Source organism: Pinus tabuliformis, chromosome 2_1 (genome assembly GCF_031772625.1).
Source record: "Pinus tabuliformis cultivar Carrire ecotype Pingquan chromosome 2_1, CPIR1, whole genome shotgun sequence".
In the NCBI taxonomy this organism is placed as follows: Eukaryota; Viridiplantae; Streptophyta; class Pinopsida; order Pinales; family Pinaceae; genus Pinus; species Pinus tabuliformis.
Window position 1 is genome coordinate 131,567,337 of NC_142299.1, and position 56,815 is coordinate 131,624,151.

General features: G+C 38.1%; 1 protein-coding gene across 4 annotated transcripts; it reads left to right on the top strand.

Moving 5' to 3' along the window:
• Nucleotides 1–17,954: 17,954 nt before the first annotated feature.
• LOC149199119 (uncharacterized) lies at nucleotides 17,955–30,205 on the top strand. Of its 4 annotated transcripts, XR_016253753.1 has the most exons (16): nucleotides 17,955–18,259; nucleotides 18,433–18,588; nucleotides 21,233–21,385; nucleotides 21,559–22,022; nucleotides 22,158–22,307; nucleotides 22,414–22,706; nucleotides 22,861–23,150; nucleotides 23,260–24,281; nucleotides 24,370–24,636; nucleotides 24,753–25,892; nucleotides 26,002–26,586; nucleotides 27,382–28,005; nucleotides 28,145–28,846; nucleotides 28,945–29,046; nucleotides 29,170–29,885; nucleotides 29,955–30,205. XR_016253753.1 is itself a non-coding variant. In XM_089402302.1 (15 exons), exons 1-15 carry the CDS (start codon nucleotides 18,127–18,129, stop codon nucleotides 29,497–29,499), a joined length of 6,411 nt encoding a protein of 2,136 aa, XP_089258428.1. In that variant the 5' UTR covers nucleotides 17,955–18,126; the 3' UTR covers nucleotides 29,500–30,205. The 4 variants fall into 4 exon arrangements, 3 of the variants coding, with proteins under 3 accessions (XP_089258428.1, XP_089258429.1, XP_089258430.1); XM_089402302.1 differs by having other exon boundaries at nucleotides 29,170–30,205; XM_089402303.1 differs by having other exon boundaries at nucleotides 17,955–18,220; nucleotides 29,170–30,205.
• The last annotated feature ends 26,610 nt before the right edge of the window (nucleotides 30,206–56,815 follow it).

A 56,815-nucleotide genomic window follows, 5' to 3' on the forward strand; every position in this document is an offset into this window, starting at 1 on the left:
TGCAACGTTCATGTCAAAAAATGCATGATGAACACTTGGCCAATGCAAAGACGGACACGCTACTTGTTAAAATTATGTTAGAAAAGTTTCAGAAAACTTGGAGTTATATGAGAAGTTGTGAATTGAACACTTATTGTTGAACATTAAATGAAACATGTGTTTAATTTGTGATTTTCGTTGGAGAACAAGTATGTGCAACAACAAACACAATATTTCTACCACAAAGTTATGCACTTCCACATGCATTCTCCCTTCGCACAGTTCTCCTGCACACGTTCCTTTCGCACAATACTATTTTTTAAACGATCCAAGCCACTTAATATTAATCACTTTGCATAATCTATCAATGAAAATTTATTGTGTAGAGTGCGAAGAAGCAGAGGAAGCTATGTGGCGTACGAATGTGCAGAAAAAGATTCCAGTGTTCTTCTTCCATAACTGTGCACAATTGTACAAGTTCCTTGATCTGTATACCCACTCTCTCCAATGTAATAGTTTGTTCACTTTCATTGTGAGGATGTGGAAAAAAGAAAGTGCGGCGTGTGAAGGCACCTCTGCACTTCACACAATCAAAGCCAGAGAGACTTCCACACTAAGAAGAAACAATATGTTTAGATCAATGCTTGACTTATACTACCCAAAAACACTAATCATAGTTATTTACAACAAATGTATGCTAAAACCCATTAAAATAAAATACAATTATGTTGATTTTTGATAGCTTGGGAGATAATCCAATCCCTACAGTTCAAGGTTTGGAGGTTAGAGTGCTACAATAGGGCATTGTAGGTTTGGAACCCAAGGTGTGGGATTTGCACCCAAGTTAGTGGGTATGGAACCACAAGGAATTTCGATGATTTGACACATGGAGTTGTTAGACAACCCTTAGAGGAGAAATGGGTAGTGAAAATCATCGAAATCCAAGCTCTAGAACTTGAGATATTAATTTTTGAATATATTGTGTGGGCTTTTTTATGAAGAATTCAAGTTGGCCTAGTGTTAAGAGGCCTAATGAAAGGTTTTTAAGCTCATTGGGATGATTTGAAGAAGCCCTTGTATTAGAAATAAATACAAGGTTAATTGAGGACCATTTGAGCATCCCATGTGCAACATTTTCATAGAGATACAAGTTCAAAAACAACCGCAATGACAAGGAGCCCTAGAGAAGATGGAGGAGAGATGGTAGTGTCTTTTCCTTGACTATTTGGGCAGACTGAGGGGAGGAGCAGGCAGGCCGTAGTTTCTAGAGGATTTATGGACTGGTTTGGTGTGACTTAAGGGTTGTTTCTCTCTCTATTTGAACAACAAATGGTGTCTATAGAATTTCAAGAGGTTGCAAGTCTATTTTGAGCAACTTTAAGGAAGGCCAAGACCTTGTTTGATGGAGAAGCTTGGCTGAGATTGAAGGAGAGGAGAGATCACAACAATTAGGAGGAAGTTTGGGAGAATATGAGTGGGTTGATGTGGACTCTCATCTTTCCCTAACTAGTGAGCCTAAATTGCAGCAGTGTTACACCAGTCAAAGAGGTATGTGTAAGTTGTATTTATGTTGGAATTGTTGTTAGGAGGATCGGGTCCAGTTGGAAAGTTGTATTCGGCACCTTGTGGACTATTGTAGGGTAACATGAAAGTGTCCAAGAGTAGCCCTAGAATAGTGGAAAAGAAGGACATTAGAAAAATTTGAGTTTGGTGAAGTGTGGGTAGCCTCAATAGCTCCTTGATGCATAAAGGAGGCTACTAGAGGAGGTTTATTGGAGCTCAAGGTTTAGCGAGCCAGAGGAGTAGATTTGACAACCCCTATTCATCATTGGAGAAGAGACATTTCATGGTGATAGGTGGCAACCCTCCTGCCCTATGTTATTCTTCATTGAAGCAACCCAGGAAGACTATAAGTGAAAGAAGACCCCGTGGAGCTGAGGAGTAGTGGTGGGTAGTTGTGAGTTGTTCACAAATAGAGTTGTGAATAACTCAACAAGAGTATCAATGTGTTGTGAGTTGTTCACAAATAGAGTTGTGAATAACTCAACAAGAGTATCGATGTGTTGATGGAAAAAAATCAACACAAGAGAAAATTGGATAGTTGAGATTCAGTGGCCAGATGGACATGGAGCATTGATAGAGGCAAGTGATGTAGATTGGGGACAAAGGACCTGCAGGTATACAATATATGACAAAGAAGTTATGATCGTTGACTACATCAGCTAAACTGTGAGATTATCTTGTATTTATATTCTTGTACCATTAGATATTTGAGGGTCATTATCCCTAGTATGACAACCCTAGTGTTTTGTATTATTTAGTTGGATTAATATAACAAAGATTGGGTTATTGAACAATATTGTGTAAAAAGTTGTGTAAATTTTTTGCACTAGTAGATTTTTTATTGTTAATATTCCTCTGTGAAAAGTAGCTTCATTGTGATTCTTCGTTTGGTAGCATTCGTGATCTAAGATTCTATCCTAAACACTAGGATCATGGAAACTCAACATGGTATAAGAGCGTGTCTAAGCAAATTTGAGGGATAGTGAATCAGAGTGTGCATCATGAAGTGAAACTTAAGAGGGAGTTAGTCACATTGTAGGTGAAGGGCTCACTACAATGTCGAAGTTGCAAGTTGGTCTTCGGTATGAGGATCGGTTGGAAGGGTTGTCCAACTATAGTCCATGGAAGGAAAGGATCAAGTAGGTCTTACAGGTCAACATGATTTAGGAGTTTTTCGAGAAAGCCATCAAGAAGTTGATTGACCCTAAGGAGCTAGAAGTGTACAAGGAATTTGATACAAATGCGACATTGATCATCCTAGATGGTGTGAAGGACTCCCTAATACCTCATTTGTTTGGGAAGAACACTACACATGAGATGTTGATGGATCTTCAGTGTTTCCTTCAGAATGAGAACGAGAACTAGGTATTGGTATTAGAGGATAATTTTAAGTCCACCAAGATGATGCGGGGTGAAGGATTGAATTCGTATTTGATGAGGTTGTCTCAGGTCAAAGATGAGATTGCTATCGTCGATGTGAATTTCTCATATTTTGATACGGTGAGGATTGCTATGAAAGGGTTCACCGAGGAATTAGACCCCTTCATCAAAGGGATCATTTCCAAAGAGAAGTTACTAGACTTGAATAGGTTGTTGGATGAATTCATTTAGGAGGAGTTGCGAGATGAGGATCTTCATCCGAAGAAGAAGGCTTCAGATGATGACATGGCAATTGCAACATGAATGAAGGGCAAGTGAAGGAAGGACTTGAGTAAGATCAAGTGTTTCAATTGTTGCGAGATGGGTCATTTTTCTTCTAGATGTACAATGAAGAAGAAGATTGGCGATGAGGAGAAGAAGAAAGGAAAGCAGGTTGTTGGTGTTGCCACTATTGTTGAGATAGATGCACTTGCCAAAAGATTGGAGGAGGAGGAATTTGCCTTAATCTTTCATTTCTCACATGGTACAATAGATGAGGTTGCATGGGACATGGAAAGTGGCGCATTGAAACATATGATAGGGTCACAGGAGGTATTCGAGACTCTAACTGAGTGGGACTCGAAGTTTCACATAGTGTTGGGTGACAAGAGTCGGAAGGAGATTCAAGGATCGGGATTTGTGTCATTTAGGATGGATTCAGGACAGGTGATGTGATTCCAGGATGTACTATTTGTACTTGGAATCAAATATAGCGTGATATATGTCTGAACAATTGACTAGAAGGGGTTTTAGGTCTTTTTCTAAAGTGGGAAGGTAAGACTCAAGCCCAGAGGATCTAGCCCCATAGGCGTGGTGATCAGAGTTAGAGATCATGATTTATAGAGGCTACTGGGTAAGCCTATATATCATGGGAAGAAGAAGACAAAGGGCTAGGTGCATGTTCTAGAGAAGCAGGTGTAGGTGCAGGTACACGTTCCAGATAAGAAGATCTAGGTTTCAGAGGCTCACAGAGAGTCGAGTTCTAGAGGGAGTTTTCAGTTTCAGAGGGTGATCCTACATCTACTAAGAAGGAATCATGGAGAGAGTGGAAGACATTTCAGGATAAGAATAAGAAGCAGGATTCTTCCAGTGATAGTGACACTTCTGAGAGAGGTGTAGTCCATGCTACAAGGATTGTTGCAATGGTGGGCTCCAGGAGTTGGGCGAGTGTTGTGAGAAGTGATGATGATGATGAGCTACTTCCTAGTCTTGGAAGTACCTCCCTCACTAAGAGGGAGTGTTGATTTTTGATATCTTGTGAGGTACTCCAAGCCCTAAGGTTTAGGGTTTGAAGGTTGGAGAGCCATAATACGACATTTTGGGCTTGGAACCGAAGGTGTGGGCTTTGCACCTAAGCTAGTGGGTATCGAACCACGAGGTGTTTTGATGATTTGACACATGGAGGTGTTAGAGCAACCTTAAAGGAGAAAGGGGCAATGAAAATCATCGAAATGCGAGTCAAGAACTTGAGATATTAATTTTTGAAGATATTGTGCAGGCTTGTTTATGAAGAAGTCAAGTCGGCCTAGTGTTATGAGGCCTAATGACAAGTAGTCAAGCTCATTTAGATGATTTGAAGAAGCCCTTGCATTAGATATAAATACAAGGTGAATTAAGGGCCATTTGGGCATCCCATGTGCAAAATATTCATATAGATACAACTTCAGAAGGATCCCTAACGAAGGTGGAGGAGAGCTTGTAGTGTCTTTTCCTTAACTATTTAGGTAGGACAAATAAAGGAGCAGACATGCCGCAACTTCTTGAGGATTTTTGGGTGGGTTTGGTGTGACTTAAGGGTGGTTTATCTCTCTATTTGAAGGATGCAGAGTGGTTGTAGCATTTTAGGAGGCCGCAGGTCTGTTTTGAGCAGATTTAAGGATGTCTGAGAGCCTGTTTAGTGGAGCAGTTTGGCTCAAATTAAAGGAGAGCATAGGTTGCAACAATTAGGAGGTAGTTTGGGATAATTTGAGTGGGATGATGTGGACTGTCATCTTTCCTTAACCAGTGAATCTAAATTGCAGCAATGTTGCACAAGTCAAAGAGGTTTGTGTATGTTGTATTTATGTTGGAATTGTTGCTAGGAGGATAGAATCCAGTTGGACAGTTGTTTTGGGCAACTTGTGAACTATTGGAGGGTAGTGTGAAAGGGTCCAAGAGTATCCCTAGAGTAGTGGAAAAGAAATAAATTGGACAACTGTGAGTTGGATGAAGTGTGGGTAACCTAAGTAGCTCCTTGATGGACAAAGGAGGCTACTAGAGGAGGCAGATTAGAGCTGAAGGTTTGGCCAGGCAAAAGGAGAAGTTTTGACAGTTCGTGCTCATCACTGGGGAAGCAAAATTTGATGGTGATAGGTGGTAGCCCTCCTGGCCTATGTTAGTATTCATTGGAGTGGCATAGGAAGAATATAGTAGGAAGAAGACGTTGAGGAGCTGAGGAGCAGCAATGGGCAGTTGTGAGTTGTTCACAAATGGAGTTGTGAACAACTCAACATGAGTCTCTATGTGTTGATGCGTTGATGGAAAAATGATCAATGTGAGAGAATATTGGATAGTCGAGATTTAGTGGCCAGATGGACATGGAGCATTGATAGAAGAAGGTCCTACAGATTGGGAGAAAAGGACCCACAGGTGTACATGATATGACAAAGACGTTGTGATCGTTGACTACATCAGCTAGACCATCAGATTATCTTGTATTTGTATTCTTGTACCATTGTATATTTGAGGGCCATTATCTTGGTACGAGAGCCCTAGATTGTTGTATTATTCATTTGGATTAATATAACGAAGATTGGGTTATTATACAATTTTGTTTAAAAACTTGTGTATATTTTTTGTGCACTAGTAGATTTATTGTTGTTTATATTTCGTTGTGGAAAGTAGCTTCATTGTGATTCTTGGTTTGGTAGCATCAGTGATATAAGATTCTATCTTAGACACCAGGATCTTGGAAATTCAACAAATTATACCTGTCCTAGTATCCCAGTATCATTATACCTCTCCCAGTATCTACAATATATTGTGTCCAATAGTAGTTGTTATACAATATTTATGATTGCAGACAAAAGTATCTCCCCTAGGTCGGTGGCTAACCTAGAACAACAGAGAGACAAGGAAGACAATGCTTTTCCTTAAAGTAAATAGAAAACGGAGTGAGGCCTACATGGAATCCTTCGCGCACTTCTCTCCTTCTTCTCCGATTGCGAAAATTAGAACTTGCACAGTGAGATAACACAAGCTAAGAAACTACGAGATCTATACAATATCATCTAAGTATTTCATTCAATATATCAACATGGTATTGAAAAAAGTGAAATAACAACATCACATATATGAAAACAATGAATTATTTTCACTAATATAAATGGAAGGAGATAAAAACCATAAGTAGCAGTTGATCTTGTAGAAGAGCTCCTCCAAGTTGTTGACTTGTCATTTCCTTGTCATAATATGCACCTCCAATCACCCTAAATGCATGAGATGATGACCACTCACTACGTTAGCATAAGGGCAGAATCACTCTCCAAAATCTAACCCCCAACCACATAGAAGGCTAGGAATATATAGAGAAGTATGGTAAGTTCGGAGTTCTTATCCAATTACCAATCTAGGGTAAGAGATCGACACTTGATAGAGGGATAGGATCAAAGGATAAGTGGTGAAAACTCCAATGTAGGGAAGGATAGGATCTGAATGTTTTATCCAAGGTAAGTAGTTGAAACAACTTCTAGAAACTCCTAGAAGGGGAAGCTTCTGGAATCTCTATCATTCTCCTGGTATTCTAGAACCAACGCAGGTGAAAAGGGCAGAAACCCGCTGGTGACCAACGTAGGTCATAGTGGAGCAACCTGCTGGTGAACGCATCGCAATAGGCTTACATGGAGCGTTGGTCCTCAAACTAGCTCAGATGATGCAGTTTAGGGTTGAAATTTTGGGAAATTAAAGGTACATGCTTATGGATTTGTGAAAGAAGGTGAAAAAGGGGTAATAGGATGTTGATTGATCCCATTAGGAGGCTCACTGATTGGATGTGACAAAATGGCCTATAAACAAATTCCCCCTAAAGCACAAAGTCAGATATGATGACTAATGACTGAACTTATTTACCTTCTGACAAGTAGGGATCAAGGACAACTGGCGAGCTCCGTCTGTTAAAATACATTTAAAACATGACATATTTGTTTTCTGAGGGAGGCATACCCATACTCAGCTCATAAGCTAACATAACATGTACAATGATCAAAAGATGCATCCACAAATGAAATTGGTGGAGCCATGACTGGATGAATCTCTATATGATCACGACCATTATACATTGTTATCTTTGTATAATCCTGAAATCACAACCTAGATGGCGGAAACTAGATTTGGGGTCTTTTATCTCGTTCACACAACCAACCAATTTACGAGTCTAACCAAGTGGATCAATGAGATGGAGTCGAAAATGGTAGACACCATCTGATTACCAGCCAATGATGTAAGTCGTTAACAGACGCGAGAGAAACCATCGATGATGGTAATGGATCTCAAGGTACTATAGTACAATATGTATGGTGTGAGTGAATGTGTTGATGTCGAACACCACACATAATCTTTTGGTCGAAGGCCATTGATGTAAACCTATCGTCGAGAGCAAGGAAGCTTTCCATTGATGTATGTAAGCACCAATGTACCAAGGGGTGTTTCTAAGTCAAATTCCTGGATGATGTACTAATGTTGACAGGAAACGACCCATCGTAGGAGGGCCTTGATGTATCCCCCATCAACGACATGAAACGAGTGTGATGATTGAGACAAAATGATCAAAATGATGTTGACATGGAAGTGGATCAGGAAAGGAAGACATTAAATGAAGGCTTAAGAGTATTATAGCAGAGAGAAAATGAATAACTTCTCTTGAACACGCTGATGAGACTGAATGGAATTGGCAACATTCACCCAAAATCGAAATGGAGGTTTTGAAAATGGTATGATAACCAAAATACAAGAAAATTACCCAACCCAACGACCACGGAGATGAAGTGAAAGAGTGTCTTATTCAAGAGCGACTTGCTACCATTAGAAAAATGAAATCCCTTGTTTTCCCAATTTCCCCAACCATACTGGTGAGTACCTCTTTATTTTTTAACAAGCTCGAGGAGGATAACATATGCTTGATCTGTAAGTTCATCCTTCAGATGAATACCTCTAAGTATATTTATTGAACTCTAAGAAGGAGTGGTTCAACCTCGTCATGATTGATGAGTCCATCATTGTTTGATTCTTTTACGAGTCTATGAAAGCTAAAATTTGACATCTTTCTCATGTTTAGAGATTTTGAAGAAGAGGCGAAAAATAAAACTCTAGATGTCCCTTTTGGTAGGTAGTCCCTTAGGTCCAAAAAGGTAGAAAACAGTACCCAAGAGAACCTCTTAGCCATGTTCGACCAATGTATTCCTTTTTCGTAATTAGGCTATCTCAGTCTGGAAAAGGGTTAAACTTATACTGAGTAGACATCTTTTCATTTACTTTTACGAGTTTGAAAAGACAAGTGCTCAAAAATATTTTCATCTTTTAGGAGTCTAAAAAGAGTTGAAAGAGTACTCGAGGGGGTTAATTTTTCATAGGTTTAAAGAGCCCGAAAAAGAGATAAAAGTGTACTCTGTGGTCAAAGTAACATGTTCAAACATAATGAAATCCTACTAGCAGTTGTTGACCTGCTCAAAACAACACAAGAAGGATTAAATATACATGTTTCATAGCAAAAACGAAGCATATCAAGTTCAAACTACTTAAAATGAATAAAATGATGAGAAAATGACCATAAATATTCACAATAACTTCTCATTTTTTACCATTTCACATTTTACCTTAAACATTAAGTATTTGGAGCCCTTTTTTACCTAAATATTCTTCACTTGATTGCGGCCAATCCGAGGAACTATTTCAAGTGTCATCGCTTCTAGGTAGGAACTGAAACCTTTCTCTATCTTTCTACAGTCCATTTTTTTGTTTTCATTAAAAAAAATTAAGGTTTTGAGGCCCCTGGGGTTCATAAAAAATGTCTTGGGACCAGCACACCCCCCTGTGTCAAAAACTATGTTGCACCTAGGCAAAGGAACATTGTAGGTAGAGGTGCAACACCCTGGTAAACACTGTTGGGGTGCGTTGGGCACATTTTACCAAGTTTTCTTTTAGTTAGCCTCAAATGTTGTCAAGTTTTTTACATGGGAAAGAGCCTAATGGATTCCTTGTTGATGTTTTAGGTACCCAATAGTACAAAATGACATTCATCTGGTGAGAAAGAGAACATGAGGAACAAGATTTGAATGCGGCAAATGACCTTGCTACCATCTAGGTGTTAAGAAATTGTGGGTTATTGGAATTCTTATAGCTTCCTAATATGAGGAAAAAAATGGAGTTGTTGAAGTACCTTGTCCGTTCATGGGATATTCAGGCACAAGTGTTCAGGTTTGGGGAGAATCTACTCTAGATACAAGTATAGGATATTTACTTTCTGACATGATTGTCAAAGCGAGGTGCCCCCATCTCTCTTCTAGGTGGAAGAAGTAGTGGTGAGACGATGAAAGACTATATTGCTACCTATTGTAGACCTTGAGCCTTTCCTACTAGGGATGGAAAGATCAGCATAAAGGATGTAACCCAATTACCTATTAGAACGATCTTATTCATTATCACAAGATTGATAGGCAACTCAACGCTACATGTAGCGATAAAATCATACATGCAGTATGGGATAGAATGTCTAGAGTGAACAATATTCAACTAGAGTGAGGGTGCCTTGGTAAAAGAAAAGGAGAAACTTACTAAATAAAAGGAGGGGAAGGTTAAGAACTTCAGTTATGGTGCAATTTTAGTCTATTTTTCTCTAGAGCGGGTGCCATTACTGCTTCCTCATCAGATTGTACTTGATCCCATCGATCTGAGGACCCCACAGATGAGGAGGTGGATAGACCATATGAGCTAACACGCAGGCCCATCAGTGATCAACTTTCCACAAGCCTTCTTTGGATGGCTAAGTAGGCAGTGCATCATTATCGATGAATGTCCTTATGCAGGGATGGATTTTCTTGATGATCCTGAGCTTGAGTTTCCTGAGGGTGAGCAATGGGATGCTTCAAGTAAGATACTTCGACCATTAAGTTTTTGAAAGTTTTACAAATTTTTTGTGCTTTTTGATGTTCACGAGACTAAACTATTTGATGTTTTCATGCAAACATTGAACATGTTCAACCAGTAGGTGCTACATATCTCCATCGCACAGAGAAACAACCACATGAGGAGGTAGTGGGACCAATACAAGTCACTGCAGTAGGACGGGATGTGCTACGAGATTCAAATGTAGCAGAGATCCTATCAGAGGTGGGGCGCCACAAAGAGGGACTGACACACGGGATTGATGAGACTGTGGTTGATTAGCTTCCATTGCGACTTCAACGATACACAATCAGAGTTCCTAGTTGTATTGGTCGATTACTGCGCAAAAGAGATCGTGTAGTATTGTTTTATCATGAGCACCACTGTTTTTTTCTACTTGATTTTTTTGCATGTAGTTTTTATATGGACGATGTAGCCATATGTGTCACAGGGCACACATTTTGTAAAACCAAACTTCATATATATATATATATATATATATATATATCTATATATATATATAGATATATGGTTCTATTAATTTTGTCCTTTTTGTCTTAACTCAATTTTCTCATAAGGTTATATGTATTTATTTGTAGAATGTTCCTTAGATGTACTCAATAGCATTTTGGTGTAAGAGTTACCATATCTATATGGGCACATTCTTTACCTCAGGAGTTATAATTAAAGTTAACTACTTTTATACTACTTACATACTAATCTAGCCTCTTCAAAATCTTGCCTATAAACGATTCAGTTAACCACTCAGAGAAAACTTAAACAATTACATTTTCTACAACTTTTTGATACAATAATGTTTCTTCAACATTTATGGCTCAACCTTTTCTCACTTTCTAATTCTTCATGTTGTTTTGGACTTATATGCGCTTTTGTTCACTATTTATTCTATTATAACCTTTCCTTGAACGTGTTTCCATACTTAATATAACTCTCTTAGAAAATAACATTTTATGAGATTGATACCCTTGCATCAAAATTGTTGTTTATATTAATTTGTTATACTATTAGATGCTTTAATTCATATTTTAATTTTCTCCTTTCATTATGGTTATATATATATATATAAAAACGAACATCAAATTGTGTTTTACTTGCTTACACTTAAGTTCTATAAAACACTTGTTCATAATACAAGACAAACAAGAAATCTCTAGGAATCCAAAATACTTATTTTTCTCTAACATATATCTAATAATTTCACCATTCTTAAATATTTCAGATATCTAAAGTATATACTCTATTACAAAACACGAATTCAGTTCTATTTCTTTTTACTAGCATTCTACTCAGAATTCTTTTATTTGCATAGTACTTCGATATAAAACATTTTAAAAGCTCAACTCTTAATAGAATAAAATAATAGCGTATTCAAGATGATGAATTCAAAATGATATTATGGAAATTAAAAACGGAGCTACTAGGCTCCACACAACCATGAATTCTTTTCTCAAAGAGTCCCTTGAGCTCTAAGTTCTACAAGACCCTTATCTCTGCTCTTTCCCATATTTTGTTCCTAAGCCTCTCTCACATGTCTACACTACGTGAGTCATATCCAACCAAGGAAAACAAACACCCCCCTTTACCAAAACAGATGGTATTTAGTAACTACCTCCACCTCAATCACTAAGTGGTGGGTGGTTATTTGCTCATTAATGAGCTCCACTTCCACGACTCTCAAAGACAACATCCTATATTTTTGGAGGAGTTATTGATTAATAATTTTCCATCATCATTAATAATCCGATCCTCATATAAGATGCTTAGGTCTTATTCACTGGGTTAATTAATTTCTAGCATTAACTTGCAACTATAGTTTTCTTTAGCTAAATGTAGCTTTAACATTATTTTCCATATTTTTTTATTAACAACATAAACATACTTACATTCAGTATTTATCAGTGGCATAACAGTGATAAACTAGTTTCAAGTATATCTCTAAAGTTAGAACAATAAACACACTTAACATATGCAACTTTATAATATAAAATTTTGGTCACGAGATACCACAATGCAATGATATCTTATTAATAGTTCTTTTAATGGATATACACTTATACAAACACTAGTACATTCCTTAGGCCAACAAGATAATGAACCTTTTTGTATTCATTCCTGGTGTAGGTTGTGAAAAATACTTGATTGCAATTATTGGAAATTTATCTCCTAACTATTATGCGGTTTATTTGTTATCACTACAAATATCAATAAACTCACAATTGAAATATTCACCAAAAATAAAATATGATGTGGAAAATAATTTGGAATTGAGAAATAGATGTACACACACAATAAAAACTGACACAATTATTTTGGAATTAAAAGTCCCCAGAAAAACCCCGAAGGGAAACCAGTGTAGCAGATGAGGGTTCATTTTATTATTATGCAACAACAATGGAGAGTAAAATATATAGTTTCCCAACTGGAAATCCTCTAGTAGATAATCTGGTCAAAATAATTAGGAGAAAAATTCTCCTTCTGCAAAATAATTCGGCCTCCCTCTAGCTAGATCGTACTGCCTGCTGGCTACTTGTACTATTGGTCTGCGTAAGTTGTACAATCCTAGATCTTCCTTCAAATGGGTTTTCTAGCCTCCCGCCACCTCTAGAAAAATTCGCTCTACCTCATATGATCTTTCTAGCCTTCGACAATTGAAACAAACCCTTCCCGACAACTCACTCAACTGGACTGGCTAACTCACATTGCTTGGACGGATTTCTCTATAGAAGATTTTAGCCTCCCATTTCCTACCTCTTTGACACTATAAAATTGTTAGGAAACTCTCTATAATTCTCCTCCGCTACTCCCTCAATCACTGATGCTCTCCTTTTGGCTAAAACATACTTCCTTGTTGAATCATGGCAACTGGATAACTCAAACTGCCAAGGTAACTTTCTCCTCTCTTATTTCTCTCTCCATCCAATCGAATTGTTCTTATAATTAGTCATTAGAGCTTCAACAACCACGATTAAATATTCATTGATAGTTAACACCATCTTAGACTTAATCGAAGTCATTTTCTGAAAGTCTCTAACGTCTCCTTAATTAATTCCCTTTAATTAACCACTTTTCCTAAGTTAGACTTGGGAAATATTTAAATGATGGCTAATTAATTTAATTAAGGTGTTTCACAAGCTTATATCGTAAAACCTTTTTTGGGTTTGGAGATTTTGTGTTTTTTAGCCTTTTAGACGCAACTCAAGACTAGAACACCTGTAGGCTAAAAAACAAATTTCCAATGTCCACCAAGATACTTTGCATACTCTAATTCACCTACTAACCTTTATAGTTGAACCACTCTGCATATTCATTGTTGTAGACACTAAATTGTGCCCCCCCACACTACTGCCAACACTTCCTGCTTTGCATATGATCTCATATTGTTGCTACTAATGCAAATACTACAGCTGAGAAGTAATATATTGTCCCTACAACTGGATTTTTCACTTGTCCCTTGAGTTTTTGATTGCAACTAGTTTTGCTCTATCTACTAATTATCTGATTGCACCAAACTATCTCTGTGCCTCTCTAATATCTGACTACAACCAGCTATCCACTATCCCTCAAGATCTAATTGTGATTGTTGAAATCTCCTACTATTGAATATTGTGTGCCCCCATAACAAGGGTGATGGTCCTACTACAACAACTGGAACTGATCTACAAATCTCATTGTTTCTTCTCTACTAGACCTTTTCCGATCCTGCAACTCTGAAGCACTACACTCCTCCATCTAGAGGTGTAGCTGCAAACATTCTTCAACCTGGAGGTTAACTCATCTATCTTTGCTCGCACTATTGGCTTACGAAGTTGTACGACCCTAGATTTGTCACCAACTTGGTCATCTAGCCTCCCTCTACCTCTAGAAAAATTCTCTTTACCTCTCAAATGATCTTTCTAGCCTGCAGCTACTGAAACAAACCCTTCCTTGCAACTCACTCAATTGGACTAACTATTTCACATTTCTTGGATGGCTTTCTCTGCAGATGATTTCAACCTCCCCTTTCCTGCCTCTTCAACATTAGAAACTGCTAGGAAACTCTCCACAATTTTCCTTTTTTGCTCCCTTAATCACTGATGCTCTCCTTCTAGATCGAACTTACTTCCTTGCTGAATCACAACAATTGGATAGATCAATCTCCCAAGGTAACTCACTCCCCTATGTGTCTGTCTACATCCCATAACCTTGCTCTTATAATCTCTTATTGGAGCTTCAACAACCACGATTATATCTTCATCAATGACTATGATCATCATAGACTTGATCCAAGTCATTTTTTGGAAGTTTCTAGAGCATAAGTCGATCTCCTTAATTAATTCCCTTTAATTAACCACTTTTCCTAAGTTAGACATAGGAAATATTTAAATGATGGCTAATTAATTTAATTAAGGCATTTTGCAAGCTTATCTCGTGAAACCTTTATTGGGTTTTGGAGATCTCATGTTCCTTAGTCACCTAGACACAACTCAAGACTAGAACACCTGTCTGATGTTACCAAAACAATAAAAACTAACACAAGTTTCCTAAGTAACAATTAGAACATGGGAACCTATTAAGTATGCACTAACTCTTGAGCCCTAAAGCTAACTACCTCAAAGTTGTCAAAATGGAAAATGCTCTATCTACTACACATCCTTTTCGCATTAGTTGTCATCACTCATATTCCTAGGGGAATCATACACTACATCAATGAGGATCACTGTTAAACTCAAAATCCTACATCTACTTCATGCAAAGGTTTGGTGTTTCACATAAGGCACATACATATTATTATTATTATTATTATTCTTTTATGTCTTGATGAGTCGTGTGTAGCAAATAATACTTTTCATGAATATAAAAACAACAAAAAGCACCAACCACAAATAAAATGAGCATTAACAGAGTTCTATGCATATGTAGATTTCATAAACATAAGTTGTAGGTAATTATTTTTGCTCACCTTTGAAAAATCTGTGGCATTTCTTTGAATTTATTTTTGATGTTGGAAATATTCCAAAGGAGTTAGCCCAAAACATAGGATAAAATCATCATGGTGTCATGTACTTATCCTCAACCAAATAACTTATCATTTGTGACATTATTATAGTAGAAATGTAGTAATGTTTGTGATGAACTTAAGCCCATTACTTGTCACAATAATGCACGTGACATTATTTTGTTGAATGCCTACACTGAAGTCTTATTGACTAATGACCTGCCACATAACATTGTGGCATTGCCCATTATTGACAATAGCCTTCTTCTGGTTCCTTGAATTTCCTTCTCCTGTGCACTAGCTATTATTTTGGACAGAAGGGACATAAGAGTAATGAACATGATTAAGTAGGTTGTGAGTAGGAATGAATATGTTGTGACCTCCATAAATTTTAGTTTCAATAATAAATTCCTTATGTTCCTTTTATGTGGTGGACACAATGCTTCTATAGTTATATTATCTAGTAATCAGGCTTATGTCTTTCACTTGAGAGTGATGTCTCTAAGTGGCTCACCTAGATCCCTTTCATTAAGCATCGTTACTAAAAATATCGAACCAATAACAAGAAGATAATTGCATGTAGCATTGCTCACCTTAACTCTAAAACCATACCTTGTATTTTGAAACATCCTTCTACAATGTGAGCCTCATCACATAAAAGTAGCTAAGATGGAGAACATCACATTCATGGCCTTTGTAAAGCCTTTCGATAATAGCTTTGATCCCAATATTGTCTCTTGGACATAAGTTGAACTAAGGGTGCTTACTAACTATTTCATTTTACACAATGATCCAACAATGTAGATTGTAGGTTATGCCTTTCATTCCTTAAAACATATTTTAATGGAGGTATGAATTTCATGACAACCATTACCATTGATATTCAATAGATGCAAGATACCATTTTATAATTACATTTTACAAACAATCCCCTCGAATTATCCTCTGTATTACTATGCTTGCAAACCACTTATTTTAACTTTACCTCCACCTTTACAATTAATACATATTTAAAAGTTCCCTTTACTTGTTTAAAACTTTTTTTTAATTTATACAGTGGGAAAACCTATTATTACTTAGTTATCAAAATTGGTTGCTATTTATGATGTAGGCTAACTCATCATTATTATTCAAGGAAAACCATACCACTTAGAAAGACTCGGTAGTGGTCCATAAGAGAGAAAGATTTCACTTCTTCTAAATCCCTTTAGGTCTTGGGTTGTTAATCTCTTTCCTTATGTTTGAGAAAGGAAAGCTCTTAACCAAGCAAAAGCAATGTTATGTTATACTACAAAATATTATTTGTTTCAAACATATGCTAATGCTTTAATAGACAAATGCAAAAGTCAAATGATGTCTTGAATCTCTATAAAATAGGCCATTTAAATGAGCTTTCCAAATTCAATCACATGCTTAATAAAATTAGTAAACCCACAAAATATCTTAATGAAAATCTTGTAATGTATAAAGTTTCTTATTAAAATCTCACTTGAAGTTAAAGTATTTAAAAGGTTGTTATATGAAAATCTTGATAACTAATGGCTATATTGATTTCATAGCTATTATAATTTATTGAAGATGGATTATAAAATTTTTATAATTATGAAAAAATTAGGAGGGAAATCTTAATGTCACAAGTTATTATTTTGGTTGGTTGATTATTAACTAATATAAGTTTATTTTTATTTTGAATCTATCCAATGTTTAAAGAGATTAAATTTCTCAAAATACAAACATCGTTTTTAAGATAAAACTTGAGATAAGATTTGCACCTCAAGTAATTTGATTCCTCACTTAATACATTTGAAGTTAAAAAGAATCTATACTAAATCTTTATAATACTATTTATATTTTATATAAATTTCAACATAAAGTTATGAAATAGGATAATTATTAATATAATTATCATCATTCTAATTTATATGATAAGATGAATATATAATTTACAACTTATTTTTTTTTAGTGTGGTTAATGTATATTGGATGATGGTGCTATGCTATGGAGATGTCTCCCTAGATCCACCTCAAAAAATCACATCTTGATTACTTATTGACAAAGCATAAATAAATTGACCCCATAACCTCCCATTAACAAAGTGTTTAATGATAAAAACCCTAAAAACTACAACTTATATATAAATCTATATTACACCTAACTATATAAATATATAAAAGATATTTTTCTTTAATATATAAAAGTCATAAAAAATTTAGTATAAATATAAAATTTTTGTATGATTATTAACTAAATTTAAATATAAACTTTAAAATATTTTTAATTATGAATATGATTTATCATTATTAATAATTTTTATAAAATTATTAAAAAACAATATAAAAAATTAAGTTTAATAGTCTTATACTCTTTATTACAACAAAAACTTTATTCATTCACTTACTGCAATATCTTCCTCGCAATGTATATAATATGCAATATCTTCCTCGCAATGTATATAATATAAATCTGAATGAATTATTATTATTAGAAAAACCTATTTACTCCTCGATTAAAGATAAATTCTCATCCATTATTTACACGATTCAATTTAAATCCTCATTAGACACATGTTTTTATCATTGTATTAGGTTTGAAGAGTAGATACTCCTCAACTATTCTCACCTGGGCCCATTAGGATAAGATTTAAAGAATAGACACCTCCTCATCAATTTAAAAATAAAAATCTCATCATCTATATAAAAAAAAAAATCTCAACTTTTCCTCTCTCAGTGTCCATTCACTATAGTTTAAAAACAAATATAATATTAATAATTCATAGTTGGTTTGAGACATGAACGCACTAATTGACCACAAGTCATTGCCAGATTCCATGGATTTTCCTTTGTGATAGTTGTTATAACTTTACAACTCATGCCCCCTTCGCTCATATTAGCGTGTTATTGTAACATCATATTAACATTAAGTATTCTGTTATCATTTTTCAAGGAGTGCCAAGCTTATCATTTTTCAAGGAGAGCCAAGCACAGGACTCTGGTTTTACCATCATTTCATTTCTGTGTGTTCAAGGAGAGAAATGGCCGGAACCAAACGCTCTTGTTGCAACCGCTTCTGCTGCTTTTCTTCATGTGCATCAGATGAAGAAGGACAAGATCATCCCGCTTCAGCAGGTCCTCGGAGCTCGCCTTCTGCAATTGTTAATACAACAGGTACAATGTTTTTATAGCATAATACAATAGCTACAATGTTTTTATTTATGTTTCTGGATATTATTAATAATAATGCAGTCAATTTCACACAAGACCCTTCGGCTTCTACATTTGACGGCCATCAGCACATGGTTCTGCAAATGATAATACTGATGCTGCTTGTGATTGTGCAGAAACTCTTCCAGGACCTCCCAAGCGCAGTGAAGCTCCAATCCCTGGATCTTCTAATGTTGTAACTCCAAGGAAAGATGAAGATGATGAAGATGGACAAGATCATCCCGCTTCAGCAGGTCCTCGGTGCTCGCCTTCTGCAGTTGATAATACAACAGGTACAATGTTTTTTTATTAGCATAATACAATAGGTACAATGTTTTTATTTATGTTTCTAGAAATTTTATTTTTTTTCTAACTTTTTATTACTAAGATAAAAAGTTAATTTACGCAGCAGCATTCTATTGGCTCTATAATTTGCGGATTATAGAGCTAGCTGGATGTGGAAACTTAGTCCAGTCCAACTAAACATGTAAGGACTTAGTCCCTTCCAACTAAACATGTAAGGAAACCCACTGAAACAGATACACAGCCTCCTCATATGAGGAATGCTCAGGCCAGTGCCGTCCGGTTGGAGAGCTTAAAAAAATAAAAAACAAGAATTATGAGAAAAGACCTCGGCGAGAACAAAGAAGAGAATTGGGAGAAATCATGTCTTTCTCCCCTTTTTCTTCTCAACTTTTTGCCATTCTCCTTGGGATGGAATTATGGGAACAAGTTGAAGTGGATGTTCTTCGCCAGGTCGAGGATTTTTCTTGTTTGAATCAGAGGCGTTTGGAGAGCGCTGCCTTTTGGTTCCACTGATTTCCATTGAATTTTAGTTCTTTCCCGATTGTGATTCCATAGGCTCTTGTGGGGTGTCTTTTGAGTTTCTGGTTGGTTGCTTTCATTTTGGACTGGTTCTTCTCCTCATCTGATTTGTATAGGGGAATATCCATCCTTTTGTTGATTACCTGTTTTCTTCTTTTTGCGGCTGTTCTTTTTGTATTCTAGACATGCATTTTGCAGATGTCCAGTTTGTCGACATATTCTGCACCTAAACGCTATATTTTCATAATCAATTGCAACCAGCTGCGGTCTTTGTGTTTCAGTTTAATGTTTCCTGGTAAACCTTTACTTAGGTCTACTTCCACACATATGCGAGCAAAAGTAAAAATTCTTTATTCAATTCTTTGTGTATCCATTTTGATGAATCTGCCTATGGAGTTGCCTATGCATGCAAATATCTTTTGGTCCTAGAGATGGATAGGGAGGTTATGAAGACATATCTATACAAGCATCCGAGATACAACAAAAGTGTTTGCGTCGAACTCCGGGAACCATGGGGTAATAAAGAGACCCGAAGAGCCCCAAAACCACAGTCCTTGCTGAAACACGAGTTCTTTGATTTTTGGTGACTGAAATTTTACTATGAAAAATCCTTTTGAACAGAGGTGGATCTCATAGTCCAGAGACCAATTTGTGAATATCCAATGAAACAGATCCAAGGGTTTGGGCCAGAACACATTAAAACGGCAGCTTGCTTCCCATAGCTGTCGCATTCTTTCTTTGCTTCTGCTATATCAATTGTTAGTTCTGGTGTGTGCTGCATTTGTTCCACTATGTATGGGCTTGGTTCTGCTCCGGCCTGCTTTGGCGCTGTCGGAGGAGCTTTCCCACTTTGTAATATATTCTTGTAGGACGCTCCTTCACTTCTGTTTTGCTCGCGCTGAGCTAGGTTGTGATTCTATTTGGACCCACTGCCTCCTGCTGTTGTTTTGCTTGTAGCTGCGGAGAATGATTGTAGACCCTGATTTGATGTTGTACTCCTTGAAGAATCTGTGATTCTGTAGCGATCTGCCCCCTGTTACTAAGTTTTGCTCGCCTGCCGGATAGCCAATCTGGTTAGCTATGTTTTTTTCAGATCTATAACCCTATCTGTAACATGAGTCCAAATCAGGATTGTAGATCCCATGGGCGTTCTGACGAGGATTTGAAAACGATTGGATTCTATCCCGGCAGATTTTGAACTGGCGATAATAGCCTCCCGATCTGTCAGCACCCTGGCTGTCTTCTCCCGTTCTGCATTCTTGTTTCCTTCGATTCTGGAGATTTCCTTCTCCAGAACTGCATTCTTGTTTCCTTCGATTCTGGAGATTTCCTTCTCGAGAAGGTCCGTGTCTTTTCCAACCGGGCTTTTTACAAATGCTTGGAAACTGTGATTGCTTACCAGGGTTCCAGATCTTGGCCGATCTATCCCTGTGACTCTGCTCTGCACCTTATACTCACTTCTGTTCGGTGAGCGAGCTTCCGGATCTGACCATAAATCGGGTCGTTCTTCCATTAGAATGTCTGGATCTACGAGCCCGAGACTCGATCTATGCTCATTGCCGCGGATCTGTGGATATGTTGCCCGATCGGGGCTCAATGGCCGATGTTTGAACCGGTGGATGTCAGGGACGGCAACATAATAATACAGATCTGCGTTTTGATATGCAAAAAATTGGATTATTTCTTCATACCTGTGGCAGGATCGGCGATTTTTCGTCCTGAGGGCTCCGTGTTTGCTAGAGACAGCGTCTTCACAGAGCGTGATCTCGGAGGCATTTACAGTTGTCTTCTCCGCCTGATGAAGCACCGTATTCAACAGATCTGGCCAATAGCGCAGATCCTTTCTTCTTGTAAACCCTGTCTTCTGCAGAAAACAAAAAAACCCTGCTCTTGGCACACCGAAAATAGCCGATGCAGTTCGTGCATGTTCCAGCTTCTTGCTTGCGGAGTCTCTGGTGGTTTGGCCGACGCAGGTCAGACTAAGAGCCATTGCGACCGTCTGCTTCCCCCCTATGTTTCACACTAGACCCTTCGGCTTCTACATTTGACGGCCATCAGCACATGGTTCTGCAAATGATAATACTGATGCTGCTGGCGATTGTGATTGTGCAGAAACACTTCCAGGACCTCCCAAGCGCAGTGAAGCTCCAATCCCTGGATCTTTTAATGTTGTAACTCCAAGGAAAGATGAAGATGAAGATGGACAAGATCATCCCGCTTCAGCAGGTCCTCGGAGCTCGCCTTCTGCAATTGATAATACAACAGGTACAATGGTTTTTTAGCATAATACAATAGGTACAATGCTTTTATTTATGTTTCTGGATATTATTAATAATAATGCAGTCAGTTTCACACAAGACCCGTCGGCTTCTACATTTGACGGCCATCAGCACATGGTTCTGCAAATGACAATACTGATGCTACTTGTGATTGTGCAGAAACTCTTCCAGGACCTCCCAAGCGCAGTGAAGCTCCAATCCCTGGATCTTCTAATGTTGTAACTCCAAGGAAAGATGAGATAGAACAACATGTCGATCCCAATCCCGATGTTTCAAGAACCCATCAGTGCGCTAAAGCTCCACTCTCCAAATCTCAGAATATTCCACGGAAATCTGAGGGAGAAGACGTGAATGCCCATCCCAATGTTTCAGGAGCAACCCAGTGCGATGAACCTTCATCCTCTGGATCTTCTAATCTTCCAGTGAAATCCGAAGGAGAACACGTGGATGTCAATCCTAATGTTTCAGAAGCTCCATCATCTTCCTCTTCCACTGGTGCAACTAAATCAGATGTCATTCACAGCATAAAACATATTGGTCAACCCGACGACGGGAAAGAAATGGATGTTGATCTCGATGAACTTGTGGATCACATATCTAAGCTTTTGAAATTGAGAGAGGAGGTGGATCACAATCTCTCCTTTCCATCTGAGAAAAAGGACGAATTATATTATAATTAGATTGTGAATTATATTCTTATATGGTATTATAATTATTGTATGATAATATCTGATATGAATATATTTCATTTTTTATAGGAAATGCTTCAAAATAAAAAAGCATCGAATCACAGCAATTTCCGTTGGCCTGAAGGCTTAAAGAAATTGAATGCCATATTGTCAATTGGAACCGACTTGAAGAACTTCACGGAGTTACTGTCAAAAGGATTAGATTTTGCTTCTAAATTGGTGTGTATTCGTCCTCATTGATAATTTCATCACTTGCAACTGAAACTGAAAGTCGAATATGATTATTTGAAATATGAAAATTTCTCTTCTTTTCTATGGTATTCAGAAAGATGTTATATCTGGACCTGTTACAACCATCCTTAAGGATATAGGACAGGCAAGCGTTGTTACTGCAGGACTGCTTGTGGTAGCTTATACTTTGGAAACATTTCACGATCTTTCCGATAACAAAGACGGGTGTTGGGGTCTTATCAAAGAAATGAGTCGGCTTGCCAGTGTTGTCAAAGAATTGAATGAAAGCCCCAAGGGAACGTTCAATGTAATCGAAGAAGCAACAACATTAGTTGTTGAAGGCGCAATAACGTGCTGTACTCAGCTTAGCCATTCGGGCTGGAAAAGGTAAATACTCAACATTTTGTGGTAACCAATCTTATTTACCACGCGCTATATAAAGATCAGGGCTGTTGTCATAGTCAAATGCACACAAAGCTCATGGGTATACCCAAATATAGGAAAGAAGTGTTTTTCATTTAATTTCATCGCTTGATTGCAGGTTCCTGTTAGCGTCCAAAGACAAAGCCGATCTGAGTGGCATTACACAGAAGCTAAATAGCATGTATTTGAAAATTAGTGTGGATATCGGTATTCGTAATTTAAGTGCCATTGAGCGTGTTTTAGCTGCCATCGCCGAAGAGTCTATGAGGAATTCAACTAACACTCAGCGTGTTTTAGCTGCCATCGCCGAAGAGTCTAAGAGGACTTCAACTAACACTGAGCTTGCTTTAGCTGCCATCGAGTCTAAGAGGAATCCCCCTGTGTCCAGAATATATCCTGACCACGCTGGTAAATATATTTTCAAAATAAATTATATTGAATTTTATAGTTATTGTGAGTTTTATTTTATTATTAATAACTTTAAATATGGATCCGGTGTTGAATATTGTTGTAACAGTTGGAATCGATAAGTCAATTGAAGAGGTTGTTAGCCGTTTGGAAATTGAAAGTGATCAGAATGCGGTCACGGTTATCCTCCATGGTTTCGGAGGGATGGGCAAGACCACCCTCGCAGATGCGGTGGTTTCAAAAGATACGGTCGTTTCAAAACTTGTGGATTTTAAATATTCCAAGGTTCGGATGCGTGAAGATAGTGTTACAGTAAATCTGCAAAAAGAGATACTAGAAGATTTGATGGAACCTGGAGACACTATTTCAAAGATTAAAACCCACCAGGATGGACAGCTAGAGCTGCAAAGAAGATTAAAGCAAGTGCAAGCATTTATTTATATTGACAATGTTTTGGAGGGAGCTAAGCTTAAAGAGCTTTTGCCAATGGACATGACTACGGCAAAGAAGGTGAGACTCCTGCTTACTACACGTAACGAGGATGTGAAGAATTCATGCCCAAGGCAGTGTACAAAGCCCAAAATCTATAAGATGCGCGAAATTCAGTTTAAAGCAGCATTGACGATTTTAAAGAAGCAAATAGAGGATGGAATAAATGATAGTCAATTCAAAGACATCATACAAACATGTGGCGGAATTCCCCTCATGTTAAGACTAACGGCAGGATTCATAGGTATGGCCGAAGATAAAAAGAAAGCTTATGATACACTGATGCTACAGAAAAATACACTGATGCTACAGAAAAATAAATGGACGAGTGATGATTATAAGGAGATGCGCTATGCCTTTGCCTATGATGCTCTTCCCCATGATTGTATAGATCCATTTTTAGACATATGCTCATATTTTAAAGGATGGGATTGGGAGGCAGTGGAACACATTGTGGGAAAGAAAAAACTGAAAATGTTAGAAAGCAGAGCTCTTGTTACTAAAGCCACAAATGACGTTGCGAGTGTACACGACGTCATCTTAACACTTGCTCGCCAAAAGTCAAAGGAAAACTCAGAAGGAAAGGAAGTGAGGTTGGCATTCACCAGTGCAAGCAAACTCACGCAGTTCCTCGAAGAGGAGGTAACAAATCTATGAACGGATATACATGTTTGTTTATACAGTCTCCGTTTTTATTTTAATTTAATTATATTTTTATAATGGGATGCAGGGTGCTGAAGGGATTAAAGGCATTTGGTTAAGTGACAATACAGATGCTTTGCAAATATCTGCAGCAACACTCGACTTAATGTCTAAATCATTGAGAGTTCTTCGACTTGGAGATCTGGCAAATGTGGAGGGCGAGTGCAGGGAAACATTCAAGGAGTTGGTATTTTTTGAAGCGAAAGCTCTGCAGCTTCCGTTTCATGATTTGTCAAAGTTCACGAAATTGAGGTACCTCAGTTATGAACCCAAGCATGAGTTGAAGCTATCTAAGGCAAGTGATGCTATTTCCCCATTCATTTTTCCTGAAAAATTGAATCTACGTAAGAAATTGTTTTACTAGTTTTAATGAATCATACGATTGTGACGTATCAGTTGCATAACTTGCAGATGCCTTCAAGCTTGAGGCACATGGAATTTGATGGAACATCACTTTCCGATGCGTTTCAAATCAATTCCAATGATCTTCAACAACTTGAACATTTGAGAATACTACGATTGCTCAACTTTTCAAGTTTGAAAAATCTGCCAAAAAAACTGGGAGATCAACTAAAAGGGTTGCATGAGCTATCTCTTTCAGGCTGCACATTTATCACGAAGCTGCCGGATTCAATTTCAGAGCTCCAGTCTTTAAGGATATTGAAAATGGACAGTTGTTTCAGTTTGACTGAGTTGCCGGTTGATTTCGGATCCTTGAGTTCTCTGCGAGAACTCGATCTTTCAAACTGCAGATCTATCACGAAGCTGCCGGATTCAATTTCAAAGCTTCAGTCTTTAAGGATATTGAAAATGGACCGTTGTTTCAGTTTGACTGAGTTGCCGGTTGATTTCGAATCCTTGAGTTCTCTGCGAGAACTCGATCTGAATGATTGCAAATATGTAGAGGCACTTCCAGACAGTGCCGAGAAACTTTCATCATTGACATTATTGAATTTGTCAGGTTGCAAAAGCCTATTAAATCTTCCTCCCTGCGTAGGAAACTTAACACGCCTTGTTGAATTAAATTTAAACTATTGTAATAAACTAGAAAGTATTCCTGAAGGCATTGGAGAGTTGAAGCTATTGCGGATCTTGGATGTGTCATGGTGTTCGACTCTAACTGAACTACCCGATGGGCTTTGCAACCTCTCTTTTATCACACATCTTTCATTTGAGGGTTGTTGGAGCCTAGGGAAGCTTCCAGATCGGTTTGGTCAATTAGCAAGTCTAAAAGTGCTGAGCTTCAAAGGCTGTGAGTCACTACAGAAGCTTCCGGAAAGTTTTGGTCAACTCAAAAATTTGGAGGCGTTGGATCTTCGAGGTTGCTCCAACCTTAGAGAGCTATGCAGTAACTTCCACTGCCTCTCCTCCTTGCAAAATCTAGATTTGAGTGAGTGCAGCGAGCTAGAAGGAAAATCTATGGACGACGTGGTAAAGATGAACAGATTACAAATTGTGCACATCGAGGGAAGCAAACAGTTGGTGGACAGGTGGGCAGAAATTGAGAGAGATGGAGGTGGATTATGGTCCTTTACAGTTATTTCAGGGCAGGTGATGATACCACCCATCAGTATTTATTGATACCAACATTGTTAGCGCATGCACTATGTTAACTTTTATAATAAATATGGACCATAACAACTTCACATTTTTCTTTCAGGATTTGTCAATTTCCAGGGTTCAAAAGGAGAACATAGAAAAGAGTCTTTTATTGGAACTTGATGTCCTGCTTACTAATAGACGAGGAGAGCAATTCCATCTATCTCAACTTCCACCAAACACCCTCATCCTTGTCATGTGGGATCTCTTGGAGGGGTCCATCGTTGAAGAGATGATAGATGAAATGCAGATCAGAGTAATTTATATTGGTCCAAATTTTGATTACTTGCCCACCAAAGTGAAGGATAATATATTTGTTGTCGATGTGCCGACAACTCGTGCCACCCAGATGCTTGAAAAAGTGCACTTGACATTAGGTTTAGCACCAAATTATTGGTATGGATATCTTCAGATTGATACGAGGATGCAGGTGGGGGATGAATATCGCCCTTGTTGGAGACTTTTGACAGAAAGTGAAACGAGGGAATTTGTGGTGAGTAACTGTAAGAGATACCTACGGTTGAAGCAGCTTGAAGCAGAAAGGGATGAAGAGAGTAGTAATATAGAGTTGTTAACAGAATTGTTTGCAGCTGGAGGGGATGAAACGACTCCCGTGTTTCAAAAGAATGAGTCATCAGTACAACAGGTATGAATGCCTTTAAACATCATTATCTCCATTAATGTATGCATGTAGGTTAGGAACATCCAATGGGCGTGTGATGTCCCGAACTTACAATCCAGTTGAGTTAATTTTGATTACCAATTCTAATCACGTCATGTCTATCTCACTAAACCAAATTTTTACTCCATTTTACAGTTTTCAACATTATTTAACTCATTGCTCTCACTTATTTTGTTGCCGTCATCATTGTAGCATCGAACTGAAAACTTTGTAGGGCAGATTTTGTTATTAATCAAAACGTTTATTTTCTAATTGTAATTTAGAATTTTAATTTAATTATTATTTTTTAAATTGTAATTTTAGAATTTTAATTTTATTATTAATAATTATGAGATGTATAATAAAAATTAATAACTATTTAATTGTAATTTTAGAATTTTAATTCAGTACGAATTATTATAATTTTTTTTTAATTGAATTTATTAATTAAAAACACAATCATATTGATATATGACATATAAACCTGAGTTAAATTTTGAAATATGTGATATTAGTAAGCTATATATTATGCCATAATATTTTAAGAAATTGGTGAATTTAAATAATTAAAAATTTTATTACCTATTTAAATTTAATAGGTAAATTAATTATTTTTATAATTAATAATAATAATTTAAAATTTAATTAATTTTTACAATTGTTTTGGGCATTGAAATTTGTTTTGATATTTATTAATATTTACCAACTAATAGTAGTTAAATTACAATTTTTCCTTGCCTCGTTTACATTGTTCTGCTCGTTTTGGCTTGCCCATTATAGGATCCAACAGCAAACTCCGAAGTGAAAGCTACTTGTGGAGTCGACAAATTGGAAGGCAAAACTATTCTTTTAGAAATGAGACCTCCCCACTCATTTTCTAATGACATTCGTCTTCCGTCTTTGAAGGAGATGTACCTTCTGGAGAAAGAGAGACTTAATTTTGAAATTATTTCAATTCCTCTTCTGCAGCCAACAAAGTTATCTTATGTATTCGATGTATATAAGCAGTTTTCAAGAGAAGTTCCTTGGCTTGTCCTCCAAAATCCATGGACGACAATAACAAGGGAAGTCCAGTACTTTTTGGATAAACAGTGCACTGGATGGGAAGAGGGTAATGAATGTGAAAAATGGTATCCAACTATAAATTGGATCATAGATCCAAACGGGAGAATCACTATTTATAGACCACCTATATCCCCGGGGGATATGAGGGATAGGGGAGAGGTGTTTAAGGTTTTTTTTAACTATTTAGAAAGTGAATCATATCAGGTGAGATGGGGAGTAAACGCTCCTCTTACTACGTTGGGAAAAATTGAAGAAGTAAGAAAAAATGAATGGCAACAACTAAAGAATATGTCGACTTTGGAGTTCCTTTTCAACCACTTGGAAAGTGTCTCCGTCCAGGTAAATAATTTTGTTTGTTTTATTATTATATATATTGCCATCATGATATAAATGTAAATGGAAGGGAAAATAATGATTAATAAATGACTGATCATTGATTTTGAATCGTATTTTTGCTTTTGTTGTTGTTTCTGACCAGGTGAAAAGCCTAATGCTTCAAGGAAAATTTATATGCTTGCATAGCGGGCCTGATGTGACACTGTTTAGATCCTTCTTTGGCTGGGATCTACCACGTGGGATTAGATGTTTTACATCGAGTGCAATGGAGCAGTTCAGGGACAGCATTCACTTTATTCATTTTTGCCATGAACTGAGACGGTTTCCCTTGGAAAATACCTCCAAAGAATATTATCATCCCTTGGAAAATACAACTGAGATGGAAGGGACGTCTTTGTTAAATTTATCAAGGCATGAAACTGTGAGATTTATAATGCGTCTTCACCATTTGGAAGAAGAAATGAATGGAATGGACCAAAGTGACAAGCAATTGTGTGAACTGAAAACTATTTTACATTCTCTTCTATTTAAGCCTGGATCGCACGGATCCTTTACCTTCTTCAACGAGGTGGGGAAAATGGTTGGAGCTTTAAAAGGAGAGGATATCTACTCGATTTTCTACCAACCCGATAGGAGAGATAAAGTACAGCGATTGATAAACTCAATGTTGAAGGAGGGAGGAAAAGAAATGCATGATGAGGACAGCAGCCTTATTAGGAAAATGCAAACAGCGTCCGCTTCAGCCGTTGAGCAACAAAATGCGGATGTCTATTTCGATGCCTTGAGAGACTACATATCTGAGCTATGGGGAGTGGAACTTTATCAGCTTTGCAAATTCAACAAGGTGGATTGCTTTCTTTGGCATCATCTATCCTTAATTTTCTGAATCATTTCCTTTTTTTTATTAACCTAATCATATTTTGCATCTCTTATTTCTCATAGGAGGGGAAAAAGAGGTCACCGCCAAGGGTGACTTGGCCGACTTCAAGAGGCTTGTGTAGGTTAAAGAATTTCCTGTCGGAGGGACAAAACGAGGATTGGGTTGTGCGTATTAAACCTCTCCATCATTTGACAACCGTTGATTATTTTTTTGGTTGGAACATGAAATTCATTGTAGGAGCTCCTGTGCCAAATATTGAATCTAAAATTTTCTTTTATGCTTTTCAGAAAGATGTCATTTCTCGTCACTCTGAAGAAGATGCACTCCACACCGTCGTTAAGAGTCTGGTGAAGGATATAGGAGAGGCAGAGTGGGCTGTTGCAGGTCTTCTTGCGGTTGCGGATCTTTTGGAGCGATTTGAAACTGTTCCTTCCGACCGAATTGAGTGGCTGTTTGTTTTAGAGGAGATGTTTAGATTGGCCCAATATTCTAAGCAGTTTAATCAAAAGGCTGAGCTGTGGAGACGGATGAAGTGTGGAGCAATAGTAGTTATACTGAGATACTCCATCATCTGCTGTTGGGAAATTGATCCGTCGAAATTTGCATTTTGGAGGTGAGTATGTTTACACTTTAATGTTAACAATAGTGATGTTTAGAAATTTTTATATGCAAATGCTTTCCTTTATATAAAAGATTATGAATGTTTAAGAACGAAGAAATGTCCATGTTGGTTTGCTTTGAAGTGGAGGCGGGTGAAAATAAATTTATCAAACTCTGTTTAGTAATTGGACTTTCTCAAAAATGTTTTATCAAACTCTTGGCAGTTGGCAAAGACAGCGTATCGACCCCCGGTGGCTGCGGAGAGTTGAACTTGATTTAAGAGAGGAGTGCGACACATTGGCCCAGACAATGATGGAAGATCTTGATAATGAAAGTGGGTCCCGCGCAAACCTAGAGTGCTACAAATGGGGTTTCGACTTGTGGCCAGAGAGTGAAGGTGAAGGTGGGCCATCTTCTTAATATAAAAGGAGCGCTTCCTTTCCCGACTTGTGGCTAGAAAGTGAAGATGAAGGTGGGCCATCTTCTGAATATAAAAGGAGCGCTTCCTTTCCCTAAGCTGGCTCAACAGTTTCGACGGGAGAAGAAAAATCAGACGGAACGTCATCTATGTATTTATTGCGTAGCAGCTCAAACGCTAAAGGACAGTGACGAATTTGCTTCGTCATTTGCCTTCTCTATCTATGCATAGTGAAATTGTTTAAGAATTGATGGGAAATAACTATTGATGTAGGGTGATGAGTGCAAAAGTTTCAATGTCAATGTATTTTATATTTGGTTATTTCACAAATATTATGAGTAAATTTTGTTGGTCAGAGCTAGAGATAAATCAGCATATTCTATATTTTGTTAATTCACAAATATTATGAGTAAATTTTGTTGGTTAGAGGAGAGATAAACCAGATACATAAGTTGCTTTTACATGTTAAAAACTTTTATTCATAATTTTTCTTCTCTTTTTGTCTTTCACAATGTCCCAATCATAGGTATATAAACACTAAACTTATTAAATAGATTCACGCAGATTTTAGGTCATGCAAACTCAAACTTGACTTAACTTCTAATATTAGACTCTACTTGTTTTTTTTAACTTAACTCATCTCTTTATGCATTGCATACATATGTGAGTAATTACTATTTCTAACACTCCTCCTCACTTACAACCTCAACCTTAACTTAATCGTGACTCAACTATTGAACTATTGATGCTAAGTGTACAATAAAAAATTGATTCAATCATAACTTAAACATGTATGTTGGTCTAAGTCTCAGCTAAGCTTACAGTGACTCAAAACTTTTAAAATGTTGGATTTTCTTTTTTGTATCTTCCAAATTCTATACCTTCTAAACTACTTCATTCTTGGTTGCATTTTCTTGTTGTAAGCTCCATATTTCTCATTTGTTGCTTTCGCAAGTTTTCTTTGGCTTCTCTTCTATTTGTTCTAAAAAACAATTTAAGCTTCTGAGTATGTCTTCTACAACTTCCTCTTCAAATATTCGTTCACTCATGGGCTGCTACCACAACTCTTCATCTTCAAATTGTGAACTTCGCTCTGCTTCTTGCACTTCTGATCTTCTTTCTACCATATTTCTTGATAGTAGTATTTGATCTCTTTTTTATTCCATTGCTGAAAGGTTATTCAATGCTTTCTTCTTCATCTTCAAAAAATTCCATGTCCTTTCCTACAATTTTTTCTTCATTTTCTCTTTTAGCTATAATTATAATTGGATTGCTATCATGTTTATCTGCACACTCAAAATCAATGTTAAAAACATCTTCATTATGCTCTGCAACAAGAGCTTTCTCTAGTTCTTTTTTCTTCTCTACCTCTGTCTTCTCTTCCTTTTTCTTCTCAACCTCTTCAACTGCATTGAGACTATCTTCCACTGTTATGCATTTATTGGATATTCTCATCAAAAACTTTTGAATCACTTCATCATTTTCTTGATCGTCAGTTATTGGATATTCTCATAAAAAACTCTTGAATCACTTCATTCTTTTCTTGATTGTCAGTTGTTGCTAGATTAAACATCAATTCATAAGGAGTTCCAACATTTTCTTCTAGAATACGCATTGCCTCATTAGAAGTTCCAACTTTTGCTTCATAACTTCCTGCTACAGTGGCAACTTCAACCTTTAATTCTTCATAAAAAAATGACACCTTCCATATTGCCACTATCAATCCATATTTAAAAAAGGACACCACAAATCTCATCAACATAATTTTCATCCATTCTATGCTGGGATATTTGATCATGCATGTACTTATTAACAATTTCAACTGCACCAAATTCTTCAATTGTTTTTGAATTCATGAGAGATGCACTCTTAGTTGTACAAACCATTACTTCATATGAAAAACTCTCTTTGTCATTCTCAAACTTAAATGTTTCAACCTCTAACACAAAGTGGTCATCATCATCTTCACGATCCACGTTACAATGGAGTTCTCAAACATTTATATGCTCTTTTTCTGTTGCATACACAAAGGCTTCAACTTCTCTCTCTGCAATCTTTGTTGCATCTTCTTCATCCATATGCACAAATTCTCCAATTTCTATTTTCTTCCCAAAGTCTTTCTCATTAACTCTTAGATTTGTGGTTGACTTCTCTATTGAATTTTTAACAGGCTGTGACACAGCTTGTTGTTGCATGTCACTTTCCTTTATACCAAATTCTGCTTCCAGGATTTTCCTTTCTTTTTCGGAAGATTTAGTTTTTCCTACTGTTGCAGTGGCTACAACCACCCTCCAAAATTTTGGCTCGCATGCAAATTTCGGAGCCTACCTTGGATCCCGTGATTGATCATTCCTTGGTCACTTGTTGGTAAGCGGATGATCTCAAGCCTCCTCCTTGATTTTAAGATTTGTTCTCGTTCTCATATTTATGCAGTATGTGTCATATTTGGGCATCTGTATTATTGTTTGTGATGCAAATGGAATGTTTTTCTGCTTCAAGGGGAAATATTGTGCATATGGATGTTCTCATTACATAGACATGGTTCACACTCACTACATGCACTCTTGTCACAAAGGTTGTTGCATCAAGAAGATTATGCCTTTTATGTTCTTGATGGTTTACGTTGTATCACTAAGTGTTCGTGTATGATCATAATCAAGTTCTATCACTGTTTACATCAATCCCATTGATCTCACACTTAGCCCACTTTCCCAAGAAACCTAGCCTCATCCAGTTTTCTAAAACTACACACTTTACTTCTACAACCCTCAAACCTTTTTTCCTTGCCTATTGGAACTGCACAATGCACAAAAACCCCAGCCTCTCTTGGCATCCAAAATTGCGCAGTGGTTTCCTCCAATCTCCTTCCCCAGTTGGAACCCGCTATCTTCAAAAACTGTGTAGTGTTGTCCCTCAGTTGCCCAACTAGCATTTCTATCCAGAAATACGTAGAGCAGTCATGCAACCAATACTACTCTCTAGAAATGCGTAGAGCCGATAGGCAGCCAACACTACTCTCCATAAAGAAGCAGAGCAGTTAGGCATCCAACTCTACTCTCCAAAAATGCGCAGAGTAGTCGTGCAGCCAACACTGCTCTCCAGAAATGTGCAGAGTAGTTAGGCAGCCAAAATTTCTCTCTAGAAATGTGCAGAGTAGACTAGTTGCTCTACATTCAGAAACTACACAGAGGTGTCCTCCAAGGCCCCATCTTGTAGTAGTGTCTAGCATCTCGAGGGTAAGTATGGTAAGTAAAGAATATCTTTTGAAGTACATCTCTTAGTATAGCTTAAAGGACTCCTTGTCATTGTCATATCATGATGTTTTTGATAACGTGCATGTTTGCAAGCACAAATTCATTTCATGTGTTTCCTCTACATGTCTTACTTCATCTTCGCTTGTTTGACCAACTGTTGTCTTTGGCCTGTCAATTACTATGTCATGCTTGCGACCTAGTTATGGTAATTTCGAAGGTTTGTCTTTATGTGCATGAGTTTTTTTCACTCTGTCGACATCGGTCACACTCACACACGAAGGTGTAAACATTGTCGTGCAAGTGTTGTCACGATCTTTCGAAAACATATCTCAAGTGTCACACTTGTCGCTCTTAACCCTTCAGTTAGTTTCACTGAAAAAATGTTGTCTTTTTGGTTTGAGGCGTCTTGTCGTCATGTCGTGCTAAGTGTGTGATCACATTGTCATGTATGCACAAGTATACTTGCTTTCACACTCAATCAATTTTCCTAAAAATCTGTCGAACGGACAACCCTCCGTCAACCAAACCCAATCTCAGTGACCTTGCAATGCTGCCCAAAACTGCGTAGAGCTTCAGGTTGTCCTTTGAGAAGCTTGCTCTGTGAAATTCTGGAAATTAGCCAGCTGAGTGATTCCCAGCACTGTGCAGAAGTTTCATAAGAAGCTTATCCAATCTGCACTTCCCGTAAGACCTCCCATCAAGCCTCCTGCTGGTCAACTGAAGAAAGAACTTGAGTTGTGACCCAGGGCTATATTGATCTTAGGAATTACGTAGAGCTATCCTGCCAGCCCTTCTCCCCACTCCGCAACCAACCCAGGAATTGCGCAGAGTTGTCCTATCCTGCCCCTCTTCCTCGCTCTACAACAAGCCCAAGAATTGCACAGAGCTATCCTGTCCTTCCCTTCTTTCTCGCTTTGCAACCAGCTCAGAAATTGTGTAGAAATGTCGGGGCTCAAACTGTCTCCCAGAATTGCGCAATTTTTACCAACAGCTCCCGCAACCTGACCTTGTGCTTCTTTGGAAAACTACGCAGATTTTTTTGTCATTGCTTTCTGCTTCCAGCACTGTCTTCCCCAGAGAAATTGTGTAGATCCGAGCTAGATGACCTGCCCAGAGCTCCCCTGGAAAATTGCACAGATTGGCCCAACAGCTCCTTGACATCCCGCCTGGCCTTCCTCCTAGAAACTGAGCAATTCTGCCTCCTAGCTGGGTTTTGCCTAGCAGCTATCACTGTTGTCCCAGATTGCCAAAATCTTTCTCCCAATGACATCTGCGCAGTTTTTCCTAACAGTTCTTCAGAGCCTCGCATCCTGACCTATGCTGTGATCTCCGCAGTATCAATGCCTTGTCCCTCTCTCAGTCACCTGCACCGAAATTGAAAACAATGCATCATGGTAGACTAGGAGATTTTTTGATTTGATGTAGTCTCGTCATGAGTGATTATAGGAACAGGTACATCGATGAAACACGGCGTGACAATAAACAAGATGGAGAAGAGGTGCATGCTAGAAGACTTGCTCGCGTTCGAACGAACACATGAAGCACACCGAGCAAGTGAGCGAAAGGGATACATTCACATGCACAATCAAGCAAAGGCCAAGACCATCGAAGACCCCACACATTCTTCCATGTGGAGGTGAAGACATGTTACACCGAGAGCATATCATCACTTAGCAGTACAACAGGTCGACACAGACACCATAGTCGAGTTGTATCATGAGTTGTCTCTGCAACATCACTACTATGGGCCATACTTGTTGTAATCAATGTAATGTAAAGTGGAAGTCTAAGAGACCCACATATGAAGTCAAAGAGTCATGTAAAGTCGAAAATTCATAAAAAGTCAAACAATCATGAGGGAAGTCGAAGAGTCACAAGGGTCAGTTATACCCCTTTGGCTATATATACCCCCTCATTATATAAGCAAAGGACTTTCCACCTTGGCTTCTCCCACACATCCTTGAGAGTCTATGATTTTTTATTTAAGGAGCGAGGAGTGGCTCCAATGCCCCACTACTGGGACTAGTGATGTACGGTGTATAGATGTGTCTTGGATCTTTTTCTTAATTTAGAATCTTGTGTCAGGCCAGCACGTTTTCACGCATGTTTTGTATCCATTTGTAAGACTATTCTTTAAAGGTTTGTAATGCATGTTTGTTGTATTATGTTTGCATCTAATGTATGATATCCTGATGGAAAATAAATTTCGTTTAGAGTGAGTCGTGGTGAAAACAAAACGCTTGCACTTTAACTAGTACTGCTTACTCTAATAGGTTCTTTTGGGTTAACCCTTGTGAACTCAGTCCAATAGAGTAAGGTGAGGGGGGAACCTTAACAAGTGTGTCAGAGGTATATATAAATACTTCTATGAAGGGACAACCTCTTTGGCTCTCAATAAGCTGGGATCCCTCTTCCACCTCTGAAATAAATAAGTACATATGCACAGTTCTTTGAAAAGTGAAAAAATGTGAAAATTAAAAAAATGAACTAGGCGAAAGAAGAGAAAGGCTTCCTTTGTAGAGAGGTGATGCAAGTAACTCCACCGGGCTACTGACTAATCTCGTTGGCAATGGAGTGATGCTTATATTCCTACGTGACTCTGGCAGGGTATTATCCAGGACTTTGGCAGTGAAGCAACACCGGAGATGAAACTAAGACTCTGCGATTTATATTACTTGTGCATCTATATACCCATCATCCCAATCAAAACAACTTAGTTGAGTTGGCTTGGAATGTGTGTTGACTGATCAAGATAATGGTAGGGACTATAACTTTCACCAAAGAAAGTACTTAAGCAATGACGATCAAAGAATCAAACAATACTTTCGGAAGGGTTAGACTCATTTTTCATGAAGCAAGGTCCATACAAAGAGTTGGAGTTATACCAGTGTGTCACCAATGTTGTAGCGTCTACAACCACCCTCCAAAATTTTGGCTCACATGAAAATTTCAGAGCCTAGCTTGGATCCTGGGATTGATTGTTCCTTAGTCACTTGTTGGTAAGCTGATGATCTCAAGCCCCCTCCTTGATCTTAAGATTTGTCCACGTTCTTATCTTTATGTAGTATGTGTCATCTTTGGGCATCAGGATTATCATTTTTCATGCAAATGGAGTGTTATTCTGCTTCAAGGGGAAATATTGTGTGTATGGGTTGTTTTCATTACATAGACATGGTTCACACTCACTTCACGCACTCTTGTCACAAAGGTTCTTGCATCAAGAAGAGTATGTCTTTTATGTTTTGATGGTATACGTTGTATCACTAAGTGTTCATGTGTGATCATAATCAAGTTCTATCATTGTTTTCATCTATCCCATTGATATCACACTTAGTCCAGTTTCTCTAGCAACCTAGCCTCATCCAATTTTCCAGAACTACACACTTTTATTCTGTAACCCTCAAGTTTTTTTCCTTTCCTATTGGAACTGTTCAATGCGCAGAGACCCCAACCTCCCTTAGCATCCAAAACTGCGTAGTGGTTTCCTCTAGTGTCCTTCCCCAGCCGGAACCCACTCTCTTCAAAAACTACGCAGTGTTGTCCCTCAACTGCCTAGCCAACACTGCTCTCCAGAAATGCACAGAGCAGTCACGCAACCATCACTTCTCTCAAGAAATGCGTAGAGTAGTCAGGAAGCTAGCACTACTCTCCAGAAATTCACAGAGCAGTCCGACTACCCTACATTCAGAAACTGCGCAGACGTATCCTCCCAGGACCCATCCAGTAACAATGTCTTGCATCTCAAAACTGCGCATTGTTGTCCTAGCTGTCCAATCTATCTTGCACTCAGAAATTGCGCAGAGTAGGAAGCTAGCCTTGCTCTAGAAAACTGTGCAAAGCATCCCAGAAACAGTCACTGACCACTGAAACTGCGTAGATATATCTCTAAGTGATTATAGGAAAAGATGACATGCTAGATCACTATCAAGGAGTTGAGGAGAAGGAACAAGAAACCGAGTTATGATAAAAGATCAGGACCTCATGAAAACTTCGTCGAATAGGCAATCATCTCGAGGGTAAGTACTGTAAGAAAAGAATATCTTTTGAAGTACATCTCTTAGTATAGCTTGAAGGACTGCTTGTCATTGTCATATCATGTTGTCCTCGATAAAATGCATGTTTTCAAGCACAAATTCATTTCATGTGTTTCCTCTACGTATCTTGCTTCCTTTTTTCTTGTTTGACCAACTGTTGTCTTTGGCATGCCGATTGTTATGTCATGCTTTCGACCCAATTATGGTAATGTCAAAAGTTTGTCTTTGTGTGCATGAGTTTTTTTCACTCTATCGACATCGGTAACACTCACACACAAAGGTGTAAACATTGTCACACAAGTGTTGTCACGGTCGTTTGAAAATATATCTCAAGTGGCGCACTTGTCGCTCTTAACCCTTGAGTCAGTTTCACTGAGCACATGTTGTCTTGTTGGTTTGAGGTGTCTTGTCATCGAGTCATGCTAAGTGTGTGATCACATTGTCATGTATGTACAAGTACACTTTCTTTCAAACTTAGTCATTTTTCCTGAAAATATGTCGATCGGACAACCCTCCGTCAACCAAACCTGATCTTAGTGACCTTGCACTACTACCTAGAACTGCGCAGAGCCTGAGGCTATCCTTCCGACAGCCTGCTCTCTATAATTCTGGAAATGAGCCAGTTGACTGACTCTCAGAGATGTGCAAAATTTTCCCAATAAGATGATCCATTCCGCGCTTCCCGTAAGACCTCCCATCAAGCGTCCTACTAGCCAACTAGAGAAAGAACTTTAGCTATGACCCAGGGCTATACTGAGCTCAGGAATTTCGCAGAGTTGTCCTGACAGCCCTTCTTCCCCACTCTCCAACCAGCCCAGGAATTGTGCAAAGATTTCTTGTCCTGCCCTTCTTTCCTACTCTGCAACTAGCCCAGGAATTACGCATAGTTGTCCTGCCTTGCCAACCCTTCTTCACTGCTCTGAAACCAACCCAAGAATTACGCAGAGCTGCCCTGTTCTGCCCTTCTTTCCCACTATGAAACCAACCCAGGAATTTTACAGAGATGACCTTCCCTGCCAGCCCTTCTTCCCCACTTTGTAACCAACTCGGGAAATCCATAGAGCTATCCTACCCTGCCCTTCTTCCCCTCTCTACAACCAACTCCGAAATTGCACAAAACTATCCGGGCTAGGACTATCTCCTAGGATTGTGCAATTTTGACCAACAACCCAACCTTTTTCTCCTCTGGAAAACTGCGTATATTTTTATGCTAGTGTCTCCTACTACTTGCACTGTCTTCCCCAGAGAAATTGCACAGATCCCAGCTGGATGACCCACCCAAAGCTCCCCTAGAAAATTGTGCAGATTATACCAGCAAATCCTCAACATCCTGCTTGGCCTTCCTCCCAGAAACTGTGCAATTCCGCCTCCCAGTTTGGTTTTTCCCTGTAGCTATTACTATTGTCACAGATTTCCAAAATCTGTCTCCAAATGACATCTGTGCAGTTTTTACCGACAGTGCTACGGAGCCTCGCATCCTGGCCTTTGCTATGCTCTCTGTAGTATCATTGCCTTATCCCTCTCCTGGTCACCTACACCAAAATCGAAAACTATGCATAATAGTAGACTAGGATATTTTTGGATTTGATGTCGTCTCGTCATGAGTGACTGTAGGAACAGGTACATTGATGAAACATGGCACGAGGACGAGTGGGATGGAGAAGAGGTGCATGATAAAAAAAATTCTTGTGTTCAAACGAACACATGAAGCACATCGAGCAAGCGAGCAAAAGGGATACATTCACATGCACCATCAAGCAAAGACCAAGACCATCGAAGAGCCCACACAATTTTCCATGCGAAGGTGAAGACATGTTACACTGAGAGAATATCATCACTCAACAGCATAGCAGCTCGACACAGACACCACAGTCAGCCAGTACATGTCATCAGTGTCACGTTGAGTTGTGTCATAAGTTGTCTCAGCCACATCACTACTATGGGCCATACTTGTTGTAATCAATGTAATGTAAAGTGGAAGTCCAAGAGACCCACATATGAAGTCGAAGAGTCATGTAAAGTCGAAAAGTCATAAGAAGTCAAACAATCATGAGACGAAGAGTCACAAGGCCCAGTTATACCCCCTTGTCTATATATACCCCCTCATTGTATGAGCAAAGGAATTTTCACCTTGGCTCCTCCCACATAGACTTAAGAGTCTGTAATTTGTTCTTTGAGGAGTGAGGAGTGGCTCCAATGTCCCACTACTGGGACTAGTGATGTATGGTGTACATATGTCTCTTGGATATTTTTCTTAATTATGAAGGTTGTCTCCAGCCAAGATGTTTTCACACATGTTTTATATCCATTTGTAATACTATTATTTAAATGTTTGTAATGCATGTTTACTTAACCTGTACCAAGATAGTTGAACTAATTTGGTTATTTTAGTACTCATATTATTGAAGATGTGTTGTATTGTTTATCACTGTTATCCAATCTGTGTGGACAACTCCACTGGACATTAGACAGACCATCTTTGTGTTTTGTTGGTTATAACGACCTTCACCCCCATGTGGACTATTCCACTGGATGGTGTATGGTTTTCCATTGAACTTTGGTTTTCACGACTGCTGCATCCGCTGTGGACTATTCTGCTGGATGATGGACAAACCCTTGTTGTTTTTCAAGTGTTTTTCTTCTTGGATTAGGATTATTCCCTCTCATCAAGAGCCTCACTTTACTTCCCCCTTTTGATAGTAAGAGAACCCGAACAAAGAGTTACATTAAGCACTCACCAGGAAACTCACCTCGCTTTCTTGTTGTTACAAGTATAACACTCTCATGTGCTAAACAACAAGAGCTAAGGAAAATCTCTAAGATAATGGCCACCGGGCCATCGTATCGGATGGTACTCCTACACCAAACGGTGTGAGGTCTAATTGGGACTTCATACAGGGGAGATCCCTTGAATGTTTGCGGGTCCAACACCGTCAACATTTCTGGGATTGAAGGAGGGATAGATGACAACTTGAGTCCTCAAAGTCTGCTTTGAATCTTCACACATCTATCATGTCTTATGTTGCACTTCGTCCTCTGAGATGTATGTCTTATGGTGATGACTTTGAAATCCCGGAGGCATTCTGGAATCTCTTGTCACAGAACACATATGAAGGTGAAGGAAGAATGACTTGGGATAGGCATAGTCTTGCCTTTTCCAATCTATGTGAAAGCTTCAAATCTTGTGAGAATTATGTGATTTGCATGTTGTTCACATTGACGCTTTATGAGAACCCATTGCAATGGCTTGTCACACTGTCCGAAAAATCTATTCACTCATTTGGTCACTTTGCGTTAGAGTTATCTAATGCTTTCCATAATTTTGAACGTCAAACACTTAATAAAGAAATTTTGAAATCACAAAAAGCACCCAATGAATCCATTGAGAAATTTCACGCACTCTTTCTTAATCTTTGATTTCCTAAAGATGAGATTGACTGGGGATTTATCGGTGGAATATTTGAGTATCTTCTTTACATATCCAAAAATCCGCAAAACTGAAAATCTGCAAGTGTTAGAATCATTCAAACCGACGCCAACATACCTCGGTGTTAGAGCTGCTAAATCCAAGGCATACACGGTTGCGATCACAAGTGACTGTTCATCCTCATCTCATCAAACAACTTTATCTATGTAGTGTGAGGTGGGAGGAGGTGCGCACCCATGTGTTGAATTGTCATATCCCCCCACCCCACCTTCTTTTTATTTCTGTGAAAATTTGGCTGACAAAATTGTTGGTTGTCACGTGGACTTGTTTCCTCAACCTCTATCCCCACATTCTGTTGATTCTCAAGAATGTACTGTGTTGTGTTATCTTGTTCCAGACTCCACACTTGTTGTTCACGAGGATCAAGTTGTTGACAAAGTTGGTGTTGTGCAGCCAGCCTGTGCTATCATTCATGATGAGTGTGTGTGGGAATCTGAAGAAGAACCCGCGATGAAGGATGACCTCCTTCTATCCGCGCCTCATCCGCTCTATCCTGACATCCCTTTTGATTATGTCATTTCTGATTTTCCCTATGAAAACTTATCAATAGATTTTCTACTTCTGATCATTCACGGGACACATCGAATGTCAGTTTTTCATTGCATTGTGGCGAGGACACATCTTTCTCTGAAAATCCACTCAATCTTTCATCTATCATTTCCGGAAACACAGAGGATCAACATTCTTGTCCGTCATCAACCCCTCTGCATGATTCATTAGATCATGAGGATGCCGATCAAAATCTCTAATTTTCTAATCATGGCTATCATGATCTCTTCATTCCTTCATTCAAGTATGATGTTGGTTCACTCAATGTTAATCTTTCTAAGCCACTGGTCTCCGATAATCTACCTGCTGATGAAGTGGAAACCCCTCAAGCAGTCGAGGCACTTGAACCTGTATTGATGGTTATGTCAGGCCCTCGCTATCTTGAGGTTAGTTCCACTTCTGGTCAGAAAATTGTTGGAACACCAAAGGCTCCTCATCACTCTCCTGTGTGCATTAAAAATCAATCTAGTTCTCATATTTCACTTGCTCCACCTGAACGACGCGATCCCATCGCTCATGCATTGGAGGAATCATACACGATGGGCATGCTTGCAAAATGCAAGCTGTCTTTCTTTCTCATGTTTGATTTTTTGTCATGGACCAAATATTCTGCATGTGTATCGTCTGCACGCAATGTGTCCCATCACCATGATATGTTCGCAGAATGCTTATCTTGCGCTTTTACCCTTTTCTTTTCTGTGGACACTTTTAAACTCAAGATTGTTGGTCTTCACTAATGTATATTTATTTTTTGTTGGTTTACATGTATATATTTCTTGTTTACCATGCCTTCAGCAACATGGGTCAGCCAATGTGCCAGTGGCTGCATTGGAAATATCACTTTACGTGAGCAAGCCCATGCACTATTTAGCGTAGGAGTAGGAGTAGTGTTTTCTTTCTTGCTTTGATTTTCTTTCTGGTTTGCATGTTTGTTTGCTTGCTTATTTGGTGTGTTTGTCTGCTTACTTGGTTTGGTTTGCTTGCCTAATTTCTTTTCTTTCTTGTTTTGCGTTCCCTTTACTTCTGCTCTTTGTTTTCTTGCTTTCTTGCTTATTTGTACTTGTAGGTTAGCCCCACATGAAACCATGTTTGGCTCTCAAGACAAGAAGTGAAAATATAAGAGGAGTTGTATAACTATCAACATTTGGTTATCTGTTGTCCTCTCTCTTTATGAAGAGCTTGTTGTCTTCAAATGATGATATCTCGATGGAAAATACATTTCATTCAGAGTGAGTCATGGTGAAAAAACAACGCTTGCACTTTAACTAGTACCACCAATTCTAATCGGTTCTTTTGGGTTAACTCTTCTCAGCTCAGTCTAGTAGAGTAAGATGAGGGAGAAAACCTTAAAAAGTGTGTCAGAGGGATATATAAATACTTCTCTAAAGGGACAACCTCTTTGGCTCTCAATAAGTCGGGATCCTTCTTTCACCTCTGAAATAAATAAGTGCATATGCACAGTTCTTTGAAAAATGAAAAAAATAAACAAGGCGAAAGAAGGGAAAGGATTCATGTGTAGAGAGGTGATGCAAGTAACTCCTCCGTGGTACTGACCATGCTCGTTGGCAGTGGAGTGATGCTTGTCTTCCTGCGTGACTCCACCGGGGTACTATCCAAGCTTGCTGGAAATGGATCAACACCAAAGATGAAACTAAGCCTGTAACATTTATATTACTTGTGCATCTATATAGCCCTCATCCCAATAGAAACAAATTAGTTGACTTGGCTTGGAATGTGTGCTGACCGATTAGAGAATGGTAGGGACTATATCTTTTACCCAAGTGAGTGCTTAAGCCATGATGATCAAAGAATCGAAAAATACTTTCAGAAGGGTGAAACTAACTTTTCACGAAGCAAGGTCCATACAGAGAGATGGAGTTCTACTAGTGTATCGCCAATGTTGTAGCGACTACAAAATCCCTCAAAAATTTTAGCTGGCATGCAAATTTTGGACCCTACCTTGGATCCGATGATTGATCATTCCATGGTCACTTGTTAGTAAGATGATGATCTCAAGCCCCCTCCTTGATCTTAATATTTTTTTCATGTTCTCATCTTTATGCAGTATGTGTCATCTTTTGGCATTAGTATTATTGTTTTTCATGCAAAGGGAAAGTTGTTCTGCTTCAAGGGGAAATCTTGTTCTTATGGGTTGTTCTCATTACATAGACATGGTTCACACTCACTTCACGCACTCTTGTCACAAAGGTTGTTGCATCAAAGTGATTATGTATTTTATGTTCTAGATGGTCTATGTTGTATCAATAAGTGTTTGTGTGATTATAATCAAGTTCGATTGTTGTTTGCATCATTCCCATTGATATCACACTTAGCCTAGTTTTCAGAGCAACCTAGCCTCATCCATTTTTTTGGAACTGTACACTTTTCTTCTGCAACCCTTAAGCTTTTTTTCCTTTCCTATTGGAACTACATAATGCACATAGACCCCAGCCTCCCTTGTAATCCAAAATTGTGCAGTGGTTTCCTCTAGTGTCCTTCCCCATCTAGAACCCACTATCTTCAGAAATTGCATAGTGTTGTCCCTCAGTTGCCCAGCCAGCATTGCTCTCCAGAAATGTACAAAGAAGTCAGGTATCCAACACTACTCTTCAGAAATGCGTAGAGAAGTAAGGCAACAAGAACTGCTCTCCAAAAATGCATAGAGTAGCGAGGCAACCAACACTACTCTCCATAAATGTGCAGAGAAGTTAGGAAGCAAGAACTTCTCTCCAGAATTGCATAGAGAAGTGAGGCAGCCAACACTTCTCTCCAGAAATGCATAGAGAAATCTGGTTCCCCTGCATTCAAAAACTACACAGGCCTGTCCTCCCAGGACCCATCCCGCAACAGTGTCTTGCATTTCAAAATTGCGTAGTGTTGTCCAAGTTCTCCAATCTGTCTTGCACTCAGAAATTGCGTAGAGAAGGAAACAACCCTTGCTCTAGAAAACTGTGCAAATCATCCTGGCAACAACCACTAACCATTGAAACTACGCATATCTATCTCTCAATGATTATAGGAAAATATGACATGCTAGATCACTCTCAAGGATTTGAGAAGGAACAAGAAGCCAGGTTATGATAAAATATCAGGAACTCATGCAAACTTCGTCGGATGCATGATCATCTCGAGGGTAAGTACAGTAAGTAAAGAACATCTTTTGAAGTACATCTCTTAGTATAGATTGAAGGACTGCTTGTCATTGTCATATAATGATTTCTTCGATAACATGCATGTTTTCAAGCATAAATTCATTTCATGTGTTTCCTCTACGTGTCTTGCTTCCTTTTCGCTTGTTTGACCAACTATTGTCTTTGGCATGTCGATTGTTAATTCATGCTTGCGACCCATTTTAGGTAATGTCAAAGGTTTTTCTTTGTGTGCATGAGTTGATTTCACTCTATCAACATTGGTCACACTCACACGCGAAGGTGAAAATACTATCATGCAAGTGTCGTCATGCTCGTTCAAAAACATATCTCAAGTGTTGCACTTGTCGCTCTTAACCCTTGAGTCAAATTCACTTAGCAGATGATGCCTTGTTGGTTTGAGGTGTGTTGTCATCGAGTTCTGCTTAGTGTGTGATCACATTGTCATATATGCACAAGTACACTTTCTTTCACACTTAGTCAATTATCTTGAAAATTTGTCGAATGGAAATCCGTCCATCAATTGGACCCAATCTTAGTGACCTTGCACCACTGCTCAGAACTATGTAGAGATTGAGGTTGTCCTCTGAGCAGCCTGCTCTGCACAATTATGGAAATGAGTTAGCTTACTAACTCCCAGAACTGTGTACAAGTTTCCCAAGAAGTTGATCTAGTCTGCACTTCCCGCAAGACCTCCCATCAAGCCTCCCGTTGGTCAACCAGAGAAAGAACTTGAGCTGTGACTTGGGGTTGTACTGAGCTAAGGAATTGTATAGATCTGTCCTGCCAGCCCTTCTTCCCCGCTTTGCAACCATCCTAGAGAATGTGCGGAGTTGTCTTGTCCTGCCCTTCTTTCCCGCTCTACAACTAGCCTAGGAATTATGCAGAGTGGTCTTGCCCTATCATCCCTTCTTCACCTAGTTGCAACCAACCCAGGAACTGCGCAAAGATGTCTTGTCCTGCCTTTCTTTCCCACTCTACTACCAGCCCAGGAATTGTGCAGAGTTGTCCTGCCCTACTAGCCCTTCTTGCCCGCTCTGTAACCAACTCAGGAAGCACACAAAGTTGTCTTTCCCTTCTCTTCTTCCCAACTCTGCAACCAGCTCATAAATTGCATAGAACTGTTCAGGCTTAGACTGTCTCCCAGGATTGCGCAATTTTGACCAGTAGCTCTCATAGCCCAACCTTGTGGTCCTCTGGAAAACTGCGCAGATTTTTTTCCCAGTGCCTCCTGCTGCTTGCATTGTCTTCCCCAGAAAAATTGTGTAGATCCTAGCTAGATGACCTGCCGAGACCTCCCTTGCAAAATTGTGCAGATTATCCTAGCAACTCCTCGACATATTTCCTGGCCTTCCTCCTGGAAACTGCACAATTCTACCTCCCAGTTGGGTTTTTCCCCATAGTTATCATTGTTGTCCCAGATTTCCAAAATATTTATCCTAGTGACATCTGTGCAGGTTTTCCCGACAGTGCTCTCGAGCCTTGCATCCTAGATTATGTTGTGCTCATTGCGTTATCAGTGCCTTGTCCCTCTCCGGGTCACTTGCACTGAAATGGAAAACAATGCATCATGGTAGACTAGGATATTTTTAAATTTGATGTCGTCTCATCATGAGTGATTGTAGGAACAGGTACATCGATGAAACATGACGTGACAACGAACGAGCTGGAGAACAGGCTCATGCTAGAAGACTTGCTCCCGGTCGAACGAACACACGAAGGACATCGAGTAAGCAAGCAAAAGGGATGCATTCACATGCACCATCAAGCAAAGACCAAGACCATCGAAGACCCCACACACTTTTCCATGGAGAGGTGAAGATATGTTACACCGAGAGCATATCATCACTCAAAAACATAGCAGCTCAACACAGACACTACAATAAGCCAGTACATGTCATCAATGTCATGTCAATTTGTGTCATGAGTTGTCTCGGCCACATCACTACTATGGGCCATACTTGTTGTAATCAATGTAATGTAAAGTGGAAGTCCAAGAGACCCACATATGATTCAGTCGAAGAGTCGTGTAAGGTCGAAAAGTCATAAGAAGCCAAACAATGATGAGGGAAGTCAAAGAGTACAAGGGTCAGTTATACCCCCTTGGCTATATATAGCCCCTCATTATATGAGCAAAGGACTTTTCACCTTGGCTCCTTCCACATAGCCTTGAGAGTTTGTAATCTATCCTTTGAGGAGCGAGGAGTGGCTCTAATGTCCCACTACTGGGACTAGTGATGTATGGTGTACATACGTGTCTTGGATATTTTTCTTAATTTAGAAGGTTGTCTCAGGCCAAAATGTTTTCACACATGTTTTATATCTGTTTGTAAGACTATTATTTAAATGTTTGTAATGCATGTTTTCTTGAATTGTACCAAGATAGTTGAACTAATTTGTTTATTTTAGTATTCATATTGTTGAAGACGTGTTGTATTGTTTATCATTGTTGTCCTATCTGTGTGGACTACTACGCCGGACATTAGACATACCATCTTTGTGTTTTCTTGGTTATAACAATAGTCACCCCCGTGTGGACTATTCTACTAGAATTTGTAAGTGTTTTCACTTGAACTTTGGATTTCATGACTGCCGCATCCGCCGTGGACTATTCCTCTGGATGGTGGACAAAACCTTGTTGTTGTTCGTGTGTGATTCTTCTTGGGTTGGGACTATTCCCTCTCATCAATAGGCTCATGTTACTTCCCCCTTTTGATAGTAAGAGAACCTAAACACAGAGTTACATTAAGCACTCACCATGCACACTCACCTCGCTTTCTTGAAGTTACAATTGTAACACTCTCATGTGCTGAACAACAAGAGCTAAGGAAAATCTCTAAGATAATTACAACTAGACCATCATACTGGATGGGACTCCTACACCAAACGGTGTGAGTTCTAGTTGGGGCTTCATACCGTGGAGATATCCTGAATGTTGGTGGGTCCAACACTATCAACACCTACCTTGCACAAAAACTTCTCCTCCAATGCTTGTTTATAAGATCTAATACAAAAGCATCACATACTTCATGGGTTATTAGACCAGTACTCAATCAACTCTTTACATTGAAGAAAATTTTCCATCTTAACAGAACATATTTCAAAGTTTTTACCAGAAAACATAGGACGTTGTAGTAGAGCCATGCTTTATCGAAGGGATCCAGAAAATGCTCAAAATCAAAGTGCTAAAAAATCCCGAAACCAAATAAAAATCATAGATCTCATTGTTCTGATTCCAACAACTCTTGAATCTCCTCAATCTGGCATCGTATGAGCAAGTTATCGTGTTCTGAAGTTTTGGCCAAATAGTTAAAAAGCTAACTTTCACAGTTGATTGTGCAAGGTATGGATGCTAACATGGAATTATGTGCATCGACGTGGTGCTGATGTTATCCATTGATTGGGTTATACATAGGGCAAGTGGATCAATCATGTGAGGGCATGTGGTAGTGGAATTAGTAGTACAAATTGGTGAGGTGGTCCAATCATAGGCCACCACATGGACTAATCAAAGGGTACCACATGGCCCTATGAGAAGCCGCCAAGTGGCCCTGGTATTAGCGCTAAAAAATTGTTAATAGACTAACCAACCTCTAGTGGAATCTACAACACTTTCGATTAAATGACCACCTAACCAACATGCCACATGTACAACTCATTAAATCATGGGTCATGTTATCTCTCACAAGTTTTCCCCTTGGTTGTAAAGGTAAAACCCCTAAGGTAACTCTTTAAAACCAACTTTAGGGCCAAAGGCTAGCCCCTTCAACCCGGAGAGGGCTCTCTCCTTTACAATTCAACTACCCAGTGTCACCTCAGCAGTTGGTTGTGTCTTTAGTACAATGGCTAGATCATGATTTCAGTAGGGTTTTGGAAATGATGGTAAGGCAGAGAAAGTGTATCCTTGGGCATGGAGTCATAGAAATCGTAAATAAATCAACGGTCACTAGAACATTGGATGTAGTGACAGAGGATAAGAGAAAGATAGTTTATATATCCTTAGATGACCTTACTATTGAGAGTGGTAGGAGAAAATAACAAAAAATTGTTTAAAACAGAGCATCTGATAGAAGAATTTTGTTCAGTTTAGATAAGAAAAGTGATACTTGAATGGTAAAGACAAAGCGTGAAAATGAACATGAATTCCACCTTTAATACCTTCATCCAAGCATAAATAAGAAAACATTTAAATGAAAATAACAGAGGTAAACACATTCACCAAGAAACAGACTAGAACATATCAACACATGAATTCTCAGCTTTGAAACACTACGTTCTTCTGATCACTAGTCACCTATGATTAACCAACAAAAACAAAGCACATACACAAATTACAATTTTTCTCAAATTTTGAACCATTGGTTTTTAGTCATTATCAACTTTATAGAGTACTTACAAAACCATAACCACGTTTACAATCTCTAATTAAAACTAAATACATTACATTTCTCAATAATAAAACAAGATGATAATATTTTTTATCTGAGAATTATGTTGTTGCTGAAGACCTGGTTGAAGCTAAGGATCAAAACTAATTACTGATATTCTACCCAAATTTTATGAAAACCCTACTTCATCATCAAGCTTGGTATGGTAATTTCTTTCTTGAAATTTGGTCTTGATCCAAAAAAAGGAATCTGGTACATAAATCCTTCCTTCAGGGATGTACTCGCTCCAAACTTCTCCTTGTTGCCTTCAAAAATAGTCCTTTTCAGAGCATTGATGGACTAACTGGCATACCTCAAATCGGGAGAAAATCTAGGCACCACTGACAGATTAAATGTCAATGATGTCTAAAAACAAATGTAAATTTGTGCTAACAATTTAACTATCAATGCTCATCCAAAATGAAGTGAAATTAACACTGGCAGATTAATTTTCCGCACTTCATCAAAATTATCCCAAAAGACAATTGGAAAAACTAAACTCCGCACTGTAAATGTTTTAGTTGAGTCTGCTAGCTGCCTCCAACAAAATATCAACTTCACTCTGTCTCCTTTTCCTAGTTTTATTGGCTTTAGCATCAGGCTCTTTGATTTGACCCTTAGGCTTCCTATAACTTGTAGGCTTCTCTTTGTTTATGACCAGATCTCTCTAAAGTGTATCATCTACCTCAATAAATTGTTGTGCCAAGCTAGGGTTTTTTTTAAGCTTGAATTTCAACATCAAATTGCTCAGTGGTCTAGTGTGAGGCCTTCTTCCCCCATAGATCTCAGCTAGTGTGGGCTCCTTAATAGCTTATGTTTCTTTTGTCTCAGGTTCAGTAGCTTCTATATGTTCAAGAGATGGCATATGAGGAGGGGAAAAGATTTTCTTTTCCAAAAGTCTCCTACTTCTTCTTGTGTAGACCTTTTTCATTTTAGGAACCAAAGGAGGAGGTTTTATCATCATGTTTTTCTTTTGACTCCTAGTCTGGACAGACAAAGTCCCCTACTCTAAGGTGTGGGGCATTTCAACATGATTCTTACTTCTTTTCCTTTTGCTAATGTCCTTAGGTTTAGGTGAGACAGACTCTACAAAACCCCCAAGAAAAGAAAATGCTCCCATGTTCTGTTAACCTTCCTTAAATGGTTTTCAATTAATAACTTGATTAGGCTCTTGTGATAAATGAAGTGGGATGATACATAAGGTTTGGCCCTCACTCTTGCTGACATATTTTTGAGACTTGTCAGTAAAAAAAGCATTCATTCTTACTTGTCCAACAATGTGAGCAAGAAAATGAAAATGATACATATTGAGTATGTTGAAACGTCCTTCATAGGTGAAATAAGACTGAGTGATCCTAAGGAGAAGGTTACATTTGTCCTTCACCCTAGATATATGCACCTCCAAATGCCATGGTTTGTCCTTATACTCATCCTTTAAGAAAAAAATGAATGTCAATTCTAGCCAAAATGCGGCTTTTAAACTAGCGTTCTCCATCAACAGGGAGGCTTATAGCCTCTGTAACCACTTCCTTTGTAACAGAGAAGGAAATATATCCAATACTGACCCCCTAACCATCAAACCCTTCAGAAAAGGATCGAGAAATCCCATTATGATAACCACTGCATCTGAAAGAGAACTCGTCCCAGCCAACCTCCCAAAATCATTCTCGAATTTCTGGATATGCTTCGAGGAGATCAGGTCCCCAGGTTCCCCCTTGTGAAACTTGTTACTTTTTCCCATAACTATCACTATACAGAACCACAAGCAATGGAAGCGAGAGCAGGATGTGATCACGAATGTGCAGGATAACTAATTTTTTTACTTTGGTGGATAACACAACATAATGGATTAACCCTACACGATTCTTTTCATAAAAACTTGAGATTAAACGTGATGGTGAAATAGTAAATAAATCATATATAAAAATGACCGATCATATCACTAATTATTTATTTGAGGCTTCTACGATTTGAGTTTGTGGTTTTATCTTTCAGAGTTATCGCATTCATGTTTTTGGAATTGACGTTTTGAACCATCCTCTGTGGTTCATAATCAGGATAGATCCATGATTATTACCATCGATAACGAAAATTAAGAAAGAAAATCTAATGTGAAATCATGAAATGACATGTCACATTGTTTATTTGGCCAGTGCTCGCTTGTCTTGGTACCCACTCCTTTGTTGATGTGTGAACTTTCAGCGCTTTAAACTTGACATATATATTTTATTTGTGCTGACAATACAAACATCAGTGCCTTTGGTTTGATGTTTTTTTGAATTTTTTCTCCTCATTTACCATCCAATGGTTAGCACCCTTATTTGATATTTTTGAATCAACACTGACAACCCAACTGTTAGCGCACATCATTATTTTGAATAAAAGAAAATTAAAACTATTGATTCTTATACTCTGAAGCTAAACTAAGATAACAGGTCAAGTGTTATATTTGTTAAGTATGGAGCCAATTGTTGGGTTAACAGTCGGGCTAGCGAGCGCACCTGACTGGCTCGAACCACAGTTTCGTTAGGTGGCATATGACCGTCGACGACGAAGAGGAGGGGTTGGGCGCATGGCATTATGACCCACGCCCCTGGCCATATGATTATGCAATGTGACTAGAGCGCAAGGGCGTAGGGAGTGGAGTCAAAGACCCATGGTTCCACCACTTGCAATGTGGCCACAATAGGGGAGGGCATGGTGTTAATGACCCGATTAAAAAAAAAAATAATTAATATTAAAACTATAACGTGCTAAGAATGTTGACGGGTGAGAATCAAACCTCCGACCTACAGGGAGTTAACTAGTGCACCCACCAATTGGGCTATAGGCATTTTGTTTCTAATTTAACAGGCCCAAGGGATTTTGAGTTGTAAGTTACAGACCAGTTTGGTTAAAGGGGGGTATTTTGCTTAATTTTAAGCCTTTTTGAGCTCAAGAAGAGCCTAGATGGGGGTTTTTGAGTGTTCTGAGCAACATGGAAGCATAATATTTTCAGTTTGAATATTATAAAATGATATAATTAACATTTGATAATTTTAATGAAGTGATCACCATTGGAAGCTGGACTCAGAGACGTAGCCCAAGATGGGTGAACTCTGTTATCAATTTTCTCTTGTTTTTTGCTGCATTTTTGTCCTCTCATTTCTGTAAAATTTCTGCAAATTATCTTATGTTTGTGCACTTTAGAAATTTTGATCCGTTGCCTAAAAGGACATAAACAAACATGCAAATTAATCAATGAAACTTTCACTTTCATTTTTGGATCAATTTGGTATCAGAGCATGGTTTTTGTGAAGGTTTGACAGAATTTGCAAGGTTTTTGAATGCTTACAAGGTCTAGATTGAGAAGAGGAGATGGAGCACTTGAAGAACCTAACCCTCAAATTGGCTCAAGAAAACCAAATACTCCACAAGTCATGGCACATGAAGAAGGACAAGGACAAGAATTGATGTCTGAGGATGAGAGAGCTTTCAAAAAATATTTCTTTGATATGACTAAGATGGTGAAAGTGTTGTATAATGAAAGAATAACACGGTTGCAAGGAGAAAGTTCTAATCAACCAAAAGGTGATGGTGGTGATGGGAGCAAGCCTCCACCTCCTCCTCCTCCTTCACCTCCATCCTCACCTCCTTCTTCACATAGACCAACTCCTCCAACATCTCCAAGAGGACATACTAAGTCTCCTTTGCTTAAGCTTGATGTCAAGTTTGAATTACCAATGTATGATGGAGAAGTAAATGCTAAAAATTTGGATAATTGAGTTCATCAAATTGAATTTTATAGCAGGATCGAAAAGATTGACAATGATGTCACAAAGATCCAACTTGATTTTCTTCATTTGGGAGGTGCAACTCTTATCTGGTGGGAAGCTCGAACTCAAGAAGATTTGAAGAAAATTGGTAAAATTATCTCTTCTTGGATTAATTTTATAGCTGCATTAAGGAATAAATTTTATCCATTAGCTTATATGGAAAAAGAAATAATGGATTGGAAAAAATTTAGACAAGTTAAAGGTCAGAGTGTCCAAAGTTACACACAAGAATTTAGAAAAAGATCATTAATCTTGGGTGTTGATTTGATCTTACAAGATACTCTCCTTAAATATATAGGTGGATTACATAGTTATTTGAGACATAATATACTTATGTTTAATCCCACCAATCTAGATGAAGTATGTGTTCAAGCTACTCATTTAGAATCAAGAGGCAAGAATGTTCCTCAAGAGTCCAACAAGAAACCCTTTAAATCTGGAGACAAAGGAAAGGGGAAAGCTAAAGGAAAAGGAAAGAAGAATGATACAATCAAGAAAGAGGGAGAGAAACTCACTTGAAAACTGTTCAAAATATGGCCATGATGAAGACCATTATTGGAAATTACATCCATAATTGAGACCAAAGAAGTTTAATAACAAGGGGAAACAAAAGACTGCTACTACAACTCAACAAGATCTAGGATCAGATTCAGGTGATGAAACTAAAATCACAACCATGGGAATGAAAGGTATAGCTTCTAACACAAGTACTAGTTCTTCTAGCAAGCCTATTGAATCTCAAAATGATAAAGAAATAAGTGATATTTTTCATATTAGGGTCATTACAAAACATACAAAGGTTGATACACTATTTGATAGTGGATCTCAAGTCAATCTTATCTCATAAGTAATTGTCAAGAAACTTAATTTAGAGACTACACCTCATGAAAAACCTTACCCCTTGGGTTGGGTATGTGATGATGCCAAATTGCAAGTGACAAGAAAATGTTAACTCAAATTTGTCATCATTGCTAATTTTATAAATGAAGTTGAGCTTGATGTTGTACCACTTGACATTTGTGGGATTGTCTTAGGGAGTCCATATTTATATGACTGAAAATCCATATTCTATCATCATGAGAAAAAGTATCATCTTTTCAAAGATTGAGTTGAGTATATTGTTAGAGCACATCACAAAAAGATGAAATTATCTCTTGTTAGTGCAGGACAAATGAAAGGTTTATGAATGCTAGTAATAATTTTGTGTTGTTGATGATAAAAGCTAAAGATATCGTTGAATCTGAAGCTTTCTCAGGATGTGATTCTAAAATCAAGCATGAATTAGTTGAAGTTGTTAATACTTATGACAATATGTTTCAAGAACCAGAAGGGTTACCTCCAAAAGGAGGAATTCAACATGAGATACAGTTGCAGCAGGATGCACCACTTCCAAATATTGGCATGTATAGAATATCAATTTTGGATAATACAAAAATAAACACAAATTCAACAGTTTCTCGACAAGGGGGTCATAAAACCTAATACATCTCCTTGTGGGTATCCTATTGTTTTGGTTTCAAATAAATATGGTACATGGTACATATGTGTGGATTTTCGAGCTTTGAACAAGATCACAGTAAAGAATCGTTATCCTCTTCCTTGCATTGATGATTTGCTAGATCAATTAAAGGATGTTGTTTATTTTACTAAGTTAGACTTGAGAAGTGGTTATCATTAGATAAGGATTGTTGAAGATGATATTTGGAAAACTACTTTTAAGACAAAACAATGAGTGTTTGAAATGTTAGCTATGTCATTTGGGCTTTGTAATGCACCTGCTACATTCACGAGAGTTATGAATGATGTATTATCACAATTCCTTGATGATTTTGTCACAACATACTTAGATGATATTTTGATTTTTAGTAAGATTCGTGAAGAGCATCTCAAGCATTTAAAGCAAGTTCTAGATGTCTTGAAAAAGGAAATGTTGTATTTGAAGTTGTCCAAATGTGAATTTGGGAAAACCTCTTTGGTTTACTTAGGTCATATTGTAAGAGGTGGTGAATTGAATATTGATCCCTCCAAAGTTTAAGTCGTTGTGAATTAGCCTAAACCCAATAATGTAACTAAATTTAGGAGCTTTTTGGGAGAAACCCAATATTGGAGAAAAATTATCGCTAACTTCTCATCCATTGCAACAATATTACATGCTTGAAAAGTGTGAAGCATGTCTTTTTGCGGGGAGGAAAGCAATTGAAAACTTTTGACACTTTGAAAGAGAAAATTAGTACAACACCAATTCTACCACTTCCAAATCTCAAGCAACCATTTGAAATTCAAACCGATACAAGCAAATATGCTGTTACAGAGGAATCAGTTAGGATGCCATTAAATGTGAAATTCTTGTTGTCCACTGACTGAAGATATTCCCTTACTGGGTCATAGCTATAATTTGGCAAAATTAGCAGCAAATATTTCCAGCCGTGCAGAGTGTGCATCTTGTACAATACTTGTAGGTTCTTCTAAATACAAGTTTGTATCGACCGAGCAGATGTAGTCCTTTGGAACCATGATTCCAACAACAAATTTCCTCACAAATGCTAAGCTTTTTACGAGGGAACCATATGTTGCATTTGTTGATGGATCTACATCATCTTTTCCAAGAAGCAACAATATTAGCTTTGTCTTTGTTTTTCTAAATTTTTGTACAATGGCTTGTAAAAACCAAATCTTAGTGGAATAAATGTTGTTCAAAGCCAATGATTTATATACATATATCACAGAAGAGGACACGATTAAGTTTTGGTTTAAAAAAAAACAACGTACTGATACATATCAAGAAAAATGTAAGTATCCAAGATGATGAAAACAAACAAAACAGAGCATGAGAGAAGTCATTGGAAACAACACCCACAAAGCATATTTCTACTTTCTAGAAAAAAATAACTAAAAGTCCACAATTGTGAAATGAAACAATAGATATTGACATTAGAAATATAAACATGTACATTCAACCAAATTGTAGCTAGTTGATATTGATTTATGTCATCTGGTTGAAGCAATGGATACATATTGTCAATGCATAAGAGCGGGACTAAAATGAATGAATTGCTGGAAAAAATGGAAGCATGAGATTCTTGTAATAATTCAAATTTAGCAAAATCAAGAAATTCCACTTTGTGAGTACAGATTCCCTAGTTTAAATATCCATAAGATATAATATCTATTTGACTTTGGTCATCAAAGGTCACACTACATATTTTTTGTTATTATAAGAGGGCCTCAGAGAGCCGGTTAAAATAAATGTGTACCATGGCATTACTGCATGTAAAGTAGGCTCTTTATCTGTTTTTGGGTTACTGTCAATTAATAGTCCTGGTTTTATTTGTCTCTGGTTTCATTTGAATATTATCAATGCTATGGCATCACTGCATGTAAAGTAGGCTCTTTATCTGTTTTTGGGTTACTGTCAATTAATAGTCCTGGTTTTATTTGTCTCTGGTTTCATTTGAATATTATCAATGCTATGACAGCCCCACTTATCAAGTGTCAGAAGCCATTTATATAATCCTTTCATAATTTTGTTGTGTGTACAGAGTATTGAGAGCCTGCTGCCATTTCTATTTACTAAGAGTAAAAAGCCATCTCTATTTCTTGGATTAGCTTTGTCAATTTTGTTATTAACATATGTAAATTACATAATTCCAACTTACCCTACTTAAGGTTCCACTAAAATTTTCTAACTTACCAACTTATGGTTCACAAAAAGAGAAACAAAATAATCACGTCATAATAGAATGATGCATACAATAGCCTGAGCATATAAGAGGGGATATACTATGACAAATTGATATACCTTCATACAATAGCCTAAGCATATAAGAGAGGATATACTATGACAAATTGATATACTTCACCTAGGAAAATAGATGACTGTATCCTCTCAAAACAAACCCAAAATACACTAGAAGAGAGGCACAATGGCAGCCAAAAACATATCAACAGTAAAGGGCTGGCACTCCTTAGAAATGGCAGCCAAAAACATATCAAATACATTACTATTGGAGTAAGGTGATCTTAGTCTGGGTGTAAAAAAAGGGCCAATGCCAGAAGAGGAAAAAAAACAAAACAAAACAAAGTAGCATGGATCCATCTGAACCCTGGAAGCTTTTTTAAGAATAGTTTTTTTTTTTAAAAGGTAGGCTTGGTGTTTAATAGACAGCTCTAAAGTTAAATGAATCTATGCTAAGCTTAAGT

Excerpts from the sequence above, each read along its gene's own strand:
- LOC149199119 (XM_089402302.1), top strand. The coding sequence starts at position 18,127 with ATGGCCGGAACCAAACGCTCTTGTTGCAACCGCTTCTGCTGCTTTTCT. Across the intron at positions 21,386-21,558 it reads TGCAATTGATAATACAACAG|AAACTCTTCCAGGACCTCCC; the intron begins GTACAATGGTTT and ends GTGATTGTGCAG. Across the intron at positions 22,707-22,860 it reads AGCCATTCGGGCTGGAAAAG|GTTCCTGTTAGCGTCCAAAG; the intron begins GTAAATACTCAA and ends GCTTGATTGCAG.